Source organism: Chiloscyllium punctatum, chromosome 1, assembly GCF_047496795.1.
Source record: "Chiloscyllium punctatum isolate Juve2018m chromosome 1, sChiPun1.3, whole genome shotgun sequence".
Taxonomy (NCBI): Eukaryota; Metazoa; Chordata; class Chondrichthyes; order Orectolobiformes; family Hemiscylliidae; genus Chiloscyllium; species Chiloscyllium punctatum.
Window position 1 is genome coordinate 119,433,616 of NC_092739.1, and position 72,089 is coordinate 119,505,704.

A 72,089-nucleotide genomic window follows, 5' to 3' on the forward strand; every position below is an offset into this window, starting at 1 on the left:
ACTTCAACATGACCATCATGCTATCCAAACCATTCCCCTCGTCTTTATATCTTGATCTAACATACCTCCATCTACACCTATTTCTTAATTTTCGGGCCGATGAACAAATTTGGAATGGCTGCATTGCAAATGCTGAAAGTACTTCCACATAACATATGGTTAATAAAAATGCTGTGTGAATTTGTTAAGAAATAAGGATTAGATCAATTTAGATTCAGGCGACAGCCTTTCCTCAGTGATTGCATATTTACTTTTGAAGGGTTGTATATTGAAGTTCCATTTCTGACCCTGAAAACATCATCTGAACTGACATTTTAAACCAGTGTTGAGGGATGAAATATTGAAACAAGGCCTCGTCTGTTCTTTCAGGTGGGTGAAATAAATCCCATGGCCCCTTGAAGAAAAGCAAGATGTTGTCCTGGCCAATATTTTTCCTGAACCAACATAATTAAAACTGAATAACTTGTCATTTATCTCATTTCCGATTGTGGGTTCTTCCAAAGTGCATAATTGCAACTTACATCGTAACATTTACTGCACATTAAAAACATTGCACTGACTGATAAACACTTTGGAAACAGCCTAATATCTTTAAAGATGTTATACATTGGAGTTCTTACAAACAATTCATTCAATGTTATAAAAACAATCAGTTTGAAGTGGTTACATTTTGGAAACTGGCAATTTTCAGAGACCATTGAGCATGATCACATTTGTGCTTAGCTGCATTTTGTACAAAAATACAAATTGAATATTTGAAAATAAAGTAAACCCAATTGGGAGCAAATACAATGTAAAATAGCATCATTATTTTAACATCCATTTTCTTGTATTCCAATTCTGCAAATGGATGCATAACTTTACCAATAATGTTTGAATAAAATTGAATTTAATTTTGTTATTTGTGTTAGAGCAAATTTAATGCCTTTTTTCAGAGAAGAAATATATAGATCTTTATTTAATTTATTTTTAAAAATTCTGTAAAATCCAGCTTTATCAGCTGATGTTCATTCTGACTTGAAATTTTAAAAGGTTTCTGTGCATAGTCCACTCTATAAACAGACATCACTCAACATACTTAGTTATATATTCTGTAACTAAATCTCATTTCTATTTGTAAGTAAATGATGCCACACAGCAGAATCTGAAGGAATAGCAGATGCACTTCAATACCATTTCATATGACATTGTTTTATTGATTGACAGATATTGTATTCAAATATAGGTCTATGCTAATCCTATCAATTATGTAAGTTTTATAATTTGATTGTTGAACTAATAAGCTGCAGCTTTGCATGTGAAATCATGTTGAAGCTATTTTCATGTTGTATGATAAATAGAAAGTGACAGTCTTTGAATAGTTTAAAGAAAGAAAAGACTTGCATTTATAAGGCTGGATTTTGTTGGGATGTTTGTAAACTGATGATATGTAGAAAACTAGGAGGAGCCTTACTTTGACTATATATAGGGTGTGGACAGTGTTTTGTGCCCATCTGGAGTGTGTAAGAGATGGAATGATTGTTCCAAGAGCTGTGAGCAGACAAGAGACCCTGCGGCTTTTCCATCTCAGTCACTTAACTGAGACCAGTGACTACTGCTGGCACTGAGTTCAGCCCAGAGGATACAATAATGGATAGCACACACAGAACAAGATGAAAGGGGTTAGAAATCACCAATCATCAGGGCAGGCTTGGTAGTGAGAGGAATGTTGGGAGGAATAGTGTGATATTACCACTGAGTAACCTCTCCCTGCACCATGGAAAACCCAGTTGGGAAGCTGCCACAAGGCTGACATGGCAGAAGGTCGACCAAACTCTGGTAAGATGCTGCAACACTGGGAAGCCTCCATTAATTGGCCACTTCAATGGCAGAGTTAACCTTTGTGTGGGATGCCAATGTTGTATCTTTCCCACTTTTGGTAAATGCCATTTCTATGAGAAAGGCAATGGGCTTTCTACCCATTTTTGCACTCACTAATTTAGAAGGTCCTGCAACTTGCATCACATCTCCAGAAGGCTGGCAAAATAAACCCAGGCGCATGTGGTGTTTTTCACAGTCTTGGAATGTCCCCAAGTTTTTTGTAACTAATTAAATACTTTTGAAATGTAGTCACTGGTATTATTTGGGGAAACACAGCAGGCAATTTTCACATGAGCTTCAATGAACATCATGGGATGAGCAAATACTGTGCTTCAGTGTTGATAGTTGAGGGATAAATATTACCCAGGATATATTGAAAATCCCACATTATCTCTTTGAACTGGTGCGAGGCAACCTTTCAAATGCATTTGAGGAGGCAGAAGGAGTCTCAGTTTAACACTTCATGTGAAAGACAGGCCTTTAACCTACATCATTCCTGCAATATTGCACTGAATTGACAAAAGCTCAAGTATCTGCAGCAAAACTAGAATGCCACAATCTTCTGACTCAGAGGCAAGACTGTCACCACTAAGACAAAGCTATGACTTGTTCATATTATACTTGCTTCGATCTACTATATTTATGTTGTATTGTGTGGTTGTACATTTTGTTTATGCAATATAGGGGAATGCCTGTACAGTAAACAATGGTCACAATGCTCACAGGAAGATAGGGATATTGTGAGGGAGACTGGATTAAACCAGATAGACTGGATTCATGTGGATATTATTGAACATAATGACAGCTGGTCACTGAGCAGGAAAGTCAGAGCTAAGAAATCATAGCCAAGGACAGTCACTGACAATTGCGTTGAAGAGACCAGGATTTGTGTTGGATATTGTTTGGTGGTGGTGAATGAAGGGTATCACCTGACTATGGTGAATGATCATCGAATTTAGATTTGTGGTTTGGGGAGAGCTGGATAGTATGGTGCAGAAGTCGCCAATCAAATCAGTGAGAAGAGGATGCAATAAGCAAAATGGAGATTACAGCTTCAGGGCTGATCTGGAGGGAGTGAAGTGCTACCTCTTCAGTATTGTTATGACTGTGAAAACTACCCCTCTAAACCCCCACACCCTCACAGCTGGAGCCAGAAACTCAACAGCTTCATTTCATGCTGCCCTTCTAAAGAAACTCCACAGACATTTGTCAAATTGAAATCAAAGTCCGAAGTCACATGACACCAGGTTATAGTCCAAAACATTAATTTGAAATCACAAGCTGTCAGACCATTATTCCTTCACATGATGAAGGAGCAGCGCATCAAAAGTTTGTTATTTCAAATAAACCTGTTGGACTATAACCTGGTGTCACATGGTTTCTGATGTTGTCTACCCCAGTCCAACACCGGCAAGTCCATGAATTGAAATCGGGCATGCAACTGAAACAAACTGAGTCTGAATGACATATTGTAACGAGTGCACCTTCTCCCTGAGATGGGATACCACCTGCCAGCAGGTATATGCACAGTGGGATGGAACGTGTTCCCTGACATTTACTTTTTAAACTCCCCAAACCCACAAGCCTCTTCTGTCCTGACACATGAGTTAGTATTGAAGCTATGTCCATCGGGTTAAATATATATACTGTAGGTTATGTCCTTCAGAATCAGGTTATATTGGTTGCAAATGATATAGATAGATGAGCAGAGTCACAAATGGTCTGCCCCTTATTGTATGGTTTCAGGCAGGGGATGCTGGGGGCTTTGGTATCAATTTTTGTGGTATCTCTATTGCTAACTTTACTCTTCTATGTAATCTCTCCTGCTGTGTTGCTACAATGAGGATTTGATGTCAGGAATTGAGCGGTATTTAGGAGGGAGTTTTAACAACCTGGTGCATTGCAAGCCTTTTGAGAGGTTGTACATACTCAGTCAGAGAGGCATGTTTGAGAAATAATACAAAAACGGTCTATGTTTATTTATTTTCCTCTTCTCTTGCAGCTTGGGTAAGAAATCTATTGGGATGTTGTGGGGGATTGTTTGTTGCGAAGTTGTTCCACTATTACAAAGAAGGAATTGCTTAAGATTATTCAGTGTGCAACATCAGAGCAGTGCAGGAGGGAAGATTGCACTATAGAAAAAATGGATGAGTAGTTTGAGTAACAAATATGTAAAAGTATTTGAATTTTTTGTGGACATAGATAATGTAAAGGTAATAGCTTCACCAATGCATTGTGTGGCAACAATAATTCTATTTACAGTTACTACTGGGGCTTATGGAGAGTTCTGACAGGTTCACTCAATGTAAAATGTAGAGCATAATGGAAACTGAAGATAGAATAGAAGATTACTGCAATCCAATCTAACTTGGATTAACTGCATTTGTCCAATTCACAATTACCCTCACTTACTTTCACTGTCATTCAAACTTTAACTTATTCCAGAATTGAAATATGTAAAATATTTAACGTAAATGATTAAATCAAATTATGATTTTATTTTAAACATGCCATCACCGTGTTGCTTCCAGCCCATAAACTCCCTGCATAAATCCCTATTCCCATCACTCTGACCTTTTGTTCACCACCACTCTCCCTCCCACCAGCACACGTCTCTGCATTGTTAGCTATGATTTGAGCTATTTAAGCTGCTTAGCCTGCATGCTCTGGAATATTCTCTAAACCATCTGCTCTTTTTAACATCCCCTTTCGTAATAGCACTGTAGATGTCCCTACACTTCAAGAACTGCAGCACTTCAAGAAGGCAGCTCACTATCACTTTCTCAAGGGCAATCTGATGACCAATAAATATTCACATCCCTTAAATTATTGTCTTTAAAAATGAAGATTTAACTGTAACTGATTGATTATGTTTTAGTAAAAAGAATATTGGAGCAGGAATAGGCCATACAGCCTTTTGAGTACTCCGCCATTTTAGATCATTTCTGATCATCTACCTCAATGCTATATTTCTGTTATCCCATATCGTCTGTATCAATTCCTGTCTTGAACTTACTCAATGATTAAGCTATTAAAGCTCTTTTGGGCAGATAATTCTTGCAAAGGAAATTTAGGGAGTTATGCAGAAAGTTGAAAAATAGGGCATCTTGGGTTGTGATCTCGGGATTTCTCCCTGTACCACATGATGGTGAGAGTCGAAATAGGAACATAATACAGTTGAAGTGTGGCTAAATAACCAGCATAGGAGGGAAGATTTCAGATATCTCTTCCAGGGTAGACTGGATCAGTACAAAAGGGATGGGTTACACCTAAACTGGAGGAACAGCAATATCCTTACAGGGAGGTTTGTTAGTGCAATTCAGGAGTCCTCCTCATCTTCGTCCTTAAAATGTTTGTCTTTTATCATAAGACTATGTCACTTTGTTCTAGACCCCACAGAAAGAGGGAACAGTCTTTTTCTATCTACTCTCTCTATTAAGAATTTTGCAACTTTCTATGATCATCAATCATTCTTCTCGTCTCTAAATGTAACCTGACCAAAGACTTAAACAGATGCAATATAACTAGTCAACTTTTATACTCAATATCTCCACCAATGAAGCCAAGTATGCCGTATATCTTCTTTACCATCTGTTATGAAGATGTGGGTTAAGAGAGTTAAAAGCTAGTAGTGACAGCATCAAGTGTTCTCAAGAAGATACAATGTAACATGTGGTCTGGCTACTGGGGTAGCTAGGGTAGCTGGTTGCCTGAAGACAAAAACAGATTTGAATTAGGCCAATCAGTTTAAATTATACTCCAAAAAATACCAAGTTCCAATCTAGTTTGAATTAGGTATACTGACAATCTTAAAAGCCAATGACACAATCCAATGCTTTGGGGGTATAAGACGGGGTAAGAATTAAACAGTTGAGAGGAGAATTGCCAAGCCACCAGCATGTAAAAACTGCCAAAAGAAAGTTCTCTTAAAGGTACTTTTATCGATCAGTAACCTGTAAAGCAGAATCCCCAAGAGGAAGAAAAGAAGACAGGAATACAGAGAAGAACAGAAAGCTGCCTGATTTTGAGATAAGAAGTTTTGTTTTATTCATTCTAATCAGGATTCTTATTGGACCAGTATTGTAGAGAGGAAAGTACAAGATAGGTTAAAGGAAGGAAAGTAAGGAGCTATAAATAACTTCGAGCTAATTATTCTCGGTTATACTTTCAGAAATAAAGTTGTTAATTTTTACTTTAAATAGTTCTTGGCCTCTCAGATTTTCACAGATTATTGCACAGGATAAATATTTTCTGTGCTGCTGGTTTAAATTAAACAGGAGAGTTTTCCCCATGTCATAGCACACCTTATCTACTTGTATCAGCACTTTCAGACCAAGATCCCTCTCTGTCTCAATGCTCCTAAGGATCCTGTTGTTTACTGTATACATTCCTCTTGCACTTAACCTCACAAATTACATCATCTCACACTTGTCTGGATTAAACTCCATCTGCCATTTCAACTCCCAGCTTTCCAGCTGACCTATATCTTGCTGCATCCTTTGCTATCTTTCCTCACTATTCACAACTCCACCATTTTTGTGTCATCTGAAAACTTACTCATTAGATCTCTGGTATTTTCATCCAAATCATTTATATATGTTACAAACTACAGAGGTCCCAGCATTCATCCTTGTGGAACACCACTGGTCACAGATCTCTAGTCAGAAAAACACCCCTCCTCAAATGCATTATGTCTTCTTTGGCCAAGCCAATCTTGTGCCTAATTTGTTAGCTCATCATGGATACCATGTGATATGATTTTCTGGTTCAGCCTTCCATAAGAGACCTTGTCAAATTTGTCCATGCAGACAACATCCACTGCCTTACCCTCAATCATCTTTGTCACTTCCTCAAAAAATGTAATCAAATTTGTTAGACAATACCTCCCCCACATAAAACCATGCTGACTATTTTTAATAAGGCTATTCTTCTCCAAATGTAAGTATATCCTAACCTTGAAAACCTTCTACAATAATTTGCCCTCCAGGGATGTAAGGCTCACCAGCTTATTTTAGGATTTCCTAAAATAAATGTCATAAAATAAATATGCTTCAGGCTGCTCGTCCCACCATGTTAATTAACACGGCCCTACCTTTCTTCCTACTATACTTATTTTAGCCCATCTGTAATCTTCAAACACTTCACATCATGACCTACTGTCTGTTTCCCGTGCCCTCTGTCACATTAATTTAAAACCTTCTGAATTGCACTAACAAGCCTCCCTGTAAGGAGATTGCTGTTCCTCCAGTTTAGGTGCAACCCATCCCTTTTGTACTGATCCAGTCTACCCTGGAAGAGATATCTGAAATCTTCCCTCCTATGCTGGTTATTTAGCCACACTTCAACTGTATTATGTTCCTATTTCGACTCTCACCATCATGTGGTACAGGGAGAAATCCTGAGATCACAACCCAAGATGCCCTATTTTTCAACTTTCTGCATAACTCCCTGAATTCCCTTTGCAAGATCTCATCTGACTTTCTGTTTCGGTTGTTAGTATTAATGTGCAGGCTTCTCTCTATTGGTGATGAAGGGCTTTTGCCCGAAACATCGATTTTCCTGCTCTTCGGATGCTGCCTGAACTGCTGTGCTTTTCCAGCACCACACTAATCCAGAATCTGGTTTCCAGCATCTGCAGTCATTGTTTTAACCCTTCAAAATATCCTGTGTCCACTCAGGGGCATTCTTGACTCTAGCATCATGGAGGCAACACAACATCCTGGAGACTCTCTTGCAGCCATAGAAACACTTATCTGTGCCTCTAACTAAAGACTCTGTATTCACTACCGCTCACCTGCACTTCAACCCCCGCCCTCTTCAACTCCCCCCGCCCTTTGCGCAACTATGTCAGTCATTGTGCTCCTGATCTATCTGATGCTGCTGCTGTTGCTTTCCTCTGAGAGACCATCCCACTTAACAGTATCCAGAACAGCATACCTGTTTGAGAAGGGAGTGGCCACAGGGGACTCCTGCACTGCCTGCCCATGCTTATTCATCTTCTTGATGGTTACCAAACTCTTTGTAGTCCTTATGGTGGCATGAATAGCTCACTAAATGTGCTATCCATGACATTCTCAACCTCATGGATGCTCCATAGTGAGTCCATCTGCAGCTCCAGCTGTTCCACTCGACAAATAAGGAGTTGCATCCAAACACACCTTTCACACACATAGTCACCATAGATGCTGGAAGTGTCCCTGATTTCCCATTGATATCCCTGACTGCTACTTAAGACTCAGTTTAAGCCCACTGGGTCTCACATTCTTAGGGCTTATGGTCATATGAGTTTGACGTTTGATGGATATCATTGCTTGTCTCTTAGAAATATGATTGTCTTTGTGGTGTGGGCTCGAATGATTGAATGACCTCAGCCTGCACTTATTTTCTATGTTTCTATGTTATCTTCTCTGTTCTTTGTACATTCTTTGCATAACCAAAATTGTATGTTTTTTTATGGTATTAAATTCATACGTTTACTTAAAATGTAAATTGTCTCATCTGATCTTCTGTATGAAATGCTCAGAGAGCCCAACTCAGGCTATTATGAAGAAAGTAGCACCTTTTACTGGTGTTGACCATTCAGAGAGGGTAGGGTGTTGGACTCTGCTGATCCCAGTTGTGTGTCCTAGAGTCCAGCTCTGTCTGGTTGAAGTTAAGTAAAATTCATTAGGAGATACTCCTGGCCCTGATGACTCCTGTTATGAATAGGTTACAAGAAATTACAATGTTAAAAAAACACACAGTAACAGCCTGACAATCTAAAACTCACATCCTTTCGAGTGAATTCTAGTATTTTCCAAATACTGGCATCAGGATCTGAATGAATATACAAACATAGATCCGAGGAACAGGAGTGCGTTATTCAGCTGCTTAAGCCTGCTTCGCCATACAATAAGGCCATTTCTCAGATTATCCCATAAAATCCAGACTCTCCCTACCCCTTTCATCTTGTTTACCAAGAATCTATCCACCTCTCCCTTAAAAATATTCAAAAGCTCTGCCTGCAGGTACCATTTCAAAATTAATATCATTTTGAAAGATGATCACTAATGCATCCATTACCTTTGTAACCATCTTTTTCAACATTCGAACGTGAAGATCACTGACTATTAAGGAATTGTAAATTTTAGTCCCATTAATTTCTCCAGTTCTACTTTTTGACTGATAACAATTTCTTTCAATTCTACTCTCTTTCAAAACCTTCAGCTGTTAATTATTTCAGGGAGATTTGTTTTGTCTTCCTATGTACAGGCACTCAAAATGTATGAATTAAGTTCAATGCCATTTCTCAATTTCCTATTATACATTCTCTTGCCTCTACCTTTAATAGATCTGAATTGTCTTTGCTTATATTTTCCTTGTTACATACCCATGCAAACTTTTATATTTCATTTTTTCTGATTGTTGTTAATTAACATCCATAAGCTGAATATTGCATTTCTTTTGGTTAAATTGCTTTGAGTTTTTTTTTGGCGTGTTTTTCACTGCAAGGACAAACAGATTCTCTTGGTTTATCTTATTAAATTCCTGCACCCTTATGGTATCTGTTATGTCCAACTCTGGCCTTAACTTGTCAAGTGCCAATCCCAGGATAACTCACCATTTAACGTGTACCCACAAAAAGGCTGTGTGCACATAGACAAGCACTGGCATTCTCAGACAGTATTGTTCAGTCAAGGACCAAGTAGGACAACGTACAGTCATGACAATTCTCTGACCTCCATTCTTCAAGTTGCTTTTTCTTAGGGTGGGAGAATTCAAAACAAGGGAACATATTTTTAAGGTGAGAGGAGAAAGATTTTTAAAAATCCATTTGGGCAATTATTTTACACAGGTAGGTTTATATGTGGAATGAACTGCTAGAGGAAGTGGTGGACACAGATACAGTTACAACATTTAAAAGACGTTTGGATAGGTACATAAATAAGAAGGGTTTAGAGGGATCTGGGCCAAGTACAGACAAGTGGGACTAGTTTAGTTTGGGAACATGATCAGCGTGGACAGGTTAGACCAAATGGTCTGTTCTGTGACTCTATGCCCATGCTTCACTTTAAGTGAGCAATACCTATCAAGCACAGTTCAGTATTGACATGTGGTGACCATAAAGTGGCTGGCAATACAGAAACTCACAATCATGGCAAAGCCATATAAGTACTTCTCTCAGTTTAGAGTGAAGATCACCACCTTCCCTTTATTACTACACAGAGAACTATGTTGCCTGTTTCAATCTGGAAGATACACTGGTGGAAGGATTCCCTGGTCATCCTGACAGTCACAGACAGAATTGTCTTTGGCCTGTTTTTTTTAATTCACTCAATGGATAGGTTAGGCCAGTGTTTATTGATTCTCTGATTAGCTTTCAGAAGGTAGTGGTGACCTGCCTACTTCGGCCACTACAGTCTATGTTATGTAGATAGGTCTGCAATGCCATTAGGATTTTGACCAGCAACACTGAAGGAACAGCAATATATTTCTAAGTCAGGATGGTAAGTAGCTAAGATGGCAATTTGTAGGGGCTCATGTACCCATGTCTGCCTAGATAGTAATGGTCATGGGTTTGAAAGGTGTTGCTTAAGAATCTTTGTAGTTGTAGGTGGGGTTTCAAAAGGTGGCACAGTTCTGAGACTATCTTCTGAGTGAAATCCTTTCTTATCAAGTTATGACTGTTGGCCCAAGATGCAGTAAGTGTACCAAATCAGTGCTAGGCACTGACTGATGCCACAGTCTGCCGACTCTGCATGTTTCCAGTGCGTGGTTGTAATATTGGTCCTTTCACTACCATGAACATAATGATCGACAAGGTAGTGATAGGATGCTGGCCATCTGACAAAATTCCAGCACAACTGTTCCCCATCATGGATCTTGTCTCTTGAAGTAGAACTCTATATTTTTGATAGTGGGCTGGATTCTTTAGTCAATTAAAACTCATGGATGAAAAGCTTGTCTACGTTAGATATAATGGTCCCAAGTGAAGAGAGTTCAAACAGTATCAACTAAATTTCCAGTGCGTACGAAACTCTAATATAAACCTTTCGGTAACCTAACATTAAATTTGTTCTCTTGATAAAGATAGCTACAAGAATGGCGGAGGTACACATTGCAAAATTCACACTGCTATAGTTGAAAGGATTCTTCAAAAGAAGGAATTGAAACAAATGCTTAAGGTGTACTGAAACCTGGATCTTTGATATTGCATATGTTGAACAATTCCTGCCAGATGCAAGCGATGTAATCCTGTTTACACTTTATGCTCACTTCCCATCATTAGCCGCTGAAAACTTCTGCCACCTCACATTTCTGTGTATCTATAAGAGCATTGCTTCATTAAACATCAAATAGTTCAGACATGATTGAAAAAGCACAGCATTCTTGTCATACAAGAGAAAAGTTTTATACAACACCTAACTCCAAACAGCTAACAGGGGAATCAGATTAATATTGCAGCTGTCCTGTGTTGTAGAATTTTACAAACACCCATGACAGCTGAGCAAGGACCACCTTTAGCTGATGTTAGGTTAAAAAAAAGTTTTATTTCCTTGTGTTGAATCACTTAACAAAATAAAATTGGTTGTAGATTCTACCTAGTTTTCAAAATATTTTCAGGAAACATGAGCAGAAATCTTAACTAAATTTATGAAAAAATATCTTAAATAAATTCAATAGATACTTGTATACAATATTTAAGTATCCCTAGCTTTAGATGCAAACATTCTGTGTGAAGTTATAATGCTATAATTGGTAAAATAATGGCCAGGAGCATCAGTCTTCAATCTTTTACAAAGCATTGAGTCAATGACGAATGCATGATTGTGATCCTTCCCTATCAATAATCGCTGACAGTACTGATATTTGCAGCAAACAAGCTCCTTTCTGAGGTAAAATAATGAAATTTAACAAATAAATGCATAAAATGAGACAAGAACAGCAGTATGTTTTGCGGCTTGTGCTGCAGAACCAACCCTAGTAAGTGTTAGATATAGAGTGCTGCGAGCAAATTTCCTTTCTACTCCTTTGAAATAAACTTAACGTTGAACAACCCCTGGTGGGCAGACTGCAACAAAAACAATAACCAAACAGTTAATAGAAACTTACAGAACAGTGCCAAAATTAAATTACAATTTCTTTAAAAATGGCTAGAAACCTAGAAGTGGTGGGATTTGAACAGTTTCATTAACCATCACATTAACCAGTCAACCAACAATGCAACTTCAATCATCCTTTCTATCCCAGAATTAAGGGTCTATTAATGGCAGAGAATAAGCTACTGGTGGGTCTTACCAAAAAGGAGCATTTGCTTTAATGACAATATGGAGTTTATTGCATAAAGGCAATGGATATAAGTTGCACTAGCTTTATAGACGAGATTGCTACAATGATCAGGCACCAAACTGACACATGTGACTCCATCGATGTCCCATGCAAGACTCTTTTTGCCATCAAAGATTGTATGTTTTACCCCTGGTGGGGTAAAACCTAATGCAGTCTCCAACATCAACCCTTTCAAAATCACTTTCTTCTGTGACACCTTTCAAAACTTATATGTAGGAGACAAAAATATATGCAAATGATACAGGATTTGAAACATATGCAAATGAACTGGACAAAACAAATTGCTGCAATGAAGACTATACTTCTAGTATCTTCACGTTTCTATAATACCACCTAGCTGCATGTCAAACATCACATTTTTCAACATTTTTGTATCAACTATTGTATCCAACTCATTGGGTACCTAAATTCTTCTTTTAATTTGTTACTTTTCAATAAATTTATACTATCAGGCCACCTGGTCTATTTGAAATAATTTTCTGTTTTGACCTCTCCTACACTATTTAATGTATTGTACAGATTGGTAAGTTACCACGGTGGTATGGGGCAAAGACAATGAACAAAATCAAATTATTGAGAAACAGAAAATAGTGTCACAATTCCAGTCCATTTTCCAGTATAACTTACCTTTCCCACTACGTCAGCCAAATGCAAGCATCTTCATGACACTAGCTTTGGGACCTTCAACAATATCAGTTCTTCTGTTTTGCTTTAGGTATTTGTCATTATCATTAAATGCAGCATATTTCAAACAATACACTAGTTTAAATCTGCTTGTGTTTTGAAGGTCTGGTTCTCCTTAGCTAAGCCTGTTCTCTTTGAAATGAGCTCTCTTTAGCCATCACTCGCCTCCCATCATTCCCTGAGCACAAGCATGTCACTATCAAATATCATGTTTGAGACTATTCTTGACATTGTATAACCCAAGATTGCCATGTTCCATCATACTCAGTTTGTTTCCAAGGCTTTATCATAATGAATCTTAGGATATGTCATAAAACAAATTTTAAAACTCTTTTAAAAATGTTGTCTTTTTTGCACATTAGAGATAATTTTTCTCTTCAAAGAAGCATGCCGAATTCAGTTAGTTACTTATGACAACTCTTAATTGACATCATGAATAGTTTCTCTCAAGTAACATAGCTTTAGAAAATCTTACCAGCTAATGAATTCTCAATGTGCAGAGCTGAATCAAAAGGAAACAAAGACAACATTTCAAAAATACTTTGTTCTCTCGGCTGAGAATATTTGACTTTTCTGTGACTTTACATCTTTACAGCTTGAGATATTCTTGATATCACCCTGTTCTATTTGTTTGCAAAAACAACCACATTTCATGTAAAAGGAAATTAAATACATGTGGGTTCAAAGCAATTCCATAACACTAATGTGTATCCACATTAAGTGAACGAAGCAGTAAAACAGAAGAATCCTTCTAAAGATGTTTCATTCAGAATTAACTACAGGAGATGATTATATGAACTGCCAATCCCAACTACAAGATAAAACTATAAGATTGATTAAGGAAAGGCAAGAGGGCAAACAGTGATTTACTGCTGGATTCTTCAAGATAATGGATTAACTGTTCCTTAAATTCAGGCTAAATCATATTTGCCATTCAGATCAATAAGAGTTTGATGTTCCATATTTTATATAACTACCTGCCAGAAGGCTTAGTGAAAGATAACTTATGCAGATCAAAAACAAAATAACAGGATGACTTTATTTAATATCAATTTGTCTTTGGTAACTTTTGGCATAAATGGTTAATGTTTTTGTTAAGAAGTTGAACGTTTTCCTGTCCAGTACCTAGTGTTGCTTATAGACAATCCTACTTAGGTATGGACACAGCTAAAATTTCTTCAGTCCACCTCAACAATGTGCACTGATTCCAATTGGATGAAAGCAGTCCTCACTACATTAGTTTTGATTTGAGCATTTCTCATTTTTTAACAATTCAGTGGTTAAAAATTCCAATATCAAATGCTTGGTGCATACTAAGATTAGGCACTGGATTTCCAAAGGCCTACAATTGTCATGCTATGTGTAGGCATGTTTTGACAATTACAACCTTATTTAGTGCGAGTGGATCTTGTCACATCAGGAATGCAATGCAATTTTGGATTGTGGAATCAAGGGTTATGGAGATAAGGCAGGAACAGGATACTGATTAAGGATGATCAGCCATGATCATATTGAATGGTGGTACAGGCTCGAAGGGCAGAATGGTCTACTCCTGCACCTATTATCTGTTGTATCTATTATATTAACAAAGGGACAGTTGCAGCCAGCAATATTCATATCTTGGAAAAGAAGTTTATGGTTTTTAACCCTGAGCCATTAGAAACCGGAGGGTCACAGAAACCTTCGAAGAAATTTCCATGAACACAGTGGAGAGCCACAACATTTAGTGGTCAACCATTTTGTGATAGGTTGAAGGAAATGTTGCCCAACCAGTGGTATAGAATGCCATTGCTGATGTTTTATTTGTCAACAATAGGTGTTGGAATCTTTTGGAAAATAGATGTAGATAAAGAAGCTTGGGTGGACCAATGACTGTCAAGTGAGGGAGTTGAGTTGAGTGGCCATAGAAGGAGGAACTAAAGCAAAATTCCCGAACAGACAATTGAGTAAGGTTCTTCAACCAGCTTCCACTCACTGAATGACCGGCTGAGCCCTGACCACATGAAGCACTTTGCACAGATTTGTCCTTAATTTTGAAATGCATGTCATGTCATGCATTTTGTGAGAGTCCCAGGCACTTCAGGCTGTGGGAAATGGGGGGTTTATCTCTGTGAAGGTGGGTCTTGACGTTCATCAGTAGGTAGATACAGCTGAAGAGAGGGGTCACAACCACAATCATCTCCTAACACAAACCTGCATCTTGGTTATCTGCTCCTTTACCTTCACTAGTTATCTGATACCAACCAGTTCAAACCAGCCAGCATGTCTTATATTGGGGTCACCTGCTGTGCACCTGCACCACAGTGTCATAGAATCATAGAATCCCTACAGTGTGGAAACAGGCCGTTCATCCCAACTAGAGCATCCCGATATTCCAAAGAGCATCCCTGAAGAGTCAAGGTCTTCTCCAACAGGATGAAGGGAGACAGATTTATTAAAAGGCTTCCTCCTCTTACACATTCCAGATGACATCCACATGAGCTATTGCATCCTTCAGTGATGCTTCCTGTTCAATTGCACATCACATGCAATGTTTGCTGACATCTCGGGATCCATCTGATCACTGATTTGACAAAGTCAAGGAGAACTGTGGACACTCAATATTCTCAACTCATAATGTGCATATGGTTGATACAGAGTCAGAGACCTGTCACATGCCACTCACCTTGCCACAACGTAGCGGACCATTAAACATTTTCTACACTTCATCTACATTTTCCAAATAACAGATTGCAGAACTCCGTGGCAACCTCCATGGAGTTACTTCTTCCTGACTGAGGGAATCCTTAGAAACATGTCCATTAAACCCTCAAGGTGGGTCTGAAAAGCATTGGGGCCACTCAGGGACTCCTACGTTTGTCAGTATTGCATCACTAAACTTGCTGAATGGATGCCATTGACTTTTAAAATTGCCCTTTATTATTAGATCTCAACTCAGCCTGCTATTGCTTACTGCTAAACCTGCCTCCAGATAAATTAGGGTCTTTGTATTTGAAAATCATTTCACATCACTGGCACAGGAGTAGTCCAGGTTCAGGAACGGGAAATCATTTTCCTCATTAAAAAATCATCCTCATTAATGGGCTCATTACATCTAACCTACTCAGAAATTTCATTAGGATGAATTTACTTCCATCAATGGCAGTGGAAAACTGGAATTGGACTCTCAGTATTAAATCTTCACAGCGGGTTGATAGAGTTTTGTCAGGTAAGGCTATTGAACATATGAAACAAAAAATGGGGAAATGGAATTCATGTATTAATCAACTATGTATGATTGACCAGCAATAAAGCAAGCTCAATGGCTAAATGCTGGCCTCTGTTTCAAGAGCAAAACTGTGCATGCCCAGGCTAAACCAATAGGTTGGAGGCAATTTTAAATTTTTTTTTGTCTGCGTTGAAAAGCAATGTTTTGGATGTTTTTGTAAGAAATTTTGCATTCTGAATCCAATCCAAGGCCCCCAGTCTGCAATCCATCATTTCAGCTTCCTATTTTTTGTATTTTTTTTCACCAGTGTGTTTCATACAGCATGCTATGGAAACAGTACAAAAATTATGTACTAATTTCATCTGGCATTTTTGATCCAGTTATGTTTGAACACCTGACTAGAAATATTGGGAATAAGTCATAAGACTCAACAGACAGTGGCCTCACGTAATAAAACAGTACATTGTCTCACTGTTATAAGATATAAAACTACAAGACCATAAGGTTTTGGAGCGGATTTAGGCCATTCAACCCATCGAATCTGCTCCATTGTTTAATAATGACTGATATGTTTCTCAACTTCACTCTCCTTCCTTCTCCTCATAACCCTTGATCCTCTTACTAATCAAGAATTTATCTATCTCTATCTTAAATACACCCGATGACTTGGCCTTCACAGCCTTCTGCAGCAATCAATTCCACAGATTCACTCCCCTCTGGCTCAACAAATTCCTTCTCATCTCAGATCTAAAGGGTTGTTCTTTCACTGTGAGACTATGCTTTCAGGTCCTAATCTCTCCTATGACTTGAAACATCTTCTCCATGTATATCCAGGTCTCTCAGTACTCTTAAGTTTTAATAAGATCATTCCCTCACCCTTCAAAACTCCAATGAGTACACTCTGAGTTTTCAACAGCTCCTGATATTGACAAATACTTCATCCTTGGGATCATTTTTGTCAACCTCTTCTGGACTCCATCCAAGGTCAACGCAACCTTCCTTACATATGGGGCCCAAATCTGCTCACAATATTCCAAATGCGATCTGATCAGAGCCTTTTACAGCCTCAGCAGTATATCCCTGCTCTTGAACTCTAGTCACCTTAAAATGAATCCTAAAAATGTATTTGTCTCCCTGTCAACTGAACCTATATGTTAACTTTAAAAGAGTGCTGAACTGGGGCTCTCAAGTCCCTTTGTGCTTCAGAATTACTTTACACCTCTATTCTTCCTACAAAAGTGCATAACCTAGAATCATAGAATCATACTATTTTACAGTACAGAAAGAGGCCAATTGAGCCATTATATCTGTACTGGCTTCCGAAAGAGCTACCAGACTCATCCCATTCTCTAACCCTGTTTCCACAGCTCTCTAAGTTCATCACTTTCAAATATATATCCAGCTCTCTTCTGAAATCTCCTGTGGAATCCACCTTCACACTCTCCCATTACTAATCCTAAAACTCACCAAGTAAAGAAGTTTCTTCTCATCTCAATTCCTAGCTGAATTGCTGAAAGTGTGATCCCTAGCTACCAGTGGAAACATAATATCCTTTTTCACTCTATCAAAATTATATATAATTTTCCATACCTCAACAGTGTCATAGAATCCCTTACAGTGTGGAAGCAGTCTATTCAGCCCATCAATTCCACACTAACTCTCCAAAGACCATTCCACCCTCATATCCTATAACCCTGCATTTCTCATGGCTAACCCACTGTGCCTGCACACTGTAGGCAATTTAGCATGACCAATCCACCTAACCTGCTCATCTTTGGACTGTGGGAGGAAACTGGAGCAGCCAGAGAGAACCCACACAGACACAAGGAGAACTTGCAAAGTCCATACAGACATTCGGCCAAGGGTGGAATTAGAACCCAGGGCCCTGACACTGTGAGGTAGCATTACTAACCACCGAGCCATCCTGTCACCTTTCAATCTTCTCTGGTCCAAGGACAATAAGCCCAATTTCTCTCATTTCTCCTTGTATTGAAATCCCTCAGTACAGGTGCCATTCTAATAAATCTCTTTTGAACCCTTTCCAGGGCTTTAACATCCTTCCTTAAATAAGGCACCCAGAACTGAATGCAATACTTCAAACGTGCTGTGACCAATGATTTGTAGAGATGTAGCATCACCTCCTTGCTTTTATACTCTATGCCTCTATTTATAAACCCAAGGAACTCATAAGCTTTCTTAAGAACTTTTTTTGCCTGGCCACCTTAAGGGAATTATGCACATGAACCTCAAAGTTCTTCTGCTCCTATACCCCCTTCAAACTTGCACCATTAACCTATATTGTTTCTCCATGTTTCCTCTACTAAAAAGAATTACCCCACATATCTCTGTTTTTAAATCTGTCAGGTGTGTGCTCATTTGGCCAACTTGTCACTGTCCCTCTGAAGTCGCTCAGCATCTACTACACAATTCACCATTCCTATTATCATCTGCAAATTTAGGGATTTTGCTCTCAACATCCATCTTCAAATCATTTCTGAAAACAAGAAAAAGCAAGGGTCCCAACCTTGGGGATCCCTGGGGAACACTACTTTCAACTCATTGCCCATCCAAGAAGGGCCCATCTATACCTACTCTCTGTTTCCTATCTTTTCTCCAACGTCTAATGCATGCTGTCAAAAGATGCAATGTTATAGGATCAATCCCAAATATTTCTAATTTGCTGACCAACCTGCCATTGGCTCTGTATCAAATGCTTCCTGAAAATCCAAATACACAACATCCACACCACTGTCTTTATCCACTGCCTGTGTCACCTTGTCAAATAACTCAATCAATGACCTGCCCTACACTAAGCCATGTTGGTTGTCAAGTATTAACTTATTTTTCTCTAAGAATATATTTATTGTTCCCTGCATTATGGACTCCATCAGTTTTCCCACTATTGACATCAACCTGACAGCACTGTAGTTTCTTAGGTTATATTTTATCCCTTTTTAAACAACGGTTTCACAGTTGCAATGATCCGATGCTTGGAACTAATCCTATGTTCAGAGACGCCTTGAAAATTTCTGTCAATGTTTCTGGAACTTGCTCTGTTACCTCTCTCAGCAATCTAGAATGTATCTCATTAGAGCCTGGTGACTTCTCTAATTGGAGTGCCGAAAGCCTTTTTCACACCTTGCCTTTATCTATCATGTACTGCTCTGTTGCTTCACACACACATTTTCAATTCTACCATTGTCACCATTTTCTAATTTGATAAAGACAGGAGCAAAATGTTCATTTATTACCTCTGCCATACCCTTTGCTTCAGTATGCAGCTTACCCTGCTTGCTCCTTATTGGGATGGGGGAGGGGGCACTCTATCTTTTACTTTACTATCCTAAGTTTTATCATTAATACATTTGAAGAACATTTTGCCATCTGTTTTAGCACAGCCTACCATCTTTTCCTCTTAACCTTCCTTGTTCCATAAATATTGGCCTGGCCAGTGATGTCCACATCTTGTGAATAAATGAAAAATAAAGACTCTTTTCTTATGTACAACCTTCCATTGCAGAACCTTGGCAAGCCCCGACTGGGAATCCAAATATATTACGTCTCTGGCTCTGCTTTGTTTAGCTTACTCATTACCTTCTCAAAGAATTCTAACAGATTTGCCAGGCATGAGGTCAACTAAGAAAGAAAGTAACCCATTTGTCCAAAAGGTCAAGCAAAAAAAAAGCAAAAATAATTTGGTAGCTATATGCTGACTCCAAATCAAAGGCTATTTTGAAACGTCTGGCTCAAATGATGATAGGTGAAACAAGGAAAAAATATACAAAAAGTGCTGCTGGAGAAAGAGAAAACAGAAATAATAATTTTTAAAAATCAGAATATGATTATTCAGAACTAGAAAAGGAGCTGTAAAAATGTTCACTTGGAGCGCAACAAAAATTTAAGCATACCAGGGAGAAGCTTGAATGTATTGACAGTGTTTTGGATAATAATTACACCTCATTAACCATTAAAGAAGTTACATCCTATTCACTTCTTAGACAGTACTGTAAATGCCATGTTTCGAAATGTCTGATTCAAAGGACAATGGACACGAAAGAAATTACTTTAAAAAAGCTGCTGGTGAAAAAGAAAACTGAAATACTAAAAATAATCAGAATATGATCAGTACCTATAAAGAAGTTTTTCTGTCTCTCTTGGAAATAATAAATTTAGTACACGAGGAATATCCCACAAGGGATAAAAAGAAGCCTCTGGTGGCTCTAATGGGATAGGAGACCAGATGAAAAACATAGAAGAAAAATTACTTTGAAACCCAGTACAGCTTCTACCTCCAGCTGTGACAGAGAAGAATTGCACAGTATAACAGATAGCTCCTTTCTGAGTCCAGACATTCATGAGAAGAATTACAAATTGCCTTGTCATGTCTCACCACTCCACGGATGTTGAAAAGTTGGGAATCATTGCAACTCATTATGGAACCATCAATGATCTGATTTAATTGCAGCGTGGAAGAAAGCGGTGCACAACACATTGGCTCACTGGAATAAAGAATATAAACAACTTGTTCAATCAGTGATGCAGAAAGACTTACAATAATGCCAAATCAAGGTCAAATGTCATTAATGTCTTTTGAGAATAATAAAAACACACAAAAAAAATTTAATTTGCAAGTTGATTGTACTGGCTTCTTTGAGGGACAAACCCATAAACTGATTGAGTCTCTATAATTGTCAAAAGTGTCTTGACTATGAATTATGAAGCTGATAAGACTTTGATGAAATGACAGGAAAAGTTAGCAAATATTTAATATTACATGTGGAAAAAATTGTTTAAAGACAGTTTCATGTGAGACGGTGAGGGTAGCGTCACTTGTTCAAGGATAAGTAGGATCGGCAGAAACATTACTCATATTTATAGAGGTGAGATCAAAGTCACAGAGCAGCCAATATTTGGATTGCTAAACTAAAGAATAACAAATGAATAACCTAACCTTGTGCAAGCTTTCATTTAGTGATACACTATGGGATCTAAATCGGGCATAGTGTGAGCTATACCAAATCAATTATTTCTGGTGCTACTGCTGTCTAATCTGGGAGGGTTAGAAGAAAGTTTTATTCTGTACTTATAACTCTTCTTGAGGAATTCTGCACTGCTGTTGGCAAGAGTACAAAAATGTAACAAGTAATACAGATTAAAGGCTTGTTCAATTTAAGTTGCTTTGAAAGGATTATTATGGCTCCCTCTCTGTATTTTGCAGCTCTTTCATTTTGCCTCCTTTTTTGCAGTTAATGTTAAATGAAAGTTGACTTAGAGGATCAAAGGTAACCTTTGCTGTGATGGATGTCTCAGCAAGTCTCAATCCAAAACTTTCTAATGAGGAAAATGAAGAAAGAACAGCACAAGACCAAAGAGACATTGCAGAAGGATGCAAGGATCTGTCCTAATCCTACTCTACCTGGCAGTGCTGCTTGCACCTGTCAGATTAGCCGTGTTACAAAAACTCATTTAAAGATGTGTTCATCTCTGGTAGCCAGCCCAGAAGGCACAATTCAATGACTAGACAATGGTACTGGCAATCACACAAAACTTTACTGCCTGTGGTTTGTTTTAGTCATGTGCAAATGTTATAATAGTTGTTAACCAGTATGTCCTCCATCACAGTATCACAAAGGTGATATCACCATGGGCACAAAAGTACCATTCCACAATCCGATTGCTCTGCACCCATGCTAATGAAACATCTGACACAAAATACTGTGTCACATAGCCAGATGAATTCAAGCTGGAATGTTAGAATGCAATGGGTCTACAACCCTCAAAGCTAAGAATGGGGCCATAATCTTTTTTTCAAAGTCAGTTAAAGCTCATTAAGAGCCCAATCATAAAATTTCTGGTTTATAAGAGTGAAACTTGCGGGCAGGAAAAGTAGTAGTTAGATTTGTAACCATTTCTCGATTTTTAATCATTTAGTTTGTCAGAATGGATTTAACTGCAGCATCTGAGATCAGTGTTTGACTTCAGCAGTTTAGCTGAAGATTAGTGTGATACGTTCTGAGTGGAAATGTGGCATTTAGTTGCAATTATGGGGATTGGACATCTGCAAAAAAATTGTGTCAGTGCTGTCTCATCTGCTCTGCAGCCTGTGTTTGGTGTCAAATGGGAACAGCAGTGGGAGACAAGGACAGCATGATAATGTACAGGACGAGTTACCCAGAGTCCCAGGATTCAGGATGCAAGTTCAAATCCAATCATGGTAGATAACGAAAATAAACAATAAAAGAAAACAATAACTATATTTAAAAGATTATCAGGTTTTTTTAAGGAAATGAATCTGTTGTCCATACCTGGTCAAGGATATCAGACCCACAGCCCGTATGTGGTGATCTATATGGAATCACCCAGCCTGCAGCTCGTCATTGTTTTAAAGGTTTCCCAAATAAAAGTTCGGTTGAATTTACAATGGACAGTAACATTCAGGCTGCAAGAACGGAGGGCGTGCTGCAATGGTAGGTTTACCAGGGGTTCAGGGTATGAATGACTGCATGTACCAAGGCATCAGCAGGCCAGCATTGCATAGCCACCAACAGAAAGTTTTTTAACTCTCTAATTATCTAATTGGCATGTGATCGCCAGCAGTCATGACACACACATCTTGAGGAACCCTCAGGTAGCAGACTTGTTGATGCTTTGGAAAAATGGTTTCTGGGGACAATTGTTACTGCTTGAATAAATGGCTCTTGACATCAATCAGTGCACCGAGAAAGTAAATTGAGCAAATGTACATAGATAGCCATGGCACAATAATAGCTATCATCGAGCAGACTATAATATGTTGAAGATAGTCTGTCTTGATACCTTGTGAGATCAGGTGCAGCTATGCAGTACTCTTCAATCAGAGTGTCTCCACTTCAGCCAGAGTGTGGTGGAGGCTGGTACAATTAAAAAATTTAAAAGGCACTTGGATAAGTGTATGAATAGGAAGGGTTTAGAGGGATATGGGCTAAGTGCTGGCACATGGGACTAGATTAGGTTAGGATATCTGGTCAGCATGGACAAGTTGGACTGAAGGGTCTGTGTTCATGCTGTACATCTCTATGACTGTGACTCTATATACATAGCACTGAAGCAATGCACTATGTAGCCAAAACAGCAATTTACAGTTATGCAGTCGAACACAGGTCCTTTGGTCCACCACATCCATGCTGACCACCAAATACCAAACTGCACTAATCACGTTTACCTGCACATGGTCTATAACCTGGCATTTTAAGCGCTCGTCTAAACGTTTCTCAAACGTTTAGAGTACCTTCCTCCACCACCCTCTGACATGGAGCGTTTCATATTTCTGCTCCACTCTGATATATACTTAATGCATTTCCACGAGCATCTTCAGGAGTCAAAAACAAACACACTCAGGTGAACCCAAATATATCTATTGTGATGTCTTTTGGAATGTTTCCTGGGAGCTGCCATGGAGGGCTCCCACCTCATATTTAGCTGTTATTGCATTAGCCTGCTTTACCGTGGATAACTATGATAGCTGTCCTCTTGGTGCCTTCAGCTGGAGGGGTCAGTCATGGAGCAGTTCCCCTATGAAGGAGCAGGAGCACCTTCGATCATCGTGTCCCAAGATAATGATCTTATCAATGTTTGTGAAGGCTCGTAGCTCAGGTTGAGGTTTAGGGTATAGGTTTGTTCGCTGAGCTATAGGTTTGATATCCAGAGGTTTCATTACCTGGCTAGGTAACAATATTAGTGGCGACCTCCAAGTGAAGCAAAGCTGTTGTCTCCTGCATTCTATTATATGTTTGTCCTGGATGGGGTTCCTGGGGTTTGTGGTAATGTCATTTCCTGTTCGTTTTCTGAGGGATTGATAGATGGTATCTCGATCTATGTGTTTGTTTATGGCGTTGTGGTTGGAGTACCCACAAACACCAGGAACCCCATCCAGGACAAACATATAAATAGAAAGCAGGGGACAACAGCTTCGCTTCACTTGGAGGTCGCCACTGATGATGTTACCTAGCCAGGTAATAAAACGTCTGGATATCAAACCTACAGCTCAGCAAGCAAACCTACACCCGAGATTTTATCAATGGATGACTTTTGGAGGGATGGCTGGTGCCGTACAAAATGCCCAAGAGGCATTACCAACTAGCGCCTGCTCGCAACAGCCTCTTGTTAGGTCTGTTTCAATCTCCCTGCTTTACAGGGAGGAACAGGAACTGCAAGTGGGTCCAGACTCCCATTCCTCCTTTCACCTTGGCTTTGCAAACCAGACCCAAAGAGTATTTCTGAAATCAACTTGATCTGCCCCTTCTGTCCAAGACAGAAGCACATGGCTCGAATAATTGGGTAACCACAGTGACCATTGCAATTACTCCCTCTGGCAATGTCACCACATCTCCATCACGTTTCACTGGACAGATATCATCTGCTGGCTTATGGATGGCTCTGGGAGACTTGTCATTCCACTCGGACCCAGGACCTGATCATTTCCAGCAATCCTCCAACTAGCATAAGGCTACTCCATCTCTCTCTCCAGCAACTGTGACAATGAAGTGCCCTCACCAGTTTGTGAATTCTTCTGCAACATATTGTGAAATCTTTCCGTGTTGCCGTAACCTGCGCTGATGCCTGATGCTGAGAAATGCCACATCATTACATCCTCTGAGGCTTCCTTTTCTGCCTCCATGGTCAGAGTGTCCTTCATCAGAATTCATTGCTGGGCATTCAATGTTGCACCTGTGGGGCAGATAGATTGATGGACGAATCATGATATTTTCCAAACTCATGATGATTGAGAATACATAAATTTCTGGAATGGCAATATTTGAATCCACCCTAAGAGTTTACATTCCCCAAATAACATTATGCACACATTCCTACATCCCCTATTCATTATGGCCCTGAACAAAGGTCAGCTTATACAAGCACAGCAACCTCTGATGATCCTCTGAGCTGATACTCTATCAACAGCAGATGCCATGCCTTTAAAAATTTATAGCACCGTCACCTACCCCTGGCCTGACCGATGGTGTGACTCCAATCATTGACAAAAGCTAAAGCACTTCCTCCTCAATAGGTGTGAGAATGGCCAATTTAACCACTCCACCTCCTACTAACCCCTCTCCAATGCATTGTGGACCCTTTTAACCTGCACCAAAGTGGCATAGTCTGATTATGTAGAATATTAGGAACACTCATATTGTTACAGCTACTGATGTGAGAACTCCACGTGGTGTGAAGTAATGAGCAGGGAATGGGCATTGCATGATCTAGAGTACCCCCAAAACACCCCCACCAAAGGTCTATCCACATTGGCCTCTGGTCCATGTCCATTGCCATGTGTGGTTATTGTCCTCTGACACTTCTGGGAGGCAAATACCCAGATGCCTTGATCTTACAATCAATGAATGCTCATCTTTGCAGTGAAGCCTTACCCATTGGTGTTGATCACATAATGTTATTGAGTTGACTCTGACTCGGAATCCTTTTTTGAGGGGTGACTCAAAAACAGTGCACCTCCTCTGTTACCTTCATCCAGGCCACTTTCATCAGCCTGGGAGGTCTCCTTTTGGCATCAGTTGCCATGAGAATCTTTTGCTTGCTGTTTCGAGCCGAGTGGAGGGCTCAGAGTGAGTCATCATCAAACTTTCAGGATGTCTTTGTCCCTCTTCTCAGTATCTAGGGTGATGCCCACTCTAAACTTTGGAGACACAAATATTGTTGTTGCGCCACTGCAGCATTTTGCCATCTTTGCTTTTGCTCTAATATTTTAGCCCTGAGCTCAAAAAGGTCCAAAATCAATCCTTTTAGGGTTCAATGACAAATAAGATTAAATACTCTCCTGCAGGAAATTGTCTAATTTTTGTGCAGATTTTATGATCTTGCAAGTTTTATGACACATGTCTGTGTCAAACTATAAGATCTGATACAGATCCATTTCACGTGCTTCTGCAAATGTCTGAGCATTGAGCTACTTCAGGGACATGAGCTTCCAGCTCCAACTTGAAAGTACCATCCACTCAGAGCCATTGCACAAACAGCCTGCATTACTACATCAATGAGCCAGAAACCCAGATAGCAGCCATTCATTGGTATTTTAATATTATATGACATGGGCTGGATTGGTGATGGCGGAATCAGCAAAACACTAACTTCCAGGTCACTGATTCACCAACAACCACAGCCAACAATGTCCAGCCTGACTTCACCTTTCTTTAAACTTTCAATGATGATTAGGTTGCAAATTAAGATGGTTTATGATTGAATGTAATATACTGTAGACTACATTACATGCAGATCCTGATTAAAATTCAACCAACTGTGTACATGTACCTCTTAGTTTATTGCATAATACCCTGTCATAGTAATCATCATCCAATTTGGATAAACATACCATTCTGTTTTAATCATACATAATTAATATTTCCATGTGAATGCTCATGATGTTTAAATTTTGAGATGACTCATTTGTCAACAAATTATTCAAAATGGGCGTAGCCTTAAAGTAAACTGCTTTTTAAATTGCTCATGGGTTGTAGCCGTTGTTGACTGGGTCAACATTTATTGTGATGTCCTAATTGCCTTTGAGTTTGTGGTATTGAGTGGTTTTGTTGAAGGCAATGTGGTGCAGGTACATTCACCTGCTATTAGGAAGGGAAATCATAACACCATAAGACATAAAAGCAGAAGGCCAAGTGACTTCTAGAACTGAGTGATGATGCATAACTGATAATATATTTTCAAAACAGTATGAAGTGAAAGGAAACTTGCAGATGCTGGAAGGACTTTAGGGAGTCAGAAATAAAATTATACCTCTGAGTTATTTTTGTAGTCACAGCATTTATGTCCAGTTGCGTTCTTGATTACTGATAAGCTTGGAATGTTGATAATGGGAGATTCAGCATGTTATTAGTGATTCAGTGCTGCTTGATATCATTATTAATAACACTGTCCTTCATTTTGCTGATGGTTTGGAGCAACTTAATGGAATAATAATTGCCAGATTGGATTTGTCCTGCTTTATCATGGACAGGCCATGTCTGGGTAGTTTTTCACTCTTTCAGTTAGACTTAATTTAGTAGCTAAATTAGCATGTCGTAGTTTTGGAGAACAAGTTGTAAATGCTACAGTTTGGATATTGCCTTTGCTGTATCCAGTATGCTCACTTAGTGACACATAGATTGAATTGAATTGGTTGAAGATAGACTTCTGTGATGCAGGGGCTTCAGGAGGAGGCTAAGATGAATCATCTACTTGGCTCTTCTGGCTGAAGATAATTGCAAATGTTTTAGATTTGTCTTTTGTGCTGATGTACTGGATTTCTCTAGATAAAAACAATGACTGCAGATGCTGGAAACCAGATTCTGGATTAGTGGTGCTGGAAGAACACAGCAGTTCAGGCAGCATCCAAGGAGCAGTAAAATCAGGAATAAAGGCAGAAAGCCTGAAGTGTGGAGAGATAAGCTAGAAGAGGGCGGGGGTAGGGAGAAAGTAACATAGAGTACAATAGGTAAGTGGGGGAGGGGATGAAGGTGATAGGTCGGGGGTGGGGGGAGGGTGGAGTAGATAGGTGGAAAAGGAGATAGGCAGGTAGGACAAGTCATGGATCTCTGGAGAGTTGAGAACGGGTGATCATGGAAAATTCTCCTCCTATATGTTTAATAAGTCATTATAGCTGATGAGTTCTGCCAAGTTGCAATAGGCTTAATCTTTATCAAAGAGAAAAAAAAAATTACAATGCATTTTTTTCTCTAATCGGGGAAGTCTAAAAGACCACTTAGGTGCCATACCGTCTTCATCTGTTTGTGGATCTACCTGTGAGATGTAATTTAAGTTATTGTCTGGATGTTCTTGCTAAAGCTATCAATGATACCACTTACTTGAATTGGTGGGTTCTCAGATTCTCAGTTTAATTGCCCTGAAAATTTCTCAATTAAGATCAGGTTGTCTATGTGTCAGAAGACACACACATACTGACACTATGGTAGCATCATATTAAAGGACTGTAATAGCTCACATCATTGCATGAATATTGTATAACATTATATTAATTATAAACAGACAGTAATCTTTTGTAAAACTCATTTACTATTTTATGTTTCCAATAAAGTTGTCTAAATGTAATTTTGCAAGAGCACCAATCACACAGTTGCCTACCCATTAATGTCCATTTGTCAAATATTATTACATGGTGCATTATTTAGGTGATAAGGCACCTGTAGTCTCCAACAGGACTGTAATCTCCAACTTAATTTCAAATTAAAGGTGGAGTGTCAGCACTTGACAAATGACTCCTTTTGTCAAATTGACATCTTTGCTGCAGCAAAATTTGCCAGAATTGGCTGATAAGCAGGTAGTCACTGTAATTACTCTCAGTGCAAAAATCCTCACAAATCACACATTAATGCAAATGCTGTTGAGACTTGCTGCTTTGGGTAATAATTACTTTCTGGCCTGGGAGATCATATGAGAAAGTAGTTTAACTATGTAGAAGATTTTACATTCCTCATTGAAGATTCAACACATTGAATTCAAACCATTTGTAGAATTTTATGAGACAAATTAAGTACATCTTTACAAATCACTCTGAACTATGGAGCGGGTTGAAAAGCCTCAAACCAACCACCTATTACGCATCCCTGGCTTTTCTCTCTTTTAACGTTAATGCAATGGAAATTCAGGTGAGATGTATAAAATTGTTCTTTATTACTTCTATATACTCAACTGTTTCCAAGTATGACAAAAAAGTATATGAATTATCAATAAAAGCAAATTAACTGTAAATACTGAAATTCTGAAGTGAAAACATAAAATGTTGGAAATATTGAACAGGCTTGGCAGTATTGAAACCTCCTCACAATTTACAATCCCATGTAAAGTTGTGTCTTCAGCAAACCCAGGAAATGTTGTATTCTGTATGTTGTGGAACAACTGGTGCCCGAACATACATCCTTACAATATCCCACTAGCGACTGCCTGTGTAGGATGTAAAGTATTTCCTGCATTTTATGTTTTTACTTCAGACCTTAAGTAATTACAGTATCTACACACTGTTAACCAATGTTGAAGTCACCACTCTTCAGTTTGCATCTTGTACCGCTGAGTCGATTTTCCTCTGCCACTGTCTCACTGCCACCTGTGCCAGACGCACCAACGGCAGAGTCACAACTCTCAACACTGGGCCCACCTCATCAATGTTGCCATGATGCCCTTCTGTCACTGCTTCGCCACTGCCAGCACCAGACTCAACCAACAATGAAATCAAAAATCCTCAGGTGCCATCTTTCACTGCTGGGCCTACCTCAGCAATATCACCTCCGCTGATGCAGCAGCCACTGATTCCAATGCCAGCCCCAAGCTCACCCTAGAAACGTAAGTAGGAATTTTCCAGCACCACTCTAATCTAGGCTCACTCCCCACTGTCATGAGACCTGTGCTGGGCCCGCACTACATCCACTGGTTCTCCTTGATCTATTATACTAGTTACATCCTTAAAAATACTCCAGTAGATTTGTCAAGTGTGATTTGCATTTCATAAACCTGCACTGGCTTCATCCAATCTCATTAATGCTTTCTACATATTCTGTTATCGTGACATAACCATTTTCATCACTACTGATGTCAGGCTAAGTAGTTCGTCATCCTGTTTGTTTTTCTATTATTCCTTTTCAAATACATTTGCCACTGTCCCCCCCACTTCTGTCGAGTTTTGTATGATGCTCACCAAGGCATCCAATACTTCCAGGGCCACTTCCCTTAGTACTTTGGGATAGACATTATTAGGTCTTGGTGAACTGTCAGCTTTTAACCCCAATAATTCCTCAGTACCATTTTCTTAATAATACTGATTTACTTCAATTCCACCCCCTTACCACATCCCTAACATTTCTAGGAGGTTATTTCTGCTGTCTTTTGTGGAGACAGATCCAAAGTCTGTGTTCAATTCATCTGTTTATATTCAATTTCTTTTTTTCCCATTACAATTTTCCTGCCTTGTGACTGTAAGGGTAATGCATTTGTCTTTACTAATCTTTTTCCCTTCACACAATTATAGCTGCTTTAAGATTATATGCTTTTCTTCCATGAAATTTTACTTTCATACTTTATTTTACCCTCTTGTTGAAACTTTTGGTACAATTTTTGAATTTCTAAATGTGAATGAACAACTCTGACAACCTGCAAAATACACTGATATACATTTTTATTGAAGGTACCATCCAATAAATTATTATATGTAATTCTGAAAACATAATCCATTTTATTTTATTGTTATATAATTCTATACTCTTTCTGTGAGTCAATAATGAACTTTCTGCTCAGTTTATTATCTCTGGTAGTTGGGCATTTAAGAAATTTCCATAAATTGTCTTGTGCAAAATTTGAAACAAACTTAAGACAGTCTTCCAAGTCCTCCATATGCATGAAGACAGATGTAAAGATGGAGATAAAGTTAACATAAAGGAACATATTAATCAGAATAGTCCTAAAAATACACCAGCAGAGAGCTGATGAAAGCTGCAAATGTCTGACAAGATCTGACCATGAACTGTGAAAATAATGTTTGAATGTTTTCTGAACTCTGATACATTTATAGCCTTCGCTTTAGCTATTGATTACTCTATGTAATGCATATGCTGAGTTATTAAGCTAAAATAAACAGTTAACTTGTCCCATGTAATCTTATGGCAAATTAAAAATGAACCAAAAAATATGTCCCACCGCTTCCACCATATATGATTTGTAAATAGGCCAAATAAGCAAGAAAATTATAGTTGCACTTTAGCGTAAGCTAATGATACAAATTTACAGATCATAAACACTCTACATGAGAATTCAGTATATGCAGTGAATTTTGCAGTACATAGTCTAGTTGGCATTATCTGAGGCTAATGATATGTATTTATTTCTTCAATAGAACTTGCAGGAAATAAATTATGTTCAATAATATAATGTAATATAATTACTAAATAGATCAATATTGAAATACTTTAAGCAAGCAAATGATAAAACAGAAAAATCATTCATTTTTAAGTAGCATGCCAACTTCAGAATGTTTTTCTGTCCATGAAATATCTAAAAATTGACTTTCTGTCATATTTAGTTGAAGGTTAATGAAATCCAGATTGGACAAATATGAATGTTTGTGATCCATGTGGTGGTATATTAACTTTCACTGAATATATAAGCTAGAATACAAAGAGTTAATCAGTTGCAACAATTATAGCATCCAATTATTCAATTATCTGGTCTTTGTTTATGATTTCTCCTGACCATTCTCTGTGCTGTTCAAGCCTATATATGGCGACTGAGAAAGGGAAACGAAAGTGAAAAGAAAATGCTATAAGAATGAAGACACCTGATCTTCAATTGTTTGTTATGAACAGCTCTTTAGACATAGAAATTGATGATATTTCTGCATTCTTCTCAGGCACCGAGCACCATACCAACTCTCAAATTTGTTGGAATTTGGTATCCTAACGTTGTCAATGCAGTTTTTTTTATATACATGATGATATGCCAGACACAGGGCATGTGTGTGATAGTTTAATTTTACATATGAGAATTTATTTTTCAAACAAAATGTGCTCCACATCACTTTTTAGTCACAGGTATTTTATATGGCTCTAGAATCTCTGAGTGCAATCTATGATAATGCTGTTAGCAAATATTGGACTCCTTATTTCTATACATAAACAAGAAAATCCCTGTATCAATCATGGGCAAGTGACAGCTCTTTTTCTTGGTGGGCAGCATTGTTGGGCCTGGAAATATAGAAACACTTCCTATCTGCCATTTTGGGGAAGTAGGAAGTTGTGTAATTCTGAGGGAGGCAATGGCCCAGTGGCATTATCCAGAGACTCAGATACCATTCTGGAGACTTGGGTTTGAACACTGCCACGGCAGATGGTGGATTTTGATTTCTGGAATTAAGAATCTAGTGATGACTATGATGACTATGAATCCATTGTCAATTGTTGGGAAAAAAAATCTGGTTCACTAGTGTCCTTCAGGAAGGAAATCTGCCATCCTTATCTGGTCTGGCCTACACGTGACTCCAGACTCATGGTAATGTGGTTGACTCTTAACTGCCCTCTGGGCAATTAGGGATGGGCAATAAATTCTGGCCTAGCCATTGACATCCTAACACTGTGAACAAATAAAACAAAAACTATATGTGTGGAGTTTGCATGTCTTTATGGATTTCTGCCAGATGCTCTAGTTTCTTCCCACAATCCAAAGATATGCAGGTTAGATAGATGGGCCATGCTAAATTATTCCGTAGCATCACAGAATGTGCAGGTTTGGTGGATTAGCCATGGTAAATGCAGGGTTACAGAGATAGCATAGGGAGCTGGGCTTGGGTCTGAGTGGGGTGCTGTTTAGAGGGTTAGTGCAGACTCCATGGGCTGAATGGCCTCTCTCTGTAGGAATGCTATGATTCTATGAAGATTGTCAATACAAGGCCCAATTTTGAGGTCATAATTTTTCATACTTATCAATAGCATTTGTGTTTTTCATGCTTGACTCTTTTATTCTAACTTCTGACAGGTCTCTTGTTCTGATGAATATTAGGATTGGCTAAAATTGGTTGACATAGAACCATAAACCACTGTTTGAGTAATGTCAGTGTTGAGGAATGGTACTAAATTAGACACCTTAAGGATCAGTGTTAGACATGCAACCATTTCAATTGCATTGACCAATTTCTTTTCCATTACCAATTTAAATTGAAGTTATGGTAATGGCAAGCTAGGAATTCAGAAGTTATAAAATTAATTGGAGAAAAGATTATGGAGAAAGATAAATAACAACTGTACTTCAATACTTTTTCTCCTCTCATCAGATATGTTATGACACAGCACTATGCAGGGTGGGATTTAGTCTCATCCTTCTTGCCCAGAGACAGGGACATTGGTGATGTGTCACAGGACCTCTACAGATGCATGTCAGGAATCAGAGTCCCACTGAGGAACCCCAAGGTAAGAACAAATAAACACACTGTTTCTGAATAAGTACCACTTGGACAGCATGTTTGAAAACTCCTTTCATGACTTTGGTAATGGTTGATTGGTAATGATTGAATGATGGAGCTTAATTTGTCCAAATTTGATTTGTCCTGCTTTGTATGAAAGAAAACATACCTGGGTAATTATTGTGTAGACCACCTGCATTGCAGGATTTCTGAAACGGGTTTGATAGGGGCACAAATAGTGTGCACAGTGAAGCCTTCACTGTTACAACTGTGATGGTGTAAGGGGTCCATAGCCTTTCCAGGATCGCGATCGTTCATTTGCTTCTTGATATCATGAGGAATGAAACAAATTGACAGAAAACTGGCATCTTACTGCTGATGATCTCAGGAGGAGGCTGGGATGAGTCATCCAATCAACTCTTCAGGCGAAAGACTGTTTCAAATGTTCAACTTAATCTTGATTGGCACTACTACAGGCCCCAAGAATCATGGCCTGTTGACCCTGGGATTCTGATCCACAGCCTTCGTCAGGCCTCTAACTCCCAACAATCAATTCTTAGTCTCAAAATCCAGATACTTGCCCTTCTGGCTTGCAATCCCCCTTCCCACTCCATTTCCCCCCTTGCTTAGTTTGTGGCTACCATGGTTTCGGCCATGCCCCAATACCTGCCAATCATTTTCTTGGGTTCTTAGTGCAGTCATTCTTGAGGTATGAATGAGGTCTAAGGCTCAGTATGTTGGGCTCCTTAGACCACACCTTCCTGTGCAGCATATATCGCAGGTGAGATTTAGGAGAGAAGCACAAAGGAATGATCACTCCTGAATGCCTTTTCGGAGATAAATTATCAAAGGATCCTTGAAAGTATACGAACATATACACAAATGTTAGAAAACTGTTGATTTATATTTATACCTTGAACGCTAATTGATAAAAATTGTATGCAGAAAGTCTTGGGCTAGTTGTGTGCATACATTCCAGCTGAATACCAGGAGCAGATTCAGGAAAGCTTTCAATGTCTAATTTCTGGTCTGTGCCTTTTTACGACTGCAGCATTCAACATAGCGAACAAATGGACCAGGTTCACTCAATATTTCTCATATTAGCAGTTCAGTTGTAGCATCTGTGTAGCCATATATTGGAGCTGAGACAATAAAAGAAAGGAAAGAGGGAGTGTGCTCTGCCCAAGACAAAATTGTAAGTACCAACAAAGAAGCAATAATGAGGTCCTGGGAGCCTGACTGCTGGGAAGTTCACAGCACACAATATCAGATGAACTAAAGAAGAATGAGAAAAATACATTTCAGTGGGGCAAGAAAACAACAAAACAACAAAATTGTTTCTTTTTTTAATATTTTTGATTCTGGTGCAGAAATGTACTGCAATCCTCAGCATGTTAAGCAGAGTTACTGAGGATTCTTTTTTATATGTAGAAGAAATGATATCCTTTGCTGCATTAGCTTCAGGGCTTGACTTTCCTGGCACTCGATAAAGCAATCTTAAGTGTGCAGCCGATTTTATCCTGAAATTGGAAAAAAACAATACCCGCTGAAAGTCCATTTGAAGAATTTTTATATCACTTATAGCTTAGAAATTTTGCCCTAAACATAGGACTATACTTTCATATCGAAACTGTGCACTCGCCAAACACTCATAAATACATGCTGCCAGAGGACTGCAGTTAATATCTGCAGCTTCTGCCATTCCTTCCATTAATTAAAATGAAATCTGGCATTATTTTAAGATATGTAAAAATAATGCGTTACTTCAATAACTCTGAATTTATTGGCTAATTTTGAAACTACTTGTAATCTGGCACTATCATGTTGGCCAGCAAGGAACATTCTCACTAACACTGCACTGGGGAATTTTAGCCTGCTATTCTGAGCAAGTGTCAAAAATGGCATTTTTAAAACCAGTGGGATCCTTTGTGAACAATGTCGATTGTTGTCAGTTAACATAAGTGGGTCTGGCTGTTGTTTTGATTGTCAGCCTGGGTACCTAAATCAAAGGGATTTCCCTGTCAGGTGAAAGAGTGGGAATAGAAGAGCATAGCACAACAATCCACATTGGCTTCCATGATGATTCTGGGTAAACCAAGATGGAGGATAGGAAAAAATTCTGGCTGTAGCAGCTGCTGCTTTTTTGAGGTACTCTAGGTGTTGGAGTTGATTTCCTCAAATTCCAGGAGCAGCAATTACTGTTTTATATGCTGTTGCATTGTTTTGGACCTTTGAAGAAAAAAAGTCAAAACAACAACACTTTTAAAAGGAAGAGGAACAGACAAAGGAAGCACATGGTGAGGTCAGTGCAGGAGAGATAGAAAGAAACCCACACTGCTAACTGACACAGCAGTGAACCTGCACAGTTACTGCCTTTGCTGTTTGAATTCATGTATCACTGGACATCGGAGTGCATCTGGGAAAATTAACAAACAATGAAATTTAAACTTATCTTGGAGGAACCTGTTTGGGAGAGGTCTCAGCACAGAACCAGATAAGTGGACATTTTAAGTGTAGCCTTACAGTAAGTCTGCAGTAGTGAGTAGAGTGAGTTCTTTCTTGATTTTATGTTTTATTGAGATATGTCTCCTTATTAAATTAAGTTATAAGCCAGAAGTATTAATTTAACTGAGAGCACTGTTTTGTAGAGGAATAAGACAATACTATTTTCTGGATTTGTAGGTTGAAAGAAGCAGATGTGGGAGTTTAGGGAGGGTTTATGTGTTACTGAGGATTATATTTGCAATAAATGCAATTGGTAGCGAATCCTATCAGATTGAATGGATTGGTTGGAGAGGCAGTTAGAAGCAATGAGGAATGTACAAGAGCAAGATGATCTGATGGATGGCAGTTATAGGAAGGGGGAAAATCACAGATACAGTCACATAGATGGGTTAACTCCAAGAAAAGGAAGTGAGGTAGGCAGGTTGTGCAGGTGTCTTCTGTGGTTATCCCCATTTCAAACAAGTACGCTGTTTGGAAAATGTAGGATGTGATATATTCTCAGGGGAACATAGCACGAACAGCCAGGTTTCAGGCAGTGAATCTGGCTCTAATGCAATAAGGGGTACGTCGGATTCTAAGAGATCAATTGTGTTCGGGGACGCTCTACTCCAAGGTACAGATAAACGTTTCTGTGGCCAGCAGTGAAAAATCAGATTGGTGCATTGCTTCCCTGGTGCCAGAATCAAGGATATCTCAGAGAGGGTGCAGAATGTTCTCAAGGGGGAGAGGGGCCAGCCGGAGGTCATTGTACACATTGGAACCAATGGCAAAGTTGAGATTCTGAAGAGAAATCACAGAGAGTTAGGCAGGAATTTAAAAAGGAGGTCCTCCAGAATAGTAATATCTGGATTACTCCCTGTGCTATGAGCTAGTGAGGGCTGGTATAGGAGAATACAGCAGATGAATGCATGGCTGAGGAGCTTGTGCATGGGAGAAGGATTCACATTTTTGGATCATTGGAAGCTGTTTTGGGGTAGAAGTGACTTGTACAAGGACAGATTGCACCTAAATTAGAAGGGAACTAATATACTGGCAGGGAGATTTCATAGAGCTGTTTGAGAGGATTTAAACTAGTAAGGTGGGGTGGTGGTGGTGGTGGTGGTGGTGGGGGTGAGGGTGGGTGGGGGAACTAGGGAGATAGTGAGGAAAGAGATCAATCTGAGACGACAACAGTTGAGAAAAGAAGTGAGTCAAACAGTCAGGGCAGGCACAGTCAAAGCAGAGAACAAGGAAGGTCTGATAAAATAAACTGCATTCATTTCAATGCAAGAGGCCAAACAGTGAAGGCAGATGAACTGAGGGCATGGTTAGGAACATGGAAGTGTGATATCATAGCAATTACAGAGACATAGTTCAGGGATGGACAGGACTGGCAGCTTAATATTCCAAGATACAAATGCTACAGGAAGGACAAAAAAGGAGGCAAGAGAGGAGGGGGAGTGGCGTTTTTGACAAGGGATAGCATTACAGCTGTACTGAGGGAGGATATTCCTGGAAGTACATCCAGGGAAGTTAGTTGGGTGGAACTGAAAGTAAGAAAGAGATGATTACCTTATTGGGATTGTATTATAGACCCCCTAATAGTCAGAGGGAAATTGAAAAACAAACTTGTAAGGAGATCTCAGTAATCTGTAAGAATAATAGACTGGGGGATTTTAACTTTCCAAACATAGACTAGGACTGGCATAGTATTAAGGGTTTGATCGAGAGGAATTTCTTAAGTGTGTACAAGACAATTTTCTGATTCAGTATGTGGATGTACCCACGAGAGAAGGTGCAAAACTTGGCCTACACTTAGGAAATAAGGCAGGACAGGTGACGGAGGTGTCAGTGGGGGTGCATTTTGGGGCCAGCGACCATAAATCTATTAGATTTAAAACAATGATGGAAAAGGATAGACCAGATCTAAATTTGAAGTTCTAAATTGAAGAAAGGCCAATTTCGATAGTATAAGGCAAGAACTTTCAAAAGCAGATTGGGGCAAATGTTTGCAGGCAAAGGGATGGCTGGAAAATGAGAAGCCTTCAGAGATGAGATAGCGAGAGTGCAGAGAAAGTATATTTCTGTTAGGGTGAAGGAAAAGGCTGTTAGATATACAGAATGCTGGATAACGAAAGAAATTGAGGGTTTGGTTAAGAAAAAGAAGGAAGCATATGTCAGGTATAGATGGATAGATCGAGTGAATCCTTAGAAGAATATAAAGGCAGTAAGAGTGTACTTCAGTGGGAAATCAGGAGGGCAAAAAGGGGACATGAGATAGCTTTGGCAAAAAGAGTAAAGGAGAATCCAAAGGGTTTTTACAAATACATTAAGGACAAAAGGGTAACTAGGGAGAGAATAGGGCCCCTCAAAGATCAGCAAGGTGGCCTTTGTGTGGAGCCGCAGGAGATGGGGAAGATACTAAATGAATATTTTGCATCAGTATTTACTGTGGAAAAGGGCATGGAAAATATAGACTGTAGGGAAATAGATGGTGACATCTTGAAAAATATCCATATTACAGAAGAGGAAGTGCTGGATGTCTTGAAAGGCATAAAGGTGGATAAATCCCCAGGACCTGATCAGGGGTACAATAGAACTCTGTGGGAAGCTAGGGAAGTGATTGCTGGGCCTCTTGCTGAGATATTTGTATCATCGATAGTCACAGGTGAGGAAGACTGGAGGTTGGCAATGTGGTGCCACTGTTTAAGAAGGGAGGTAAGGACAAGCCAAGGAACTATAGTCCATTGAGCCTGATCTCAGTGGTGGGCAAGTTGTTGGAGGGAATCCTGAGGGACAGGATGTACATACATTTGGAAAGACAGGGACTGGTTAGGGTTACCTCAACACGGTCCTGTCCCCCTTAGTCCAAGAACTCCCCACCTATGTTCGGGACACCACCCACGCCCTCCACCTCCTCCATGATTTTCGCTTCCCCAGTCTCCAATGCCTTATCTTCACCATGTGCATCCAGTCCCTGTACACCTCCATCCCCCATCACGAAGGACTCAAAGCCCTCCGCTTCTTCCTTTCCCGCTGTACCAACCAGCTCCCTTCCACTGACACCCTCCTTCGACTGATTGAACTGGTCCTTACCCTGAACAACTTCTCTTTCCAATCCTCCCACTTCCCCCAAACCAAAGGAGTAGCCATGGGCACCTGCATGGGCCACAGCTATGCCTGCCTCTTCGTAGGATATGTGGAACAGTCCATCATCCACAGCTACACTGGCACCACACCCCACCTTTTCCTCCGCTACATTGATGACTGTATCGGCGCTGCCTCGTGCTCCCACGAGGAGGTTGAACAGTTCATCCACTTTACCAACACCTTCCACCCCGACCTCAAATTCACCTGGACCATCTCAGACTCCTCCCTCCCCTTCCTAGACCTTTCCATTTCTATCTCGGGCGACCGAATCAACACGGACATTTACTATAAACCGACCAACTCCCACAGCTACCTAGACTACACCTCCTCCCACCCTGTCCCCTGTAAAAACACCATCCCATATTCCCAATTCCTTCGTCTCCGCTGCATCTGCTCCCAGGAGGACCAGTTCCAATACCGTACAACTCAGATGGCCTCCTCCTTCAAAGACCGCAACTTCCCCCCCCAGACGTGATCGACGACACCCTCCACTGCATCTCCTCCACTTCCCGCTCCTCTGCCCTTGAGCCCCGCCCCTCCAATCGCCACCAGGACAGAACCCCACTGGTCCTCACCTACCACCCCACCAACCTCCATATACATTGTATCATCTGTTGTCATTTCCGCTACCTCCAAACGGACCCCACCACCAAGGATATATTTCCCTCCCCTCCCCTAACAGCGTTCCAAAAAGACCACTCCCTCCGTGATTCCCTCGTCAGGTCCACAACCCCCACTAACCCAACCTCCATTCCCGGCACCTTCCCCTGCAACCGCAAGAAATGCAAAACTTGTGCCCACACCTCCCCCCTTACCTCCCTCCAAGGCTCCAAGGGATACTTCCATATCTGTCACAAATTCACCTGCACCTCCACACAGATCATTTATTGCATCCACTGCACCCGATGTGGCCTCTTCTATATTGGGGAGACAGGCCGCCTACTTGCGGAACGTTTCAGAGAACACCTCTGGGACACTCGGACCAACCAACCCAACCACCCCGTGGCTCAACACTTCAACTCCCTCTCCCACTCCAACAAGGACATGCAGGTCCTTGGACTCCTCCATCGCCAGACCATAGCAACACGATGGTTGGAGGAAGAGCGCCTCATCTTCCGCCTCGGAACCCTCCAACCACAAGGGATGAACTCAGATTTCACCAGTTTCCTCATTTCCCCTCCCCCCACCTTGTCTCAATCAAATCCCTTGAACTCAGCACCGCCTTCCTAACCTGCAATCTTCTTCCTGACCTCTCCGCCCCCACCCCACTCCGGCCTATCACCCTCACCTTGACCTTTTGCCACCAATCACATTTCCAAATCCCCTCCCCTAAGTCCCTCCTCCCTACCTTTTATCTTAGCCTGCTGGACACACTTTCCTAATTCCTGAAGAAGGGCTCATGCCTGAAACATTGATTCTCCTGCTCCTTGGATGCTGCCTGACCTGCTGTGCTTTTCCAGCAACACATTTTCAGCTCTGATTTCCAGCATCTGCAATCCTCACTTTCTCCTGGTTAGGGATAGTCAACATGGTTTTGTGCATGGGAAGTCATGTCTCACAAACTTGATTGAGTTTTTTGAAGAAGTAACAAAGAGGATTGATGAGGGCAGAGCAGTAGATGTGATCCATATGGACTTCAGTAAAGCGTTCAACAAGGTTCCCCATGGGAGACTCGTTAGCAAGGTTAGATCTCATGGAATACTGGGAGAACTAGCCATTTGGATACAGAACGGGCTCAAAGGTAGAAGACAGAGGATGGTGGTGGAGGGTTGTTTTTCAGACTGGAGGCCTGTGACCAGTGGAGTGTCACAAGGATCGATGCTGGGTCCTCTACTTTTGTCAGTTATATAATTGATTTGGATGTGAATATAGGAGCTATATTTAGTAAGTTTGCAGATGACACCAAAGTTGGAGGTGTGGTGGACAATGAAGAAGGTTACCTCAGATTACAACAGGATCTGGACCAGATGGGCCAATGGGCTGAGAAGTGGCAGATGGAGTTTAATTCAGAAAAATGCGAGGTGCTGCAGTTTGGGAAAGCAGGACTTATACACTTAATGGTAAGGTCCAAGGGAGTGTTGCTGAACAAAGAGACCTTGGAGTGCAGGTTCATAGCTCCTGGAAAGTGGAGTCGCAGGTAGATATGATAGTGAAGAAGGTGTTTGGTATGCTTTCCTTTATTGGTCAGAGTATTGAGTACAGGAGTTGGAAGGTCTTGTTGCGGCTGTACAGGACATTGGTTACGTCACTGTTGGAATACTGCATGCAATTCTGGTCTCCTTCCTATCGGAAAGATGTTGTGAAACTTGAAAGGGTTCAGAAAAGATTTACAAGGGTGTTGCCAGGGTTGGAGGATCTGAGCTTCAGGGAGAGGCTGAACAGGCTGGGGCTGTTTTCCCTGGAGCATTGGAGGCTGAGGGGTGACCTTATAGAGGTTTACAAAATTATGAGGGGCATGGATAGGATAAATAGATAAAGTCTTTTCCCTGGGGCCGGGGAGTCCAGAAGTAGAGGGCATAGGTTTAGACTGAGAGGGGAAAGATATAAAAGAGACCCACGAGGCAACTTTTTCACGCAGAGGGTGGTACGTGTATGGAATGAGGTGCCAGAGGATGTGGTGGAGACTGGTACAATTGCAGCATTTAAGAGGCATTTGGATGGGTATATGAATAGGAAGGGTTTGGAGGGATATGGGCCGGGTGCTGGCAGGTGGGACTAGATTGGGTTGGAATATCTGGTTGGCATGGACAAGTTGGACCAAAGGGTCTCTTTCTGTGCTATACATTTCTATGACTCAATGACTCCATGAACTGCCAAACCCTTGAAAGCCTGCCCCAATATACAGCGAAACCCACTTCCTTCAGATTTAACTCCTATTAGTTTGAGATCAGCCTGAATGGAAGAGTTGTGTCAGTGTTCTTGACTTAATTAATTGCCACGTGTACCTAAGTACAGTGAAAAGCTTTGTTTGCGAGCATTACAGCAAGATCATAGTAAGCAAGGACATACAGATTGCAGGGTGAAAAACACACTTGGACACAATAAAGCACACTAGTTACACAGGGCATTCACTCGACAAGACCAGCATTATTTGAATTTAGACAGTCCATTCATCAGTGTAATAATGGCAGGGAAGAAACCGTTCAAAATGTTTATAAGGATCTGTGCCTCAGACTTTGCAGTCATTATTCCAGAGCCTTGAGAAATGTGAGACTGGTTCTCTCAGGAGTGGCAATCTCACGCATATTCAAAACACTTTTTTCTTAATGAAAGGGAAAAGTTTCATCCTTCTGATGGGAGATTCTGATCAGGGTTTCTTCAGGAATGCAAAGCCATGCCTTGATTCCTTTCAGAGTGTAGGCTCTCCGGACAGGGCAAACCATGTTCCTTTCTCCCAGTGGTCAGCTCTCATATCCTGGAATTTCAAGGTCTCGATTCACAGACAGACACATTGCCAGATGCTATCAAATAGGACAGAGGGGAAGGTTGAGGTTCAGGTGCCAAAAGGGTAGGAGGGTAGGTTCCGAGTAAGTAAGATCACAGCCGGGTAGGGTGCCCAGTAGTATCTCTCTCATTTTCTTTCTGGCTGCTCAGGCCTCTAAGGCTAGTGCACAGCAATGACTTAGGAATGAGGGTTTTTTGCTGTGATCAGCTTTTTGCCATTGCCCACAGTGTGTGGAACTTTGGAATGGCTGCATGTGTGAGTAGCTTAGAGGGAACTCTGGTGTCCAGCTACCAGGTAAGTCAGGTGCCAGCTAGAGTAAGGTGTCTGTTTCTCAGCTATGATGAAGTCATCCAGACCCGAAATGTTAACTTGTCTGTCTCCATGGGTGTTGCCTGACTGGCTGTAATTTCCAGCAGTTTTTGTTTTTAGTACAGATTCTAGCATCTGCAGCAATTTGCTCCAAGGGTGTCCAGGTGCCAGGTAAATTAGGTGCCAGCTGGGCTAAGTGTCCAGATACCAGGTAGGTAGAATGCAGGCTGGATAAGATTCAGCTGGATAGAGTCCAGGGATAGGGTACCAGATGAACAGTGTGCCAACTGATTGCTGCTGAGTGTAGAATTCCAAATGGGTAGGATGCCAAGTGGGCAGAAAAAGTAGAAGATGATGCAAGGTGGCAAGGGGGAAAGTTTAGGGCAGGTCAGGATGGGTGAGTGTAATGGAATCTTGTACAAGTGGGTGAGTGTACAGTCTGGGAACTTAGTGTCCAGCAGCAAGGGAAGAGGGCTCAAGTCCCAGGGATGGGCAAGGGGACAGAAGTGGATCTGATTAGATCTGAAATGGGGGAAGCATGGTTGGATTGTGAGTAGATGAAAGGGGTCAGGTCTGAAGCATGTAAAGGTGCACCAGCTCCCAGGCAATGAAGGGCATTTAAGATCTGGAGTCAGGTAGGCCAGAGTCTGAGGTGTATAAAGGAAGTAATAAGTCAGTTGAATACTTCCTTAGGAGTTAGGTCGTGTATTCAACAGTTTTACTTTTCCGGGGATAGGGATCCTCATGATGAGTTCCGGCTGGGCAGGACATTGCCTATTTCTTAAGGGGATCATAGGCAACAGGCTCCATATGAAGATTAATTAGTGATTCCCCTTGCACCTTAAAAGAGTTATCACAGGGCCTATGTTCACTTCACCTCTCTCTTCCTTTATATACACTCTGTACATTTCAACAGATATTCTTGCTGCCTGTCTTGACATTACTTGAAAATTTAGCCTCACAGTTTATCTTCTCCCTCATTATTTTCGGTTGTCTTTTGCTGGTTATTTTAGAACTTTCCTAATCCTCTGTCTTAATGTTAATCTTTCCCACATTGAATATCTTTTCTTTCAATCTAATACTGTCCTTAACTCCCGTGAGCTACTTTCTTAAATGTTGTTCCACAGCTGTTAAACTCCTTTCCCAGTTCACTCTAGCCAGCTCTGCCTTCATTCCTTTGTTATTATCCTTATTTCAGCTTGGCTCAGTTGATAACAACCCAAGTTTATCCCCCTCAAACAGAATGATAAATCCGACTGAAAACAACAAATGCTGGAGATCACTGCAGGTCAGGCAGCATCCTTGGAGAGAGAGCATGCTAACATTTTGAGTATAGGTGACCCTTCATCAGTGCTGAAGTGAAGTGTCGGTGGGGAGCTCAGTATTAAATTCTACCGTGTTGTAGTCACTGTTTCCAAGTTCTGACATCAGCATCCACATAATATGTTTTGTTCTTTAAAGTTGGTGCTATCGTTAACTTGGCGAAAGTGAGGTCAGCAGATGCTGGAGATTAGAGTCAAGAGTGTGGTGCTGGAAAAGCACAGCAGGTCAGCCAGCATCCGAGGAGCAGGAGAGTTTATATTTCGGGCAAAAGCCCTTCATCAGGAATGACTCATTCCCTAGATTAGGTTCCCTACCGTACGGAAACAGGCCCTTCGGCCCAATAAGTCCACACCGACCCTCTGGACAGTAACCCACCCAGACCTATTCCCCTGTCCTTTACTTATGCATGACTAAAGCACCTAACAATATGGGTAACTGAGCATGGCGAATTCACCTGACCTGCACATCTTTGGATTGTGGGAGGAAACCGGAGCAAACCCACACAGACACAGGAAGAATATGCAAACTGCAGACAGACAGTCGCCCGAGGCAGGAATCAAACCTGGGTCCTTGGTGCTGTAAGGATGCGGTACTAACCACTGAACCACCATGCCACCCTCAACTTTTCTTAAACTTCTGCCCATGTTCCTCAACCATCTTTGCTGTTCAACATCTTTCCCAGTCTAATTCACTTAGCTCTGTCCTCCTGCCTTTAGTAATTACCATTATTCAAATTTAGCCCTATGAAACCTAAATAAACAAATTAGAAATTTAACACAATCTGACAGCTTTTATTGATGAATAAACTTTTCTTTCCAGAATTTTCAGAATTGAGTTCTAATTACCAATGTGGGAATTGAATTTACAATATATGGATTATTTGTCCAAGCCTTTAGATAATTAGTCCTGTAACATAATCCCTACTCTGTCATAACCTATTCAGCAAAATGCATGAATCAGTCTAAATGATGCAGGAGTTGTTTAGTGATGCTTTGGATGTTGGTTTGTAAGTCCCATTTCAAGTGTGACCAAGGCTCGAAGGTTATAAATATTATCATTTGATCAGAGCAAGTGGCTCAGGAGGAAGTTTGGTTTGTAACATGAGCTCAAAAAGCAGGTTTCAATGTTCAGTGTATAAAGATCGAGGGAGTTATGGCTCATTCAAATCTTGATGTTGGACACAAATCACAAACCAGTTAAAAGATCAAGAGGGGTTCTAGAGTTATTGAACATTTTATCATGGATGTACATGCAAAACCTTGATACTGTGCCTATCAATGATAGCCACTTTAGTCACATTGCATGTTAAAGGAAGGAGTAGGAATCTGAAAGTGTTCATAATGAGGAGTAATTAAGCTCTGTCCAGATTGATGATGTCATACAATTTGGTGGGAGAAAACCTTAGGATTGTAATGAGTAGGGCCTATCACCCAGGCCTTTTTTGTAGACTCTACAACAATCTCCATCGTATCAGTATAACCTGTAGTTTATTGCTAACATGAATTACACAATATCAAGCTTTAGACAAGTGTGTCTACTCATTAGACTGGCAAGTGACTTTGTTTGACCACAATAGGCTAAGTGGTCCTTGTAGACTTCCTGTCCTAGAGAGAATAATGGCAGAAGATCGACTACTTAGTGAGCAAAGTTCAGACAGTCTCTGTGTCTATACTTGATGGGATGTAGAAGGATGAGGCAGGATCTGATTAAAACTTATAAAATACTGAAAGACCTTTGAGTGGACAGGGAGAAGATGCTTCCACTAATAGGAGAGACTTGGACCCAAAGACACAGCCTCAGAGTGAAGGGACAACCTTTTAGAACTGAGGTGAGGAGGTATTTCTTCAGCTAGAGGGTTGTGAATCTGTGGAAATCATTGCTGCAGAAGTCTGTGAAGGCCAAGCCATGGAGTGTATTTAAGATAGAGATAGATAGATTCTTAATTGGTAAGGAGATCAAGGTCGACAAGAAGGCAGCAGGAGAACGGGGTTAAGAAACATATCAGCTATGATCAAAGAGTGAAGCAGACTCGATGGGCCAAATGGTTTAATTCTTATATCCAATGGTCCTTTGGCCTTAAACAACATGGTGGTTTTCAATGTGGACTGCTAATACAACAATGCAGTTCTCCAGTTTATACTTAACCTCCCTTGCCTCCATGATTCTCTGATCATTTATGTTTAGATGTCAGCCAAGCTCCAAGGCAGCCATCTCATTACTATGTCCAAAGTCTGCAAGCACTCTTTCAAGATTTGAAAACATAAGCACCAATTGGAATGGATTAGGCATGGGCTGTATTAATGGCAAACAGTCCTAGTTCTAGAAGTAACTCCCAGTGATTTTAATTGCATGACACCAGTTAGACTGATCAAGTGGCAGCTCTTCAAGAAAATTCAAAAGTTTTATTTTTTTAAATTAACTGTTTGGACGTCTTCTTCCAAGAATTGAAAAATATGATGCTGGAAGAGAACAGCAGGTCAAGCAGCATCCGGGGAGCAGGAGAGTCGATGTTTCAGGCATAAGCTCTTCATCAGGAATGCTATCTATTCCTCAGATGCTGCCTGACCTGCTGTGCTCTTCCAGCCTCATATTTTTCAACTCTGACTCTCCAGCCTCTGCAGTCTTCACTTTCTCCTCTTCTGACAAGGTCCCCCAAGATGGCAGGGCAGGGTAGAATGTGTTCTGTCTCCTGGTCTGTCTGCTTCTGATCACCAGGCTTGCCACATCCTTTTTTGTCATTTCTATTTTCTAACATCAAAATTCATCTTACCTCCTTTTGGCGGCTTCAGAGACGAAGGTGTTTTTGAGAGGCTACTACGGCAGAGAATGCGGTTGGATCCAGACACTCCTTGTGGCCATTGCGGCCACCTCCTGATGAGTCCTATGTTGTGGCTTTGGCAGCAACTTCAGTGATGGGATAGCTCCAGGTCCAGGATTCCAATGACCTGCGATGCCTTACGGCAGCTTCCGCAACACCTTCAGCACCATGGTGGGTCCACGCCTGCCCTGGATTCCTTACCGTGATTTCTGCGGCATTGTGGTGTGTCTGGCCCAAGATTCCAATGGCCAAGGATTCATTTCGGCATCTTCGGCACAGGCTTCAGCGGTGGCCTGGGGTTCCTAGTGGCGGCTTCACTGTCGGGTTTCCTTAGCCTCAGGAGCCCTGGAGCCATGAATTGAACTAAGATGGACGTTGCCTTAAATTTTTCTTGTTTAAAATATGCATAGTATGTTATTTAAACAGTACACAAGGAATGGCAGTTTAAACATGTTTGACTGTATTTTGTTGTAACACTTCAAGTGACAATAAATTGCTAGTCGAGAGTGTACTACTGAAAAAGCACAGCAGGTCAAGCAGCCTGCGAGGAGCAGGAGATTTGATATTTTAGGCGTAAACCATTCACCACACTCTTGCCTTTGATCTCCAGCATCTGTAGTCCTCACTTTCTCCACAATAAGTTGCTACTCTGTTCTATTCAGAATGTCCTTCTCACCACACTATCCTTTCTGCCTGTTCAGTGGGGAGTGGACTCTGCTAGATGAAGTTCTGAAGCAGCTGCTCACCTATCTGGTTTCAGTCAATTAGACCGCTTTAAAATGATCCGATAAGCTTTCCAAGTACTGAAAGACTAGCAAAAGCAATGAGAGTCAAATCAAAACAAAAGATTTGAGGAAAGATTATCAAAGATTTAGTCAGTGGATTGAGTTTTATTGAGGAAGGTTTAAAGCAAGAGAAGGAGATTGAAAAGGAGAAATGGAAAGGTTTAGGGAAGGAACTCTGAAACCTGGGATATAGGCAGTCAAAGTCACAGATCATAATGTTTGAGCAAAAGGGGAGAAGAGGCTGGAGTCAGAGGAATGACGCTGTTGTGAAACTTGAAAGGGTTCAGAAACGATTTACAGGGATGCTGCCAGAGTTGGAGGATTTGAGCTATAGGGAGAGGTTGAATAGGCTGGGGCTTTTTTCCCTGGAAAACAGGATGACCTTATAGATGTTTATAAAATCATGAAGGGCATGGATAGGGTAAATAGACAAGGTCTTTTGCCTGGGGTGGGGAGTCCAGAACTAGAGGGCATAGGTTTAGGGTGTGAGGGGAAAGATATAAAAGGGACCTAAGGGGCAACTTTTTCACACAGAAGGTGGTACGTGTATAGAATGAGCTGCCAGAGGAAGTGGTGGAGGCTAGTATAATTGCATCATTTAAATGGCATCTGGATGGGTATATGAATAGGTAGGGTTTGGAGGGATATGGGCCAGGTGTTGGAAGGTGGGACTAGATTGAGTTGGGATATCTGGTTGGCATGGACGAGTCCGACCGAAGGGTCTGCTTCCGTGCTGTACATCTTTATGACTCGATGACTCTACTAACTTAGTGTGAAATGTAGAAAATCTTGTTACCTAAAAGAACAAAAGGGTAGTAGTTTATTGGGAAATACTCATCCTGGAGTTCAGTTACTCATGGTGTACCGCAAGGATCTGTTTTGGGTCCACTGCTGTTTGTCATTTTTAGAAATGATCTGGATGAGGGCATAGAAGAAAGGGTCAGTAAATTTGTAGATGACACTAAGGTCAGTGGAGTTGTTGTGGATAGTGATGAAGGATGTTGTACGTTACAGAGAGACATAGATAAGCTGCAGTGCTGTGCTGAGAGGTGGCAAATGGAGTTTAATGCAGAGAAGTGTGAGGTGATTCACTTTAGAAGGAGTAAGAGGAATGCAGAGTACTCGGCTAATGATAAGATTCTTGATAGTGTAGATGAGCAGAGAGATCTCAGTGTACAGGTACACAGATCCTTGAAAGTTGCCACCCAGGTTGATAGGGTTGTTAAGAAGGCATACGGTGTGTTAGCTTTAATTGGTAGAGGGATCGAGTTTCAGAACCATGTGATCATGCTGCAGTTGTACAAAACTCTGGTGTGGCCACATTTCGGCTATTGTGTACAGTTCTGGTCACCACATTATAGGAAGGATGTGGAAGCTTTGGAAAGAATGCAGAGGATATTTACCAGGATGTTACCAGGTATGAAGGGAAGGTCTTATGACAAAAGGCTGAGGGACTTGAGATTGTTTTTGCTGGAGAGAAGAAGGTTGAGAGGTACTTAATTGAGACATATAAGATAATAAGAGGCTTAGATAGGGTGGACAGGGAGAGCCTTTTTTCTCGGATGGTGTCGGATAGCATGGGGGGCATCGCTTTAAATTGAGGGGTGATAGATAAAGGACAGATATCAGAGGTAGTTTCTTTACTCAGTGAGTAGTAAGTGGAATGTACTCAATGGAATGTCCTGCCTGCAATAGTAATAGATTCACCAACGTTAAGGACATTTAAATTGTCATTGGATAGGTATATGGACAAGAATGGAAGAGTTTCGTTTAGCTGGGCTTCAGGTTGGTTCTACAGGTCAGTGCAACATCAAGGGCCGAAGGACCTGTACTGCACTGTAATGTTCTATGTTTGAAGAGTTTGGGCAAGGAGTATGTAAAACTGGAGAAGACTACAAGACAAATTTATGCAACTCATACTCCAAAAATGTGGGATGAGCTTTCCTATTGACAGTGCAAAGTCAGAGGACAAGCTTTTGATTAAATATGCTAAGCAAAGAGCCAAAAATAAAGGGGCTACAGAACTGGATAATAGAAGAAATAGAAAGAATAAAGAACAAAGAACATTACAGCACAGGAACAGGCCCTTTGGCCCTGCACGCCTGTGCTGATCCAGATCCCCGATCTAAATCTGCCACCTATTTTTTAAGGATATGTATCCCTTTGCTCCCTGCCCATTCTTGTATCTGTCTCAATACATCTTAAATGATGCCATCATTCCTGCCCCTACCACCTCTGCTAGCAATGCATCCAGGCACCCACCACCTCTGCATGAAAAGCTTGCCACGTATATTTACCCTAAACGTTTCCCCTCTCACTTTGAACTCGTGATCCCTAGTAATTCAGTCCTCCACTCTGGCAATAGTTTCTTGCTATCCACCCTGTCTACACTTCTTATGATTTTGTAGACCTCAATCAGGTCCCCCCTCAACCTCCTTTTCAAAGTAAATAATGATAATCTACTCAACCTCTCCTCATAGCTAGCATCCTCCATACCAGGCAACATCATGGTGAACCTCCTTTGCACCCTCTCCAAAGCATCCACATTCTTTAGATAATGTGGCGACCAGAACTGTACAGAGTACTCTAAATGTGGCAGAACCAAAGTCTTATACAACTGTGACATGATCTGCCAACTCTTGCACTTAATACCCCGTCTGATGAAGGCAAGCATGCCGTATGCATTCTTGACCACTCTACTGACCTGCATTGCCAAAATCAGGGAACAATGGGCCTGAACACCCAGAGCTCTCTGCACATCTATTTTCTCCAGGAATTTTCCATTTACTGTTTGATTTGCTCCAGAATTGCATTTGTCCAGATTGAACTCCATCTGCCATTTCTCTGCCCAACTGCCAGCAAGGTGGTTCAGTGGTTAGCACTGCAGCCTCACAACGCCAGCGACCCGGGTTCGATTCCATCCTTGGGTGACTGTGTGGCATTTGCACGTTCTCCCTGTGACTGTGTGGGTTTCCTCTGGGTGCTCCGGTTTCCTTGCACAATCCAAAAGATGTGCAGGTCAGGTTGATTGGCCATGCTAAATTGCCCATAGTGTTCACTGCATTAGTTAGAGGAGGGTGGGAAGGTCTTCGGAAGATTGGGTTGGGCTGAATGGCCTGTTTCCACACTGTAAGACATCTAACCTAAAACCTTCCAATCTATATATATATTCTGCTGTATTCTCTGACAGTCCCCTTCACTATCTGATACTGCACCGATTTTAGTGTCATCTGCAAACTTACTAATGAGGCAACCTACACCTTCCTCCAAATCATTTATGTATATCACAAATACATTGGAAGAGGATGATCTGGTAACTGTGTCAATGATTACTGATAGATGGAGGAAAATGAACAGGGATAATGATGGATGATGCATCATGGATACAGTTGTTATTTCTGTCTTTCAATTCAGTCAATTCAGTGGCTGGAATGTAGGCCTGATTAGAGAAATACAACAATGAATTGGGAAAGATGAAATGAATCTGAGGTGACAGCATATGCATAATTGATATGAGAACTTGAGTTCATAATTTAAGAAAAATATGCCAGTTTTCAAACACAATATTCTTAATTGAACCGTGAGTCTTGAACATCTGCGTTAGTTTATAATTCTTATTTTTTTGAGTTTTATTTTGCAATCCTCTATGGAACTCAAGTTGAATAATAGTATTAGCAGAATAGCATATGTGGACAGAGATTTAAATATTCATTGAAAGGCACAGAAGTCTACATGCTGGTGCAATTTTTAACAATGTAACATTGAATATCAATCAGCACTATCATTAGTTCAAACATATGTCATGTCAAGTCAATGAAGTCTAGCTTAGGTGAAGTTCAATCAAAATTTAAAATTTGTTAAACTTTACAAATATTGAATAGCCAGTGTGAGAGAGAAATATTCTGAGCATTTGCACACTGTATTCGATAGTCTATAAAACATTCATACCTCATTTATTAACAATTAAATAACCTCAAGGTACACCAGCGGCCCTGCACCAAACGTCATCATTATTTTCTTCAATTATTTCTTGGTATGCTCTTGGGTTGTCTTTAAAATATGTGCAATTCCCAGAGGATTAAAAATTCTGACAAGAAACTGGCATAAATATTAGTTACCCTGTGTACTACAGTACCAAAAGACATAATAGATGATCAGCATTGACCCTTAACATGTTGTTAAAAGACATGACACTCTAATAACAGGAAGGACAGTTGAATTACATCAGAAATATTTGCTTATAGAGACGTTTAAATCTAAATTTAAACTATTAATGACTTGAGCTCACTCAAGGCTTCATTGATAACATATTGCCACATTTGTATTCAGGCCTCTTTCTAATTAGTTTCCATGCAGTCACAATTGGACTATTTGCTATTTCAGAATGTGCTCAGGAAATGATTTCTCTATTGATAATTATTCTTCCTCTATCTGAGATGTTAACACTGAAATGCTTGTCATAAGTGGTGGATATTGCGGCATCAGGTGTTAGTCAGATGAAAGCCTGAAAAAATTAAGTAGGTGGCAATATTTTCTAAGCAAACTGTTCAGAAATATTACACAGCTATGGAGGAGATAGGAGTTGAACATAGGTTCTTAGCTCTAAGGAATGGACACTGCCACTGTACCACCCTATTGGTTGGGAGGGAAAGAGCAAAGTTGGAAAAGGACTCAGGTGGATTGGAAAGCACAGGGATGAAGGACAGCAGAGTGGTGCAAGGTGCCAGAGGTTAATACAGGCTCAAGATAGTGAAAAGAAGTTATATAAAGACAGTAAACATTCGAAGTACTTAGCAGTATCAATGGACAGAGCAACATAACGTTAACATTTCAGGTTAATAGTGTTCCATCAGAAGTAGTGGATGCTGTAGGGGAAGAGTCGTCATGCAAATATAGAGCCAGAGAAAGGATAAAGAGCAGGAATGACTAAATTATGTAATTTTGAACGTCAAAATTTTTAATCTGAAGTTTAAAAACAAGGGATTGTTGAATATAATGCTTTCATTATTCTTGGCCAGAATGGAAATGAATGGCAGGTGAATGAAACAGTCATCCCTGGAATCCTTGTTACACTAAGTAATGAAGACTGATTTTAATGAAGACATAATTTAAATGTAGCCATCCTTCTTGCACTGAATTTGCTGGATAAACCATTGCTTTTATCAGCACTAGTAGAATAAACCACATTTTGAGAGCAGTTTGTATTTTTCCTGATGCATTGCTAAAAGTGCTTAGAAAGAACATCACCAAACTTCCCAATACTAAAATCTGAAAATAATGGGAATATTCAACAGGTCAGGCTGCACATGGTTCTGCTTTTTTGGTGGGCATAACCGGAAATGAATGAATAATTGAGCTGCTAGACTTTACAGGATGCTCAACAATGTCTCTAATGAATACAACTATGATGAGTATTTTGGTAACATACTTTTTTTATTTGGTCCAAACCTTGGATTCATCAATGAACAAAGGAGGTTTCTGCTCTTCCATCACTGCTTTCTCTTGACCTCTTCTGTTTTGTACATCATCTGGTTGTTCACCGTAATTATGTACACCTTTTGGATGTAGACATAACGCAAAAAAATTGGATCTTTCGTAGGCACTATTAGCTCTCTGTGCATGTCATTTGCCATCTGAAACAATGACTATGATGCACTTGCACATTTTTTGGGTGAGTTGTGTCAGCCTTCATATTGGTGAGGGCATTAGTGTATCCCCAGGGTACTGAAAATATGCGTAGCAAAGCAGAAAGATCATAATATCAATCGATGCAACCCCGATTTGATGTCAGTGGGGCCACTTTGGAGCTCAGTGTTCCAGCTGACACCCTCTTAACCTCGTAGTGCTGAACACACATTTTGCTGCAGGAAGAACTGCAGGTTATTTAAAAAGTTACAGGGGAGCTATTTGAGTTATTTTGGCTGTTGCTTCAATTTCACAGATGTTTGGTGATCTCTATAGTTTTAAGATTTGCTAAAATCTGCAGCGAATACTATGACAGGTAGCCAAGGTGGTTTTGCTGACAACACGTCTCCTGCAAATAACAGTTGCTACTAGACTGCCTTCGTTCCTAAAAGCATAGTAAAGGCAGAACATCTCACCACTTAAAAAAAAACAATTTAAAGTATTGTAACCTACAGGGGTATAAAGCAAGGGCTGGAAAGTGGAATTATGAGGGCTAGTACTTTTATTGTTTGGCTAATACACATACAATGGACAAATTGGCCTCCTTCAGTGCAATAGGTGTTCTGTAATATTTATATCTGGGAGGTAGATGCCAATCACAGTCAAAATGGTCATCCACTTTCCAAAACAATGTCAAGGTCTTTTCATCAACAAGACCAGCAACTGAGAAAGATGAAAACAGGGGTCAGCTGGGTTTGAGCCAACAATCTGTCATCCCTCCCACCAACAATGTCCTCATGGTAGGATTGTCTGTCAACCTAAGATAAGCTCATAAACCAAGTGCAAATTCAGTCAATATTGACATCCCACTTCCACCAGGCCACCTATCAGGAAGAATTATCAACGACCAGGTAAATAAAAATGATCTCGGTTTCAAGTTATATAAATATTTCAGAAAGTGATTCACTGGTAGATAATCCATTTTCCATGCCAGACAACTTGCGAGAATGGGTAAGGAGTAGAAAGAGCCACATATATACAGCCGACCTGCCCAGGCTATTGATGGAACAATGTTCCTTGCTGAAGTTTAATTACGAATAATGTGTGGTGGATATAAGTTTGCTCGCTGAGCTGGAAGGTTTGTTTTCAGACATTTCGTCACCATACTAGGTAACATCATCAGTGAGCCTCTGGTGAAGCACAGGTGTTAGTGACACATTTTCTATTTTTGAGTTTAAATTTCCTTTGGTTGGTGATGCCATTTCCTGTGGTGATACCATTTCCTGTGGGGATGTCATTTGCTGTGGTTGTGTCATTTCTAGTTATTTTTCTCAGAGTGTGGTAGATGAGATCCAAATCGATGTGTTTGTTGATAGAGTTCCGGTTGGAATGTCATGCTTCTAAGAATTCTTGTACGTGTCTCTGTTATTCGAAACTTGGAATTCAGAACCAAAACTCTATCAACAAACACATCGATTTGGATCCCATCTACCACCCTCTGAGAAAAATAACAGGAAATATCATCACCACAGCAAATGACATCACCAACCCAAGGAAATCTAAACACATAGATAGAAAGCAGGTCACTAACACCAGTGCTTCACTGGAGGCTCACTGAAGATGTTACCTAGTATGGTGACAAAATACCTGAAAATGAAACTTCCAGCTCAGCGAGCAAACTTACATCCAGAACATCAACCTGAGCTACAAATCTTCTCAAAACTCACTAATAATACATGGTGTCTGAGCATCAGTAAGGCTTTATGCCTGAAGCCTAACTTGATTTGTAGCCACAAATATGACCACAGCGTAGATCAAGAATCACATTGCCAGTGGCTGTGAAGGTGTCTGTGGTGATCGAACATTCATGCATCTGTATCCTTCCAGGCTGATGCTGGAGATACTTCCACATCTTGAAGATTGTTCAGTGTTGGGTAAGGTGAGGGGGCAGGGTGGTTCACTGATGCTATGTAACCATTAACCGATAATCATGTTTAGTTCTCTTCTGTCAGAGACAAGCAGGAAGTTGGAGCATATGCTGTTGCTAAAATTGCAGGGCAGATCATTTAAGACTAGGATTGAGACGAAAGCACTTCCAACAAGATGTTGTGAATCTATTGAATTGTCTTTGCAGTGACCTGGGTATGTTCCACATTTGAATATATTTGAGGTTCGGATAGACAGATACTTGGTCTGTCAGGGAATCAAGGGATATGGGGAATGGTCAGAAAGATGGAGTTGAAGCTCAAAATCAGCCATGACCATATTGAACAGCAGAGCAGGCTCGATAGGCTATGTGGTCTACATATCTGTAAAATCTTCCCTCCTCTCCTAGTTTGACACCATCACCTTGATAACTTGTTATGATCTCTCTACCTTAATTAGTTTGTACAGTTTTGGATTACGTGTTAATTTTGTTAGACTGTCAGCATGCAACTCTCATTTCTGTAATGTTATTCTAGCCATTTAGTTTGGATACAGCACCACCTTATTTTTAATTTGTTGTAATTATCTCTCTGCCTCATTGAATTGGGTCACAGGTCATCCCTCCACTTGAAATTCTGCTGTTGACATTTTACTCACACTGTCTGACGCTTCTGTTCACCTACAGAGATCTATTTTTCAGTTCATTGTCATACTACTCAGATTATTTGTACAACCATTTGATCTCTCTGCCGATAAATTCTGTGCCTGTGTGCTTCTCTTCACTTCACCTGATGAAGGAACAGAGCTCTGAAAGCTTGTGATTTCAAATAATCTGTTGGACTTATAACCTGGTGTCGTGTGTCTTTTGAGCTTGTCCACCCCAGTTCAACACTGGCACCTTCGTTTTAAAATTTGGAAGCAGAGCGAATTGTGCAGAGGATAATGTAGAGGTTAAAAAGGACCTAAGGGGCAACTTTTTCAAGCAGAGGGTGGTGCATGTATGGAATGAGCTAGCTGCCAGAGTAAGTTATGGAAGCTCGTACATTTACAACATTTAAAAGGCATCTGGATTGGTATATGAACAAGAAGGGTTGAAAGGGATATGGGCCAAGTCCTAGCAAATGGGACATTATTAGTTTAGGATATTTGGTCGGCATGGACGAATTGGACTGAAGGTTCTGTTTCCGTGCTGCACAACTCTATGACTGTATGTGACAGATTGGTGGAGTCGACAAACTGGCAGGAGAAGTTCAATTCAGAGAAATGCAAAATCTTTATTTTTTCTAGAAAAACTTGGAAAGACAACAACATAATAAAAGGATGTAGGAGCAGAGTGTTTAGGCTATACAAGTGCATAATTCATTGAAGATAGTAGGACAGATTGAGTGAACAGTCAAGGAAGCACACAGAAACCTAAGTTTTATTAAGAAGGACATCGAGTACAAAAATAAGGAAGCAATTTTGAACTTATACAAGGTAATAGTTTGCCCTCAACTGGAGTCCCATTTACAAGCTGCATTGCGGACACTCACCCAGGCCCTCTCAGCAGCACCATCCACCAAAAAGGACAAAAACAAACTGGTGTATGGCAACACCATGGCTACACGTTCTCTTCCAAACAACTCTTCCATTCTGATCGCAAATTGACTACCTCAAATAATTTGGCAGTTAAGTTGAAACCAAGAAAAAAAGACTCACATGCTGTTATTTAAATTCATTTGAGCTCCTGAAAAATTCTAAAACTTTGAAGCAAAGTGTGAGATATTGAATTAACATGAGTGGGCTGCTCAAGATTTTGAACTTTGAACATCATTTTGTATCTTATTGACATTTAACCTTTAGAAAATTGAAAAATCTCTATGCTAAATTATTTTTAACATAGATTAATTACATTTTGAGGAGACCTGCACAGAATTCTGCTATAAATGCATGAACCAACACTTTCAAACTAACACACAGACGAATTTCAATCTCTGGATCTATTCTCACGACTGAGTAAAAAATGTACCATTGTAATTCAACCCAAAGATTTTCCTGGATTTTCAGTCGTGCACAAATCTGTGATTGCATCTATCCAAGCTCATCTTATCCAACATGGAGGAGTGTGCTAAGTACTAAATCATTCCAGAGTGGGAGCGCAGATTCACTGGTTGTCCCTGAAGCAGATTGGAGAAAGCAACAGGGGTTGCTAAGTGTATGTTTTTCTGGAACTTTGTCCCCAGTTTTCTTAAAAAATGGGAGGAACGGTGACTTTATGGGTGGCACGGTGGCTCAGTGGTTTGCACTGCTACCTCACAGCACCAGGGACCCGGGTTTCATTCCCGCCTGGGGCAACTGTCTGTGTGGAGTTTGCACATTCTCCCCATGACTACGTGGGTTTCCTCCGGGCACTCCAGTTTCCACCTACAATCCAAAGATATGCAGGTCAGGTGAATTGGCCAAGCTATATTGCCCAGAGTGTTAGGTACATTAGTCAAGGGTAAACATAGAGTAGGGGAATGGGTCTGGGTGGGTTACTCTTCGGATGGTAGGTGTGGGCTTGTTGGGCCGAACGGCCTGCTTCCACACTGTAGGGAATCTAATCAATAGAGCATCTAACTTTTAGACTGTTCACCCCCCCCCCTCTTTCCCTATGCCAATGTGTGCCAACTAATTCTGAGTTATGGCCACTCACCCACTCCAAAGCTCCTGAGAACATTTTTACCAACTTGGTACCAACTCATAACAGCCCACAAAGCACGTTGTGCTATTACACCTTCTGTGTTAACTCACACAGTATCCACTATGTATAAACATCAAGGGCAAAGCTAGAAATAGTCGAGACAACACTCTCAATATCTATTGAAGACTTCACTATATTTAATAAAAATACTCATTCATGATAATGAATTAAACCTCATCAAGCATTTAATCCTTTATAAAGTAGATGTCCTAATAAACAATTAGTCACAGCTTTGAGAAGCTGTTAGAGGTGTTGATCAAACTAAATTTACAGTCTCTGACTGGCTGTGATAGTATAACACTGTGAGAAGTAGTTAAACATTAATAATATAGTAATGATACCATTCGGGGTTATGTCAACAAACATCTGTTGGAACCATTCAAACAGAATTTCTGAAATTTCCTGAGTCTGAGAGTTGTTTCATTTTTTAAAATTGCTGACCACTTAAATAACTTGAAAGACTGGACATTGTATGTGCTTTATTCACCAGCCAAAAGTGTTTACATCTGCTATAAAAATTCTTAACTCACACCTTTTGGGTTAAGAGCCTCGATCCAGTGAAGTAGGATTGTTTAAATTCTGCACTGAAATTAAATGGCACTGCTGAGTTCAAGTTTCCCAGAAGTGGTCATCACTCCTAATCTCACACAATCAGTCAAAGCAGTTTCTACCAAATCGGTGGCACAGTGGTTAGCACTGCTGCCTCAGGGTGCCAGAGACCTGGGTTCAATTCCCGCCCCAGGCAACCGTCTGCGTGGAGTTTGCACATTCTCCCCGTGTCTGCGTGGGTTTCCTCTGGGTGCTCCGGTTTCCTCCCACAGTCCAAAAATGTGCAGGTTAGGTGAATTGCCCATGCTAAATTGCCCGTAGTGTTAGGTGAAGGGGTAAATGAAGGGGAATGGGTCTGGGTGGGTTGCTCTTCGGAGGGTCGGTGTGGACTTGTTGGGCCAAAGGGCCTGTTTCCACACTGTAAGTATTCAAATCAAATAAAGAGATGGGGTTTCCAGTTCCAAAGTCTATCTGTCATTTCAGGTACTCCAGCAGTCTACAAAAATCCAGATTTTTTTTTGTGTGAAAGCAAAGTTGTGGTTATAAAGTTTGCAAAATTTCCCAGATGATGTCTTCCAGGATTTTCTTTTTTGATCAGAGATCCTGGGTTAGTATAAAAGGGTAGAAAGCAAATACTCTGAGCTGAGAAATAATTACTGTCTCAGAGTCCAGAAAGATTTCTAGCTTTTTAAAATGCATTTGTTTAGGCATACTGGCTTTGCTCACTGGGCCAGAATTTACTCAATACCCCTAACTGGTCCTGAGAAGTTGGTTCTGAGAAGTTGAGTCTTAAGCTGCCTCCTGAACCACTGCAGTCCATTTGACCCAGGTCTTTGACCTCAATGTGAAGGATCTCCAGGATAATGATTCAAGGACACTGAAGGAATGACAACATATTTCCAAGTTTGGATGGTGAGTGGCTTGAAGAGAAACTTGTAGGGGGCTGTGTTCTTGTATCAACTGTACTTGTCCTTCAAGATTGTGAGTTTGAAAGGAGCCCTCTGAAGAATCTTGGAAAATTTCTGCAGTGCATCAATACATAATGCTGTTACTGAGTTAGAATGAGTAGATGTTTGTGGATGTGATTCCAATCAAATGGGTTATTTTGTCCTGGGTGGTGTTGAGCTTCTTGAGTGCTGATAGAGCTGCACTCATCCAGACAAGTGGAAAAATATTTCATCACAAACCTGACTTCTGTCTTGAGGATGGTAGACAGGTTTTGGGAAATCAGGAAGTGAGTTACTCATTGCAGGATTTCTAGCCTCTGCCCTACTTTTAAGCAAATATACTTCACTGGCAAGTCCTATTCAATTTCTGTTCAATGGTAACCCCCAGGATGTGGAGAGTGGGAGATTTAGTATTGGTGATATCAAAGGACGATGGTTAGACTCTCTCTTTGGAGATGGTCCTTGCTGATCACTTGGTGGCACAAATGTTGCCTGCCACTTTTCAGCCCAAGGATGGGCTGAAAAGTGACAGGTCTCATTGCATTTGGTGAAGGTATCTGAAGAGTCACAAATAGTTTTCTTTAAAACACTTAAGCTTGCCCTACTTTTTTTTAACCATTATTGCTTTTTTGTTCTGGATTGATCACTGTGGAGGATAAAAAATAATCTGCAGCAAATATACCAAACAAAGAGAGCAATTGAGGCCTTCCATTAATTGCCCTCTGGGCAATTAGTAAATACTGGCCTAGCCAGCTACAACCATTTCCTGTAAATGAATTTTTCTGAAAAAAAGGGCATACCTGGTTGGTAGTGTCTATACATTGAGTGACCATTGTGGAGCTATCAGAAGACTGATGCAGAATTTCCCAGGCAGATCTCTGCAAGAAGTTTAGTTGGCGACAAAGGATAGATGCTAGAAATTTCAAATAAAAACAGAATGCCAGAAATGACTCACGCAGCATTAGTGGGACAGAAACAGAATGATTTATTTCTTCAAAGACTTGCGTTCAGAACTGGTAGAGGTCAGACAGACAGCAGCTTTTGTTTAGGAAATATTGATTTGGTGTCTCCTTGTCACTTTAATTTTCCACCAACTCCCACTTTGAACTCTGTCACTGATCACATCCACTTTCCCGATACAGCACAACGCAAGTTCAAGGAACAGCCCCTCTTTCAGTTATGCATGTTAAAAACTTCCAAATTAAATGTTTGAGTGGAAGAATTTCTAATCAGAAACTCTACCTCCATTTTGTTTTGGGTGCCAGCTAATTCTGCTTTTATGTTTTACGGCCTTAATTTCTTTACTTTTCTCATTGTCATCTCTTTTTGCCTTGCACAATTTTGATTCTTATCATTTAATCTTTCCTGCCTTCCACTTTATCAAAGCCCTTTCCCTTTGTTCTCTCCTCCAGCACCACCCTCCACTCTCCAATTCCTTTCCTTTGTATTTGATTAACCAGTTACATGTCTTAATGTTTTCCAAGAATAATGTTCTATCATGTCAGTATGACACAATAAACTAAATGTAGAACTAACTATGGTATTGAATTAAGAGCTAAGTACAGCATATCTGCATAACAGACACTAGATTAAATAAGTGAACAAGGCTGTAATTTTTTATAGTGTTTTTGCTGTGAGCGAGGAAAATTTTAAACTTTGCTTTTAGGAAAGAACATATGACCCAGAGGAGTATACCATTGAGCATTCCAAATCAGGATACCACCCTGAAGTTGTTAACTAATGTTATACGTTGCACAGAATAGCTGCTAAGTAAGCTAAAGTTACTCAATGTGCACTTGCAGATGTCTCACTTTTTATAGCCTATTAAAAATGTCTTATTGCTACATAGATTTCAAGGGAAATATTGACTCATTTGGGAAAGAATCCTTTTGGGAAAAATTAGATTGGAGAGTAACTTGAAAAGCTTACAAGCAACACTAGGGAAAAATCTCTTCATAATCTGTGCTGTACCAGCCAGGGAAAATATGTTTATTTTGTAGACATTTCAAATCTTAGCCACTTTTTTTGCTGTTGTCAGTATTGGAAATTGGGAGCTCAGGCCAATTTAAACTTCGACCATAAACATTAAAGTGCATTTAGTTAGTGTCATCTACATATAAACTGAAGCATAAAGACTGAGCACTTCCAGTTCAAGTCCTTACCAGACCCCCTCCCACAACTTTTACTTCAACAGATTGATGAAATTATTGGTGCTGTGTGTTGTCTATATTCAATTTTGCCTCTAATTCCCTTCACACGCGATCCATCTCTGAGTTTTTATTTTCCTCCCTCAACTTCTCTGCTTCCTGGGGAGATGATGGCCTAGTGATATTATTGTTGGACTGTTAATCTAGAAACCCAGGGAATGTTCTGTTGACCATTGAAGATGGTGGCATTTGAATTCAATAAGAAATCTAGAATTTAGGGAATGATGACCATGAATCCATTATTTATTGTTGGAAAAACCCAACTGGTTCACTATTGTCCTTTAGGGAAGGAAACTGCCATCCTTACCTGGTCTGGCCTACATGAGACTCCAGAAACTCAGCAGTGTGGTTGAGTCTTAACTGACCTCTGGGCAATTAGGGATGGGCAATAAGTCCTGGTCTGGCCAATGACGATCTTGTTCCGTCAATGAATAAAAAATAAATTTCGAGGGAAAGGCTGTCCAACAATAAAGGTTCAGTCTGCAAGCATAACCTTGACCTTCTAGTTGCTTCCCTTTTGAATACTTGATCTTGCTCTCACGCTCACATTTCTAACCTGGGTCTGCTGCAGTATTAAGGCAAATACTGATGCAAGTTGGAGGAAAAAGACCTCCTCACTTTCTTCCTTGGCAATTTACAGCCTCTTGGATTCAATGTTGAGTTCAAAACTTCAACCATAAACACTGATCTCATTTTGATTACACCTCCATTACTAATATCCCCTGCTTACCCCACCCCCTTATGTCTTCATCTTAACAATATCTAGGTTTGTTCAGGTTAGGTGAATTGGCCATGCTAAATTGCCTGTAGTGTTAGGTGAAGGGGTAACTGGAGGGGATTGGGTCTGGGTGGGTTGCGCTTCGGCGGGTTGGTGTGGACTTGTTGGGCTGAAGGGCCTGCTACCACACTGTAACTAATCTAATCTAATAATTTCAGTTGTGTGACACAGTAGTCTTTTGCTATAAATTCTGTGTCTCATGGTCCTCCTCCACAACCACTTGATGAAGGAGCAGTGCTCTGAAAGCTACTGCTTCTAAATAAACCTGTTGGACTATAACCTGGTGTTGTGTGATTTTTAACTTTGTCCATCCCAGTCCAACAGCGGTTCCTCCACATCAAGATAAAACCCAATATTTCCCCCTTCCTTCTATTCAAAAGAAAAGTTATATTGGACTCAAAATTTTCACTCTGTTTCTTCCTGCACAGACCTGTTCCACCAGATATTAGTATATATTAGTATATAAATTCGTATATAAATTTATATATTAGTATATAAAGACAGCTAGTTAGAGACCAGCAGTTATATTCGTACATGAGACCTTGGCTTCATTAATGAATCAATTAACTTACTACTGAAGAGATATTGTTGCTGAAATAAATATGCTACCAGTTAAACTGCTGTATTAATTTAGAGGAAGGATAACAACACAAGGTAAATGATTAATTTGCTATGAAGACATATGTTTAACTCTTGCTTTAGCACTCAGTTTTGGTCCTAATTGTAAATAATCACAACTGGAGACAGCAAATCAGGCACATGTAAGTGTGATTGGGTACAACATTTGTGGACTTCTTTCACCAACTTTTATTTAAAGAAGTGGAGTGGGCCAGCTGACTCAGTGATAAGATTCAGGTTGACTCAGAGAGCTAAGGAAGATGCTGCATATGTTCTTGGACACACTGAAGGGGTTGATTCAGATGGTGGTTGGGAGGAAGAGGAATGCCATGTACCGGCAATGGGAAAGCAGGCCATTTCACCAGTCTCTCCCTCCTATCTCTTTATCGTGTGCTGCACTGTCTACCCTCAGCTTCTCATCTCATTCTCCATCCAGATCAAGGCACACCCCCTAAAAATATGCCAGTGATCAATCGCACTTTCTCCTACTGTTCCCTATTCGATGTCAATATGGTGAAATAGTACTGTATTTACCCCATATAGATAGACAAATTTGTGTATGCCGATTTTTCAATTTGACGAATGAATGTTTATAGTGTTAATGCATCTTGAGAGTGTCACTGGAAGTCATCTAATATGATCTTTTAACCTCTAGCTAGTGGAAAGTAAAAAGTGAAATACTTCTTAAGCTCTCCAATTTCTCAATGTGAACTTGGTTGCTTCTGTTCAGCTACTACTGTGAAATGGCTAGTTGAGGTATTAGCCATGAAAATAGCATGTGGCTTCTTTACTGAGCATGAACAGCCAATTTAATTGTCAATCCAACTTTAATGATCACCCTTGGGCAGCACGGTGGCTTCACTTTTAGCACTGCTGCTTCACAGTGCCAGGGACCCGGGTTCAATTCCAGCCTCGGGCGACTGTGTGGAGTTTGCACATTCTCCCTGTGTCTGTGTGGGTTTCCTTTTGGTGCTCTGTTTTCCTCCCACAGTCCAAAGATGTGCAGGTGCAGTGAAATGGCCATGCTAAATTGTCCATAGTGTTCAGGGTACGTGCAGTAGTCAGGGGAAATATAAAGTAAATAACATAGGAGAATGGGTCAGGGTGGGATACTCTGCAGAGGATCAGTGTTGACTTGTTAGAGTAGAGTTGAAAGTGTATTGTTGGGAAAGCACAGCAGGTCAGGCAGCATCCGAGGAGCAGGAGAATTTTGGGCATTAGCCCTTCATCACAGGCTTATGTTGGAATCGTTGATTCTCCTGGTCCTCGAATGCTGCCTGACCTGCTGTGCTTTCCCAGCAATAAACTCTCGACTCTGATCTCCAGCATCTGCAGTCCTCACTTTCTCCTTGGGCCAAATAGCCTGTTTCCACACTGTAGGGATTCTATGATTCTATTACTGGCTTTGAGTACTCTACCAAGATTTATCTTGTGCTGAATACAAGGAAAATGTTGTTTGCAGTTTCAAGCTCCATCTTAGCCACTTCCTTTTTATTATCTAAATCATCAGGCAATCATGTCGAAGAGTGTGCCAAGTAATCTAAGCATGCTGGGTACTAACTATCAGAGCAGGAAACAAAGGGATGTGATAGACACTGAAGAACTTGGAGTCTTCCCTGGAGGAAGGTAAAGACATTAAGCATGAGGAACATCCTGCAGTGTCGGCCACTGCAAGCCAGACAGAGGCAATTTGAGACCCAGTTCCAGTAGCTGAGAACTAGGTGTATTGATCACTCATTTAATGGAAACTTGTCGCTCAAAAGCAAACAGTCCTTGCCTGTTCAGAGATTTAAATGAAGCATCTGTTTGTTGTATTGATTGCTTTTGCTGTTGCTGAACAAAAGTGAAGGTTTTCAAACATTTGAAGGTTTTCTATATGTGATGCTCGTAGCGTAAAGGTTAACATGCAGGTTCAGTTGGCAGTTAGGAAGACAAATGCAATGTTCGCATTCAGTTCAAGAGGGCTAAAATACAAGAGCAGTTGAGGCTGTATAAGGTTCTGGTCAGACCTGGGTCCCCTCCTCTAATTTAAACCTGCAACGCAGAAATGATTTACCATGTGCTGTAATCTGTTAAAATCTGAGAGGCAAAGGGCTATCCTAAACGTCACTATTTAAATAACTTTAATATTTTATAGTCTAACAGAGAATAATTAACTAACAACTATTTACAACTCATTTATTCAAACCTAACTGTTAACCTCCCCTCTACAATATTGGTTTGATAAACCCCCCAATTAAGAGTTACAGAAAAATTCAAATTTCAAAACCAGCCAGCTGTCGAATCTTCTCTTAGTATCTTCCTCTGTAGGTTTGCTCTGCGGGTCATTGTCAATCATTTTACCTGTGTAAACTCTTTCTCCAGGCAAGTACCTCTCAGAGAGTTCTTACTAGCAGCCTACATCTGTTGGAAGTTTGACAGTTCTCTTTGCCATTCTTTGCTGCTCTGGCTAATTGTTCAAAATGTCTGATATTTATACCCCAAAACATTGAATTGTTTCACTGGTTTTAATATTGTCAAACTTGATTGGAGTTTGGTATCTTGGGGCATAATTTAAACTGTTTGGCCGAATTTGACTTTGGTTTTGTATCCAGGCAACCCAGCTACTGCTCACTATTTGACCTAATGTTACATCATTACCTTGTTCAGAATACTTTACTGTGTCAGGTAGTTCTGCAAGCTTTTCAACTCTCTTAAAGGTACAGTACACCTCTACACCTTCATAACAGACCGCATTTGGAATATCTGTGAGCGGTTTTGGACCCTCCATCTAGGAAAGAAAGTATTAGCCTTAAAGGGAGTCCAGAGGAGGTTTACAAAAATAGTTCCAGGGCTGGGAAGGGCTTATCGTATGAGAAGCAGTTGAGGACTCTGGGTTAAGAAAGAGGGGAGAACTGATTAAATCTTATAGAATATAGACAGGCCTGGATAGAGTAGATGTGGAAAAGATATTTCTAATAGTAGGAGAGACTAAGACTCAAAGGGACAATAACTAAGATAAGGAGGTCGTTCTTCAACTAGAGGGTGGTCAATCTATGGAACTTACTGTCACAGAGGTCTATTGAGGCCAAGCGATTGAGTGTATTTAAAGCAGAGATAGATAGGTTCTTGATTAGTAAAGGGATGAAGGGTTGTGGGGAGGAGGAAGGAGAACAGGGTTAAGAAGCATACCAGTCATGATCAAATGGCAGAGCAGGCTAATTCTGCTCCCTTATCCATGTATATGGGCGAAGTAATGAGAAGATATTCAGCTTCACTGGGCATTGAGGAAAGAGTAAGATTTCCTTTGACAGGATTCTATGATGGGACAATATTAAGAATCTATAACCTGGCGCTTGCAATAAGTGTGAGTCATGCTGCCTATACGCCCTGAGAAGCATTATTTTTGGATGTCTCTTTCATTATATACACAGTGAAGGACAACTATTGGCTGGCAGCACTTGATCAAGAGCAAGACTGGGTTTTAAAGATGGTGGCAGCAACAGGGATTATGGGATAACCCAGCAGTGACAATTATCATTGCCCATAGCTAAAGTGATTTATTGTTTTTTAATATTTTCTCTTTAGAGCTAACTTAGACTAGGAGTATTTCACTGATAACTGATGTCTACTGAGCTAACCAATACCACAAATTCTTAACGTTTTAGGTTTCTCAGATTTACATAATTGTCCCACAGGAGAAGAAGCTGCCTCAGAATATTACTATTCTTCAAATAGCCTGCTTAATTTTAATAAGCCTTAACTGTGCTATAAGCATCCCAGGTATTGTAAGGTCAGATCTTTTTCTCTTCAGAAAATGTACTTCCCCACTTAAGTGTATTAAAGATCAGAGGTTTATTCCAGTTGTAACAGGACAATGAAATGATTAACTAACTTGACAATTGTATTCACAAGCAATGTTTTGTTTTAATAGTTAAATATGTGGCTATGCTAAAACCTGTCAAAAGATGTGACACCAAATTTAATAGAATCCAGTTTGAAGTTATTTTTAACTCTTCAAGGATGTCTAGGAATATCTAGGAACAGCCAAGAACATCTATCAACAATTAAAGCTTTCAAGCTGAGAGCATAAGATATCTTTACTGACTTGGGGGTAGATACAGTATTGTTGCAGGATGATTAGTCAGGAATGGAGAAGCCACTGGGTTTTTTTATGTAATTAAATTAGAATCAGAAAAACTACTCTACCATGGAAAAAGAGAATTCAGAATTGTTGTTCACTCTTTGGCAGTTTGATGTCTAAGTCTAACATAGAATTATAAATCCAGAAACTTATATTGATTATAATCTTTTTTTATTTATGGATGTGTACATTGCTGGCAGGGCCAGCTTTTATTGTCTCTAGTTGCCCTTGAGAAGGTAGCAGTGACCTACCTTCTTAAACCACTGCACTCACTGTGCTGTCGGTAGACCCAGAATGCCTTATGGGAAGGAATGCCAAGATTTTAACCCGACAACAGTGAAGGAATGGTGATATATTTCTAAATCAGGATGGTAAGTGGCTTGGAGGGGAACTTGCAGCTGTTGGTGCTGCCCTTGTCCTTCTGGATGCAAGTGATCGTGAATTTGGAAGGTCTAAGGATCTTTGGCAAACTTCTGCAGTGCATCTTGTCGGTAATACACAGCACACTATTGAGTGTCAGTGGTAGAGGGGAGTGGACACATGTGGATGTGGCACCAATCATGAGGGTAGTGTTGTCCTGGGTATTATCAAAATCCTTGAGCATTGTTGCAGCTGCACTCGTCCAGACAATTGAACAGTATTCTATCATGCTCCTGATTTGTACCTTGTAGATGATAGACAGGCTTTGGAAAGTTAGGAAATGAGTTACGAGTTGCATTATTCGTAGTCTCTGACCTGCTTTTGTAACCACCATGTGACCACCGCATCTCCTCCACTTCCTGCTCCTCCGCCCTTGAACCCCGCCCCTCCAATCGCCACCAGGACAGAACCCTCACTTTTCCTCACCTACCACCCCACCAACCTCCAGATACATCATATCATCCTTCGTCATTTCTGCCACCTCCAAACAGACCCCACTACCAAGGAAATATTTCCCTCCCCTCCCCTATCAGCGTGCTGGAAAGACCACTCCCTCTGCGACTCCCTCGTCAGGTCCACACCCCCTACCAACCCAACCTCCACTCCCGGCACCTTCCCCTGCAACCACAAGAAATGCAAAACTTGCGCCCACACCTCCCCCCTCACTTCCCTCCAAGGCCCCAAGGGATCCTTCCATATGCGTCACAAATTCACCTGCACCTCCACACACATCATTTACTGCATCCGCTGCACCCAATGTGGCCTCCTCTACATTGGGGAGACAGGCCACCTACTTGCGGAACGTTTCAGAGAACACCTCTTGGACACCCGCACCAACCAACCCAACCGCCCTGTGGCTGAACACTTTAACTCCCCCTCCCACTCCGACAAGGTCCTTGGCCTCCTCCATCGCCAGACCATAGCAACACGATGCCTGGAGGAAGAGCGCCTCATCTTCCGCCTAGGAACCCTTCAATCACAAGGGATGAATGCAGATTTCTCCAGCTTCCTCATTTCCCCTCCACCCACCTTATCTCAGTGCCAACCCTTGGACTCAGCACCGCCTTCTTGACCTGCAATCTTCTTCCCCATCTCTCCGCCCCAACCCCATCTCCGCCCTATCACCCTCACCTTAACCTCCTTCCACCTATCACATTCCCAACACCCCTCTCCCAAGTTCCTCCTCCCTACCTTTTATCTTAGCCTGCTTGGCACACCCCCCTCATTCCTGAAGAAGGGCTCATGCCCGAAACGTCGATTATCCTGCTCCTTGGATGCTGCCTGACCTGCTGCGCTTTTCCAGCAACACATTTTTCAGCTGTGATCTCCAGCATCTGCAATCCTCACTTTCTCCACCATGTTTATATGGTGTGCACAGTTAAGTTTCTGGTCAGGGTAATTTCTAGGATGCTTATAGTGAGGGTTCAATGATGCCAATACCATTGAATGTCAAGGGGTGCTGTTTAGATTGTCTCTTTTTGCAAATTGTCATTGCTTGATATTTGTGTTACTTGCCACTTGTAAGCCCAAGCCTGGATATTGTTCAGCTCTTGTTGCAGTTGAACATGCAAAGCCTCAGTTCATGATGAGTCATGATTGATGCTGAATATTGTGCAATCATTGTTAAACATCGCCACTTCTGACTTTATGATGGAGGGTGTCCAACAATGAGAAGAAAGTGAGGACTGCAGATGCTGGAGACCAGAGTTGAAAAATGTGGTGCTGGAAAAACACAGCAGGCCAGGAATCCTGAAGAAGGGCTTATGCCCGAAACATCGATTCTCCTGCTCCTTGGATGCTGCCTGGCCTGTGGTGTCCAACAACCGCAACCATCTTTCTCTGTGGCTATTATGACTCCATACAGCCGAAAGTTTGCTCCCTTACACACATTGATTCCAGTTTTGCGAGGGCTCCTTGATGCTGCCCTCACTCAAATTCAGCCGTGATATCAAAGTCTGTCACTCTCACCTCACATTTGCTCTTTTATTCATGTTTGAACCAAGGCTGCAATGAGGTCAGGAGCTGAGTGGTTCTGGTGGAACCCAAACTGGGCGTCACTCAGCAGGTTATTGCTGAACAGGTGCTGCTTGATAACACTATTGATGACATCTTCCATGATTTTGCTGATGATCGAGAGTAGATAGATGGGTGGTAATTGGCCAGGTTGGATTTGTCCTATTCTTTGTGTATAGCACATACCTGGGCAATTTTCCACATTGTTGGGCAGATGCCAATGCTGTAACTATACCAGAATATCTTGGCTAGGGGAACAGCAAGTTCTTGAGCACTATTGCTGGAATGTTGTCAGGGATCATCGTCCTCACAGTATCAGTGTCTCCAATTGTTTCTTGATATTACATGGAGTGAATCAACTTGGCTGAAGACTGGTGTCTATGACGCTGGGGACTACTAGATAAGGCTGAAATGGATCATCCACTCAGCAGTTGTGGTTAAAGATTGCAGCAAATGCATCAACCTTATCGTTTGCACTGATGTTCTGGGCTCTTCAATTCTTGAGAATGTGGATATTCATGGAATGTCCTTCTCTAATAAGTTGTTTAATTGTCCACCACTACTCATGATTGGATGTAGCAGGACTACAGAGCTTAGATCTGATCTGTTGGTTGTGGGATCGCTTGTTTGATATGAAGTAGTCCTGTTTGGTGACTTCACCAGGTTGACACCTCATCTTCAGATATGCCTGGTGCTGCTTCTGGCATGCCCTCCTGCACTCTCTATTGAACCAAGGTTGATCACCTAGTTTGATGGCAGTGATTGAGTGGGGGATATGCTGGGTCATGAGGTTAGAGATTGTGCTGGAGTACAATTCTGCTGCTGTTGATGGCCCATAGCGCCTCATAAATGCCTCAACTCACAGTCTTGAGTTGTTAGATCTGTTCAAAGATTGTCTCATTTAACGCAATAATAGTTCCACACAACATAATGGAGGTTTGTTCTCAATGTAGGTAGGTATTCATCTCCACATGGAGTGTGCAGTGGTCACTCTTACTGATAGGGGGAGAAAGTGAGGACTGCAGATGTTGGTGATCAGCGTTGAGAAGTGTGGCACTGGAAAAGCGCAGAAAGCAGCATCTCAGGTAGCATCTGAAGAGCAGGAGGGTCGGTGTTTTGGGCATAAGACCTTCACCAGAAATGTCTGATTCTTGATGAAGGGATTATTACTGAAATGCCAACTGTCCTGCTCCTCGGATGCTGTCTAACCTGCTGTGCTTTTCCAGCACCAACGTTTTGACTCTTACTGATACTATCATGGACAGATGCATCTGCAGCCAGCAGATTGGTAAGGATGAGGTCAAGTATGTTTTTCCCTCTTCTTGGTTCCTTCACAATCTGCCACAGACCCAGTGCAGCAGCTATGTCCTTTAGGACCTGACTAGCTCCAGCAGCAGCCCTGATGCCGAGCCACATTGGTGATTGTAGTGAGGTCAGCCAGCTGGACCTCAATATGACTTCTCTGATTTGGGCTGTTAATCTGGTCCTATCAGGGAGGAAGTAGAAGAGTGTGGTTCTGGAAAAGCACAGCCGGTCAGACAGCATCCAACAAGCAGGAGAGTCGATATTCTGAGCAAAAGCTCTTCATCAGGAAAGAGACTAATGGCTGAAGGGAGATAAATGGGGAGGGGGTTGGGGATGGGGGAAAGGTAGCTGAGATTGTGATAGGTTGATTAAGGTGGGGGTGAACATGATTGGTTGGAGAGGAGGGTGGACTGGATAGATGGGAAGGAAGATGGACAGGTAGGACAGTTCAAGAGGGTAGTGCCGAGTTGGAAGGTTGGATCTGGAATAAGGTGGGGGGAGGGGAAATGAGGAAGCTGGCAAAATCCACATTGATCCTGTGGTTGGAGGGTCCCAAGATGGAAGACGAGGCATTCTTCCTCCAAGTGTCGGGTGACTAGAGTTTGGCAGTGGAGGAGGCCCCAAGACTTGCATGTCCTTGGCAGAGTGGGAGGGGGAGTTAAAGTATTCGGCCACAGGGTGGTGGGATTGCTTAGTGCGTGTGTCCCAGAAATATTCTCTGAATCAGGGAGCATTGGCTGACACATAGAAAGGGTGTGTGTCAGGGATACCGACACTCTGGTACCTGACTCATGTTTATGAGGCACTTCTCCAGTCAAGGACTGTTCATGTGTAAATAAAAGGTGACTTGGTGATGGGACATTGATGTCTGCGGAGTTAACATCCTCACTATTGGTAGTGGACATTGAAGTCCCCTACCCAGATTAAATTCAGTGCTTATGTCACCCTCAGTGCTTCCTCCAAGTGTTGTTCAACACGTAAAGTACTGAGTCATCAGCCGAGGGAAAATGGGACATCCTACAACTGTATGTTTCCTTGCTCATCATTAACCTGATGCCATGATACTTCATGGGATCTGGAGTCAATGCCAAAAACTCCAGGACAGCTCCCTTCTGATTCTATACCATCATGACATCTCCTTTGCTAGGTCTGTCCTGCAATAGTACCAAAGTTCTGAAGACTTTTGCTCTAGAATTTGTTGCACACCGAGACAAGCTGTTTCAGTACAGCTATAGCACTGGCTTTCATTAAAAACATTTAAAGTTTAGAATGTGCGACAATGCAGATGAATTTGCAAAGTTCAACCATTTAATGTTGAGATTATTTACATTTCTGGAAAGGATAGTGTAATTGCTAATGTGTTGTCCTGAGAGTAAAATGCTGAAATCAAACCAAGGTTTCAGAAATGCTAAGATTCTATCAGGTTGAAAAAGGGATAGCAAGGAAGAATCAATGGATATATGTCGTATGGTTTGCCTCACATTTTGTAAGGAAACACATTTTTGAAATTCCTTTGATT